Source organism: Clarias gariepinus, unplaced genomic scaffold (genome assembly GCF_024256425.1).
Source record: "Clarias gariepinus isolate MV-2021 ecotype Netherlands unplaced genomic scaffold, CGAR_prim_01v2 scaffold_30, whole genome shotgun sequence".
NCBI classification, from domain to species: Eukaryota; Metazoa; Chordata; class Actinopteri; order Siluriformes; family Clariidae; genus Clarias; species Clarias gariepinus.
This window is the reverse complement of record NW_026520997.1, coordinates 754,950-827,038: the sequence shown is the minus strand read 5'-3', so window position 1 is coordinate 827,038 and position 72,089 is coordinate 754,950. Positions and strand designations below refer to the sequence as shown.

General features: G+C 44.2%; 2 protein-coding genes across 3 annotated transcripts; both read right to left on the bottom strand.

Moving 5' to 3' along the window:
* Positions 1-17,082: 17,082 nt before the first annotated feature.
* ppox (protoporphyrinogen oxidase) lies at positions 17,083-28,118 on the bottom strand. Of its 2 annotated transcripts, none has more exons than XM_053490654.1 (13): positions 27,980-28,118; positions 26,229-26,325; positions 26,003-26,137; positions 24,002-24,117; positions 23,617-23,749; positions 22,970-23,114; positions 22,050-22,243; positions 20,961-21,024; positions 20,754-20,872; positions 20,387-20,500; positions 19,129-19,278; positions 17,587-17,629; positions 17,083-17,381 (listed from the first exon to the last, which is right to left on the bottom strand). In XM_053490654.1, exons 2-13 carry the CDS (start codon positions 26,313-26,315, stop codon positions 17,248-17,250), a joined length of 1,434 nt encoding a protein of 477 aa, XP_053346629.1. In that variant the 5' UTR covers positions 26,316-26,325; positions 27,980-28,118; the 3' UTR covers positions 17,083-17,247. The 2 variants fall into 2 exon arrangements, with proteins under 2 accessions (XP_053346629.1, XP_053346628.1); XM_053490653.1 differs by lacking the exon at positions 27,980-28,118 and adding an exon at positions 27,328-27,963.
* A 2,933-nt stretch (positions 28,119-31,051) lies between these two features.
* On the bottom strand, positions 31,052-42,399 carry LOC128516957 (cartilage intermediate layer protein 2-like). Its single transcript, XM_053490656.1, has 7 exons — positions 42,331-42,399; positions 40,493-40,548; positions 40,372-40,408; positions 37,732-37,756; positions 37,593-37,634; positions 37,142-37,313; positions 31,052-31,386 (listed from the first exon to the last, which is right to left on the bottom strand). The coding sequence occupies exons 3-7, from the start codon at positions 40,381-40,383 to the stop codon at positions 31,287-31,289; spliced, it is 351 nt and encodes a 116-aa protein (XP_053346631.1). The 5' UTR covers positions 40,384-40,408; positions 40,493-40,548; positions 42,331-42,399; the 3' UTR covers positions 31,052-31,286.
* Positions 42,400-72,089: the final 29,690 nt, after the last annotated feature.

Here is a 72,089-nt window from a genome sequence, read left to right as displayed (position 1 = left end):
GAATTGAATTGAATAGAGGGAGAGTGAGACAGACAGAGAGACAGTGAGACAGACAGAGAGTGAGACAGACAGAGAGACAGTGAGACAGAGAGAGAGTGAGACAGACAGAGAGACAGTGAGACAGAGGGAGAGTGAGACCGACAGAGAGAGTGAGACAGACAGAGAGTGAGACAGACAGAGAGAGAGTGAGACAGAGGGAGAGTGAGACAGACAGAGAGACAGTGAGACAGAGGGAGAGTGAGACAGACAGAGAGAGAGTGAGACAGAGGGAGAGTGAGACAGACAGAGAGACAGTGAGACAGAGGGAGAGTGAGACAGACAGAGAGACAGTGAGACAGAGAGAGAGTGAGACAGACAGAGAGACAGTGAGACAGAGGGAGAGAGTGAGACCGACAGAGAGAGTGAGACAGAGGGAGAGTGAGACAGACAGAGAGAGAGTGAGACAGAGGGAGAGTGAGACAGACAGAGAGACAGTGAGACAGAGGGAGAGAGTGAGACAGACAGAGAGACAGTGAGACAGAGGGAGAGAGTGAGACCGACAGAGAGAGTGAGACAGAGGGAGAGTGAGACAGACAGAGAGAGAGTGAGACAGAGGGAGAGTGAGACAGACAGAGAGACAGTGAGACAGAGGGAGAGAGTGAGAGTGGTGCTCGTCGTTGCTGTGTTCGGATCCCAGCTGTACGTCACACTGACTTATGAAATAAACTCATGTAGTGCGCAGCGGCGGGAATCAGAGCGTGAGGAATAACAGCACACTAACGCTGACACGGTGTTTTACTGAAGACAGATTTTATAGTAAACTGGTTTTATGTAAAACAAAAAGTTTATCAATTTAGCTAAGTGTTCTTATAAAATTTGGCCATTTTTAAAATATCATCTAATTAATATAGAGATCTAACTGTTTATGTTTTAGGTGTTTATTAGGAGTTACCCATAATGCAGTGCGGTAAGTGGGTTTATAATTACACTGTAACGTGTTTGAATACGATTAGCGATCAGGTGGGGAGGGAGCTACTCTGTCAAACACACACACACACACACACACACACAGAGTGTTTTTCTGCGCTGTCTGTTAGATTCTCTTTTATTCAGCCATGTTATTATTTACAACCTTGTGAGACTTTACAGTAAAAGACTTTTTTCTATGAATTCATGCTAAACATCAGTCTCTCCTACACTTACCGCGCATGCTAATAAATCCACCCATAAATCCATGCTACCGCTCCCGCAGTCTTCAGTTTTATGTTTAGTATTAAAAGATTTTTTTTCCTATCATTTGCGTGTTTATATCACCTTTAATTTAGTTTGATTTGCTATTATGTTTAACAGTCGACTAATGGATTTTTACAGATAATGTTAAATCAATGTGTCAGAAAATGCTACTAGTGTTAAAGCGAGCGAGATTATAATCTGATACAGTTTAAAAAAGGGCTACCAGTGTGTCAGGAAATGTGATCTCTAATAAAACTTTACTATATTTCTTGCAATGCTGCAACCATTTAAAACTGTAGATTATAGATACTGAGAAAGTATCGGGGACTGATTACTGAAACTATACATTTTTGTTACTGGCAGGGTAGGACAAAATGATAGGACACTCCGCCTGAGACGTATTAGTTATTGTAGAGTGCTAATATATGAGCGCAGAACAGGAGTGGATTATTTTGAGTAGAGCTTTTTTTTTTTAAGCTCATTTTAACTCACAGTTATGACTTTACAATTTTACAATAAATTCCATTTTTTTGCACTAGGTGAAGATGTTTGAGACAGACGTCTGAGCTGGAGATTTACAGCGTCTGTAGAGAGACCTCTGGATAATTAAAGGTTCCTCTCTGTATAAACGTGTTCTACTCAGACTCTCACCTTCCCCTGAAGGGAGGAATTACATTTTCGAGTTTCCAGGTAGAGCAGCTTAACGAGGTAAGAACCTCTGAGGAACTTGTGTGTGTGTGTGTGTGTGTGTGTGTGTGTGTGTGTGTGTGTGTGTGTGTGTGTGTGTGTGTGTTCATCAATGAGCACTACAGGTTACAGGTAGGGCGATTGGCCTCCTGGCATGAAGAACACTGTTGTAGCAGGTAACTAAGGTAACGGAGAGTGTGATTTGTGTGGGAGTGTGTGTGTGTGTGTGTGTGTGTGTGTGTGCGTGTGTGTGTGTGTATGGAGCTTGGCATATTTCACTTTTCAATTACAGCACGAGGAGAGAAGAAACTCGCTGAGTTCGCGGGTTGTGCTGCTGAAGGGAACGAGCGAAAAACACACACAACGAAATTGCTACAACCTGCACGCACACACACACACACACACACACACACACACACACATCAAGCACAAATTATGTACTCAATCACTTTATACATGTGAACAATGTCTATTGAATTCTATTTATTTATTTATTCTTGCTGCAATCGTGGGACTATTAAAGTTCCCTTCGCGCTCTCTGTGCTCTAACAGCTCTGTCTGTTCATCATCAGCATAAAAGCTAAATCAATATTTCATTAAAAGTGCTTTTCCCAAGAGTCCCTCTTTTTTTTTTTACACTTTTTAATAGTATTTCTATTGTTCAGTTTAAATAGAATTGAAAATTAAAATGTGTTTCAGGCACAAAGTGTTAAAGAAGCAGTGTGTAAAGTGTAGCGCCCCCTGCTGACCGCAAGAATTACAGTTAAAGTTAGTGGGCGGAGATTCTCTTCTCCAGATGGTTAAAGAGAAAAGTTCAGGTCCTGAAAAATCTTTATAAATAAAAGAGAGGTTTTGTCTGTACATTGGGTCAAAACTCACTCTGTCGGTGATGTCTTTATATTTAATACACTGGAGGACCTGAAACCAGTCTCAGAGACATTCCTGTCCGTCTGTCCGTCTGTCCAGTGAGATTATGTCGCAGCATGATGTAAAACTGTCTGTCTAGACTTTACTGAATCTCCTGCAGTCCTTAGATCTCTGCCTGAAGTTTAATCTGCACCATCAGTGAATCTAAATGTGGAGTAAAAGTGATGTTATGAACAGTTATGTGTGGGATTTAATAATCTACTGTAAAATAATCTACTAATGCGCTACTGTCTCAATGTAAACAAACACCTGCACCAATAGATATTAATTAGAAAAGATAAAGTGAATATTTTGACTGGGATTAGTTCATATTTTCACTTTGGCTGAAATAACAGCGCTGAAGTGGTATAAGTGAATTTTAACACGCTGGAGTGGTTTTAAGACAAAACTTCATCTTTATCCTTTGATCTACTTTTTCCATTTCTCATCTGTGATTCACTCTCCGATTACCGAACAGGGAGTGTATTTGTCTGAGCACCAAAGAAGGACAACTTAGTGTAAACAAGGCGTAAGATACTCAACCTTACAGAATGGGATTTCTTTGTATTAATAAGTTAGACAGAGAGTTCTGCTGTACAGAGAGACACACAGACGCGACAGTTTCTGACTCTCTTTGGCTAATCGTTGTTTATCTCACAGTGGGGTGTTAGCTCATGATGCCTTTCTGCCCTTATACCTTCTATAATTTGGAATGTGTGTGTGTGTGTGTGTGTGTGTGTGTGTGTGTGTCAGGACTGATTCCACTCGTTATCAGAGTGAAAAATGACACAGCCGAGCTGTACTGAAGATCTGGTTTCATGCTAATTTCTCACATCAAAGCTCGTGTTATGTGTCAGTGTCCGTGGCGTGATGCACGAAACTGCGACAGCGGCACGCGGAGACGGCGAGTCGTTTCTGTAGAGCCTCTTGACGTTGAGGACGGTGACCTTTCCGCTATTAAACGTGACCCTGATGTGATGGGACTGGCGGCTCCATTACTACTCGTCTCTACTCGACTCGTCTCACCGTCATCATCTGGAGGAACGGAAACTCCACATGGACACATGCTCTCACTCTTTCCCAGTGTGCATAAGTATTGGCACCTACAGGTGACTGTATAGAATATAAAAACCAACAGAGCGGTGTCCTTCCATAAATAAAAAGATGATGTCATACTCCTAATCCATTTCTATTTACATTTAATGAGTGTGTTCCTGTACTCACTTATGTTATAGCAGCTATACACACACACACTCATCCACTCGCCAGTTATACTTCTACACGTTGTCACGTGCCCAGAGTGGAGTGTAGACTCCTCCTGACTGTTAGACGGCGCTGACGCTGTAGACTCCTCCCACTAATAATAAATAAAGAAGCATCGCCTCAGACTGTATCACAGATCGTATTTTCATGCTCGTGTTATCAGTGCACAGTTACGCTGTAATTCACAACACATCAGGGCGAGAGCATTAATATAAACCTGTGGCAGTGTCCGAGCGGCTGACCAATCAGAGCGCAGGATTCATCAGCTTTCTCAGCGCCTCCATATGTTTATAGGTGAGAACGTCACTCAGTGTACACGGTGATTATCTTATACAAGGCTTATTTCTCCAACTCGCTTGAGGCTTGAGACGTCTCGTCACAGCGTCTCACAGACGAGTGCTCAGGAGAGTCACAGCCACGCTCCAACAGCCTTCATCACCTCCAGCATACTCATCACATCTCACTGGAGATAAGAGTCTATTCTCATCCACATCTTCAGCACAGACACACACACACACTGCCGTGTTCGGGTACAACCCGAGAGCGACGGACACAGGGCCAGACAGAACGGGGGGATCAAGTGAGGAATGAGTAAAGTTATTAAAAAGTGTGAAACAGACAGGACGGAAAGAGGAAATAGAGAGACTGAGCACCGGAGCAAAGGAGAGAGAGAAAGGGAAGGAAGAGCGGAGGGGAAAATGAAAGGGGAGAGAAATAAACTAAATAAAGCAAAGAAGGGAAATGTAGAAAGATAGAGAGAGAAAGAAAGAAGGAAAGAAATGGAGGGAAGAGATAGATAGATGGATGGATGGATAGATAGATAGATAGATAGATAGATAGATAGATACTTTATTCCAGACTAGGTAACTATTACAAACGCCTAATTTAATTTCTCCTAATTTATGTTCTCATCTTGTTCTCTCTCTCTTTCCTCACTCCCAATCTCTTCATCTTTCTCTCATCTTTCTCTCTTTCCTGCTCTCCTTGTCCACGCTTTTTATCAATTTTCTTCTTTCATGCTCATATAATAACAGAAAGTGTGAGATTAAAGCTAACAGTCCCTGATTTTATTGGCTCTCCGGCCGACCAATCAGACGAGCCGAGCTCCGGCAGGCTGTATAGTCACTCCAGGGGTTTCACTGATTTACATTCAATACAATCATTAAAGTGATTTATGACTGCGTCCTCAAATGAGCAGACACACACGTGCGCACACACACACACACACACAAACAGAGCTCCATCACATGCCAAGCAGCTGAACCCTGTCCGTCCCGTGGGTCGTGCCCTACACACTGCAGAAGTGCCCTTTAGTTTTCACGCCCCGGTGATCCACAGCTCATTACTGACCCGTGTGAATCAGACACCTCCCCCACAACAAACCCGGGGTTAGAGACTTGTGACGCAGGCTGTCAGAGACAACGTTATTATCAGTTTCCTCACACGGCGACTCTCCTCCACGCGGCCTCGCGGCGCCGCAGCGCTCATGTTTAATGCTGATCACATCGACTGGCTCCAGGGAGCGACGGAGCCGTGCGGAGCAGTGTAAATGCCACCGACGCCTGGCCGCTAGCATACGAATTACTGCCAGCACAGACATGTCGTTTAGCCCCGCGTCCCGCCACAGAGACGCCGTTTATCCCGACACTTCAAGGCCGTTTATCCCGACACATCATGCCACAGAGACTCCATCTATCCCGACACGTCACTGCACAGAGACGCTGTTTATCCCGACACATCAGAGCTCAGAGACGTCATTACGTCGACCAGTTTAGCAAGCTGCACTTAACGCTTAAGTCTCAAACGTTCCAAATGATCAAATGTAAATATGAAACAGGAAGCTGATTGTGGAGCACATGAGCGGTTTTTATTAACACACAATCCGTCACAAATGATACAAGCTTTTAAACAAACTTAGTAGAAATTAGAAGTAGAAGTTCAGGTCAGGCCGCTTGGCGTGGTGCTCACGGTGAAATCAGGGCCACTTAAAGATTGGAACACTGAGCGAGCACTCTGCAGTGGAGGAGGAACGTGTGGCATGTGGAGAGATAAGAGGAGCATCTACAGCGATAAAGCTTACAGAGACAAGGACATGGAGCACAGCCAGGCTCCCGCAAACCTTCCGTCGAAAAACAAGTGTATAAATAAAGACTGATGCTGCGAGACTTTCGACGGAACAAAAAAGCAAATAGATTTTAGGATTACACAAACCTTATAGCTCAGACGTTTACTCTGATGGAGTAAGTGTCAAAAATGTGATGTCAGCCTTATTCCTGGAGGACCCCTGCGTTTAGTGTTCCCCTGCTCTAACACTACCAAGGGAGTCACAAAACTGCTGGGAATTAGTTCAATCAGGTGAGCTCAAGAATACTTCTTCCACCTCCATCCAAATGAACAACGGTTTCGAAAAATGGCTCCATTCACTTCCATCCAATGGATTCTTCAAACTATAAACTATAAGAGTTACAGAAACAGCATGGACAAAAGTTCTAAAACTTTCAAAGGTTTTGTTATTGTTCATGCAAAAACTAGATTTTTTCAAAATAAATTGTATTAAAGTGTTATTTTCTGCACAGTTAGATGATTATCCGTGTGTAGATGCTGCAGCTCTGCTCCCTGTTTCATTAGACATGGACGTTAGGGGTCACCTGAGGTCACAGCACATCAATGGCAATGCTGAAATGAACCTCCTGGGAAAAAAATTATAGGCAAGAGGTGATGAAAGAAGGAGAAAGAAATGAATCACTGCACACACACACACACACACACACACACGTAAGTGTTTCTCCTGCTTTTTAACACACTAGTTTAGCTGAAGGTGAAACTACAGTACTTGCATGGTACAGGAGCGTACCTATGCTCCCCGGGTTCGACAGTACCCTCCCTCCATTATCTCTCTGTTAAAACACATTAACACTATGGTCGAGACAAACGTGACCCGTTTCAACGCCCCTTGGTCACATGTCCCTACGGCGCTATGTCCCATTACGTGTTATATAAACCTGGGGACGATAGGACCCTGCGAACATTGGCACGAGTACCTTGGTGGCAATAAATGATAAGTTACTCGAAGTAACTTATGTATGCTAGCATTGGTAAAGTTATGCTAGGAGGTGATTAGCTTAAGTCTCTCTTTAGCCAGAAATTGAATTTCCCTTTTTAGAATAAAAGAATGAGATTATGTAACTAAGCAGTGAAGCTAAACACAATGAACGCAGAACAACAAACTACTAGCTGTTCGCTATAAGCCAAGAGATCATACTACACGCTCCGGTGAATAAAAGGTAAAATGTCACTGACGGATCCGTCACGGGTCTCCAGGCGGTTGACGGTACCTGTAATTACATCCAGAATATTTTTTCAATGAATCTCACCGCCTGTCACTCATCTGTCCAGCTACACCAAGGAAAAAATCCCCTTTCATCATGAGAGACGTATAATTATACATGACAAAATGTGAGATTGAAGAAGGTGAGGTGAGGTGAAGTGAAAACACCTCCATTAGTAAGAAGATTTCTGCTTAACTAATGTGAACAACATGACACAAGTTTACTGAGCAAACCGAAACATGCCACATCCTTTACTCATTACATTTATTATAATCAATCCGGAGTGCTCTCAGCTAGAACTCACATCTAGTAACTCAGCTAGAAAGAAGGCCATAGTACAGATTATTAATGCTAGTGGCACTGTCTAGTTGATGTCTGAACTTTAAATTATCTGAATAAAGAAATACGTTAATAAAAAATGCAAAGAAATCAATACATCAATTCATGCTAGCAGTTTGCAGGATTACGCTAATAGCTTGGTTGCGTGTTCCGACATCAAAACTAGATAACTGTTATAAACATCCAATGTGATAAACGCTTTTAGCTTCAGTTAGAGTGAATAATCCTAACTTCGATCAAAGGATGCAGGCTGCTTGTCAGTACCGCGTATTATTAAAACTACAGCAGGGGACGGAGCTTTTTCTTACAAAGCCCCAAAGTTATGGAATAGTCTTCCAAATAGTGTTCGGGACTCAGACACAGTCTCAGTGTTTAAGTCCAGGCTAAAAACCTATTTATTTAGCCAAGCATTTTTATAAATAGATTAGCCTTAGGTAAAGGGGCAGATCTGGGGGACTCATGGACGTAGAGTATTATGGTGAACTGGTATGTTTAGATGTTGTCCTCCTCACTCTCATTGATCACTCAGGTTTGCTGACGGTGAGGTGATTGTTTGCTTTACATGTCAGTTCCCCCTCATGTCTGTGTTTCCTTCTGGCTCCTTTCGCATTATACATTATATGACTGTGACCAGACGGAACTGTTATCTCTCCTTCTTTTCTGTTCTCTTCTTTGTTCCCTGTTGAGTCTGGTTCCTCTCAAGGTTTCTTCCTATTACCATCTCAGGGAGTTTTTCCCTGCCACTGTCACTGTCGCCCTCGACGATCTGATCATTCTGATTCATTCAGATTTCATACAAACTTAAATCATTCTTTTGATTGTGTAAAGCTGCTTTGCGACAATGATAATTGTTTAAAGCACTATACAAATAAAATGTAATTAAATTGAATTAATGGGGAAGTGACATCAATTAAAGAGTTACTTTAACATTTACAATATCAAGTAACATTTAAAAAATGGATTCTAAAAAAATAACATCAGCAGTGTTATTGTGGCTGGATGAGATCAGTTCACGGGATTAGTTTAGTGTCTGAGCTTTGCATTCTGCTGGACGCAGTCAGTTAGCTGAGAATTAGCACGCAGCTCACGGCGCGGCTCTCAGCCCGTCTCTCTTTAATAGCTGGCAATTTTGAGACGCTTTGGCCGTCATCGACATCAAGAGGCCGTTTCTTTCCCCTGCTCTTCTCAGCAATCCAGACGAACATCTTTCCCCCCTCTGTCTTGCTAATGAGGCGTCGGGGGATGATTATTCCCCGCCAGTGTGTGTTCTCCAGCGCTGGACGCATGTCAGGAAAGTGAATGAGGCAGCCGGCGGCCATTTTGGCCACAGGGGGAATTTGTTTAATGAGTGTGTTGACACAATGGAGAACTTTCACCTCCATCCTACTGCTGGTAAAACTGGAGGGAAAAAAACAAGAGCTCTGGTGTAGCAGTGCTGTGCTTATATACCGTATTAATAACCTGCATAGTGGTGTATTACTGTGATTTATTATTTTATTTTTTTTAAACAGAAATCAGTAGAATTGATTCATTCAGACAGACTTTTTATCCTAAACAGAACGTTCTGCAGTTGAGTCGGCAGTTTATAAATTTAAAACCAAATCAGAAATTTTGTCAAGTTGACTCATATTAGTTATCTAGACTTAGTACCGGTGTATGAATGACCACGCCTCTAACCCCACAGGCTCCGCCTCCTGAGAGTAAGAATTGTTTTTCATTTACATTTGCATGTAGGCTTTTGGCAGACGCTCATATCCAGAGCGACTTACAGAAAGTGCTTTGAAGTTTGGAGGATGATGATGCTGTATTTTACCTCTAATACTGTATATTACAAACTTCTTTAGGTCAAAATGACTTTATGGAACCTAACAGTAACACAAGCCTGTTTTATAGAAAGGATTTTAGTGTAAGATACTGTAGTGTCATAGCTAAAACACCTGGTCTGTTTAGGACTGACCCGTGCAGGACAGACCTCCTGACAAAGAAAGTGTATCATATAAATCAGGTTTTAGTAATTTACACCAATGAAAATTTTGGCAGATGTAATTAGGTGTTAATGAACATATTTATACCCAAGAAACACAAAGTGAAATATAGTGGCACCTTAGATTGTGAGTAATGCAGTTTGTGCGTGTTCCGCAAGACGAGCAAAGATTTTTAATTAATTTTGACTTGGAAAACAAACAAGTGTTAGTTCATGATTACCGAGTATCATGTATCACGCATGCGCTTCTTGTTTTGAATGCCGAGCGTCACATGATCACAACTGAACCAAGGATTTTCTCTCTCTTGTGCTCCGTGCATAAACGGAAACTGTCAGGATTTTAATTTTTTTTAAAGGTAAAGTGCAGGTTAATTTCTTCTATTTTTATTTTATATTTTGTGTTAATTATTTTTATGTATTTATTTTTTGGGGCTGTGGAACAAATAATTTGAGTTTTCATTATTTCTTATGGGGAAATTCACTTTGATTTACAAGTGTTTTGAAATACGAGCCTGCTTCCGGAATGAATTATGCTCGTAATCCAAGGTTCAACTATACTGAAGTATAACAATTAACATTGATATTGAACAGTAACAAGCTTTTTTCAAAAATCCCTTAAATTCCTCTGATTGTGTTACTGCGGCCAAGGGGAGCTAGCAAACACCAAAGGTGGATAGAAAACCCAGAGCAAGGGTTGTGATCTCTTAGGAAGAGGTGAGAGTAAGGCCAAGAGTAAACCCCAAGCAAGGGGAGAGGAATCTCTGAGCAATGATAGAGTAAATCCAGAGCGAGGCAGGAGGATTGAATTAGCAAGTGTAAAGTAAACACTGAGTAAGTGGAGAGTAATCCTAGAGTAAGGGGGGAGTAATCCTAGAGTAAGGGGGGAGTAATTCTAGAGTAAGGGGAGAGTAATCTTAAAGTAAGGGGACAGTAATCCTAGAGTAAGGGGAGATTAAGCCTAGAGTAAGGGGAGAGTAATCTTACAGTAAGGGGAGAGTAATCCTAGAGTAAGGGGGGAGTAATCCTAGAGTAGGAGGGGAGTAATCCTAGAGTAAGGGTAGATTTATCTTACAGAAAGGGTAGAGTAATCCTAGAGTAAGGAGAGAGGAATCCTAGAGTAAGGGGGGAGTAATCCTAGAGTAAGGGGGGAGTAATTCTAGAGTAAGGGGAGAGTAATCCTAGAGTAAGGAGGGAGTAATCCTAGAGTAAGGGTTGAGTAATCCTAGAGTAAGGGGGGATTAATCCTAGAGTAAGGAGGGAGTAATCTTACAGTAAGGGGAGAGTAATCCTAGAGTAAGGGGGAAGTAATCCTAGTGTAAGGGGAGAGTAATCCTAGAGTAAGGGGGGATTAATCCTAGAGTAAGGAGGGAGTAATCCTAGAGTAAGGGGGGGAGGAATCCTAGAGTAAGGGGGGAGTAATCCTAGAGTAAGGGGAGAGTAATCCTAGAGTAAGGGGGGATTAATCCTAGAGTAAGGAGGGAGTAATCCTAGAGTAAGGGGGGAGGAATCCTAGAGTAAGGGTAGAGTAATCTTACAGTAAGGGGAGAGTAATCCTAGAGTAAGGGGAGAGTAATCCTAGCGTAAGGGGGAGTAATCCTAGAGTAAGGGGGGATTAATCCTAGAGTAAGGAGGGAGTAATCCTAGAGTAAGGGGAGAGTAATTTTAGAGTAAGGGGAAAGTAATCCTAGAGTAAGGGAAGAGTAATCCTAGAGTAAGGGGGGATTAATCCTAGAGTAAGTGGAGAGTAATCCTAGAGTAAGGGGGGAGTAATCCTAGAGTAAGGAGGGAGTAATCCTAGAGTAAGGGGGGATTAATCCTAGAGTAAGGGGAGAGTAATCCTAGAGTAAGGGGGGAGTAATCCTAGAGTAAGGAGGGAGTAATCCTAGAGTAAGGGGGGAGTAATCCTAGAGTAAGGGTAGAGTAATCTTACAGTAAGGGGAGAGTAATCCTAGAGTAAGGGGAGAGTAATCCTAGAGTAAGGGGGGATTTATCCTAGAGTAAGGGGTAAGTAATCCTAGAGTAAGGGGAGAGTAATTTTAGAGTAAGGGGAAAGTAATCCTAGAGTAAGGGAAGAGTAATCCTAGAGTAAGGGAGGATTCATCCTAGAGTAAGGAGGGAGTAATCCTAGAGTAAAGAGGGAGTAATCCTAGAGTAAGGGTAGAGTAATCTTACAGTAAGGGTAGAGTAATCCTAGAGTAAGGGGGGATTAATCCTAGAGTAAGGAGGGAGTAATCCTAGAGTAAGGGTAGAGTAATCTTACAGTAAGGGGAGAGTAATCCTAGAGTAAGGGGAGAGTAATCCTAGAGTAAGGGGGGATTTATCCTAGAGTAAGGGGTAAGTAATCCTAGAGTAAGGGGAGAGTAATTTTAGAGTAAGGGGAAAGTAATCCTAGAGTAAGGGAAGAGTAATCCTAGAGTAAGGGAGGATTCATCCTAGAGTAAGGAGGGAGTAATCCTAGAGTAAAGAGGGAGTAATCCTAGAGTAAGGGTAGAGTAATCTTACAGTAAGGGTAGAGTAATCCTAGAGTAAGGGGGGATTAATCCTAGAGTAAGGAGGGAGTAATCCTAGAGTAAGGGGGGATTAATCCTAGAGTAAGGAGGGAGTAATCCTAGAGTAAGGGGTGAGTAATCCTAGAGTAAGGGGAGAGTAATTTTAGAGTAAGGGGAAAGTAATCCTAGAGTAAGGGAAGAGTAATCCTAGAGTAAGGGGGGATTAATCCTAGAGTAAGGGGAGAGTAATCCTAGAGTAAGGGGGGATTAATCCTAGAGTAAGGGGGAGTAATCCTAGAGTAAGGGGAGAGTAATCCTAGAGTAAGGGGGGATTAATCCTAGAGTAAGGAGGGAGTAATCCTAGAGTAAGGGGGGAGTAATCCTAGAGTAAGGGGAGAGTAATCCTAGAGTAAGGGGAGAGTAATCCTAGAGTAAGGGGAGAGTAATCCTAGAGTAAGGGGGGAGTAATCTTAGAATAAGGGGAGAGTAATCTTAAAGTAAGAGGGGAGTAATCCTAGAGTAAGGGGAGATTAATCTTAGAGTAAGGGGAGAGTAATCCTAGAGTAAGGGGAGAGTAATCCTAGAGTAAGGGGGGATTAATCCTAGAGTAAGGAGGGAGTAATCCTAGAGTAAGGGGAGATTAATCTTAGAGTAAGGGGGAGTAATCCTAGAGTAAGGGGAGAGTAATCCTAGAGTAAGGGGAGAGTAATCCTAGAGTAAGGGGGGAGTAATCTTAGAATAAGGGGAGAGTAATCTTAAAGTAAGAGGGGAGTAATCCTAGAGTAAGGGGAGATTAATCTTAGAGTAAGGGGAGAGTAATCCTCAAGGCATGAGAGTAAACCCTGTGAGTAGAAACCTAGCAGTAAATAAATGCAGATGCGCTGATAATTAAACTGGAATTGTGGGGTGACGAGATCAGAGAAAAGCTAACGCTAAATGATATTTTAAATCTTGTAAAATTTTGCTTACCTGGGGGGGGGGGGGGGTATTATTATTACCTGGGATAATTACTGAGGGATTGAACAGACACTGAGTGTGTGTGTGTGTGTGTGTGTGTGTGTGTGTGTTACTTCACCTGTAAGTGAATACATCAGTGGACATACTGTATACCAGTAAAATAATGTAAAGAGGGAATGATGGTGCGACCTGATACAACAACAAAGCAGACGTGTGTGTGTGTGTGTGTGTGTGTGAGATTATCATCAGTTACCTGCATGTTTTGCTCTTAAAATGTGTGAAGAAACACTTTCAGATAAAAGCACTTTTGAGTCAAAACACTTTTAATGATGCAAAGAGTCAGGAGGTGAGGAGGAAAAGCTGAGATGCTCCTTTTAAATCATACATCACACAACTGGAACAATTACAGCATCTACCTTTAATCCTAAATCTCTTTTTCACACGCAAACACACCCACCCACACACACCCACCCACACACACACACACACAAACACACACAGGGTTCCCCTGGCTCTGACTGTAGATTGGGAACGAGCTGTGAGCAGAAAGAAGCGAGTCACTTTATTCTACTGATGACTTCACTCCTTCAAGTCATGAAAATTAATTTTATACGTGAACAATAACCACAGTGAAAGAGTGTGTGTGTGTGTGTGTGTGTGTGTGAAACATATGAAGGTATGAAGTTGTGTGATGAGTTTCTTTACCAAAACAGTTTAGTTACAATTACATTGTTGTATTTATTACAGAACGACCTTCTGACCAATCACAATCCAGAATTATAATCTGAAAGCTATTACAGTGCGTGACTGATTAGCGAACACACACACACACACACACACACACCTCTGAGCAAGCAGGAATGTTGTGCATGGTTTATTTGATCTTTCTTTAAACCCAGACACAGCACTGCGTCACTGGTCCTGAACTTAAAGCAGACAGGAGATGAGTTCTGACGAGGACAACAATAAAAACATTTCATCAGGTTTTTGTTTTTTTTTGCGTCAAGGCCGAACGTCTGCTCGTCTCATCTCCTTCTGCGTTCCACCTGCTCCTCCAAAGCTCCCGGGGGGGAGGAGGGGGGGGGGGACAGATTCTGAGCTCACCTTCCACTGCAGACGAGGCTTTAGACTCTGCCTCGGCTGTGTTCTCTCTATCGGCTTGAGTGTCTATGTTCATTTAGTGAAGTGCTGCTAAAAACCTCCCGTCCACTTTACAACATGAAAAAACCTGAAAATGATGGTGAGAAAAGCTTAAACGAGCCTCTTCACCGTTACACTGTCACAGCACTCCATTAACATTCACAGCGAGGTTCAGCCGAGCAGATCTGTGTGTCGGGTATCAGAGCGAGGACGAAAACATCAAGTAATAAATACGGTGAAAGAGTTCAGGGGTCAGGAAAGGGCTAAAGGGTCAGAGCGCAAACGTGGCGATTAGGAAACTTAAAGGTCCCTTATTACGTGATTTCTTCACAGGTCTCAGAGCTCCTCCTCTAGAGAAAGAGAGAGAGAGAGAGAGACAGAGAGAGAGTGTGTGTGTGTGTATTAATACCCCAGCTCCAATAACCCTCAGATCATGCATTACCCCACACACACCCTCTGTTTCACTCCTCCTACTAACACATCATTTTAATGTCTATGTACATAAGATACAGCTTATATGAGGTCACATTAGAAGTAAAACATTCAGCCTTATGTACATGAATGTCTAAACATTACAAAAAAAAAAGTTAATTTTATATAATAGCTCCACCTTAAAGGAGAGTACTAAAAGTCCTCAACAGCTCGTTCGTAAGTCCAGTTTGTTTACAGGTTCAACAAATATTGTCTAGGCACTAAGACAGTAACAATCTTTTTGTATATTACAAAAAAGAATTAGAGATGTCTGCCATCTTTTCACCTCACTCCATTCTCTTAATTATTTACACAGGATGCACGCTGCATGCACAATTTTCACACACAAGTAAAAAATTTTTTTTTAAATATTTGCTTATCTTGCGGAACACTCGCAAACCGAGTTACTCGCAATCTGAGGTTTCACCATACTTGTTTTAAATTGTAGGTCACGGGCATTTGTGTGAGTATTTCACTGCATATCATACGGTGTATGGTTGCATATGTGACAAATTAAATTGAAATGTAAAATTCAAATGTTATGTTTAATGTAATTTAGTTCAGTGTTATTTGTACAGGTCGAGTTATGAATTTCTGCAGAAACAAACGGACTACGGTCCTAACAACATTCATAGAAGCGAACAAATCATGGGAGTAGCTCATGTGTATTGTCCATGACACAGCACTAACATATACCAATATTTACAATTATATACCATAATTTCAGTGTGTAAGTGAATGTATAAAATGTCTAAAGTCCGGTATATTGTGTGCGCGCGCAGGAGAAATTTGTCGGCCTCACCGGTTTCAGTGAATCAGTCTGAGAGCACGATGATAGAAAATACCTGTCCTGTAAAACTGTCCTAAACTTAATTTGCAGTCTAAGTTTAGGCAACATCCTTGTGTGTGTTAGTCGTCCTACACAATAACCCGCCTCCTCCTCGTCTCTGTCTCTAGTGATTATCTCTTTTACTGTGAGATTAATTTTCTTCGCATGTTTACGGTTTCTGGCCACATGATGGCAGTGTTGGGGTTTAGTCAAGCGTATCGGTATGCCTTTTATTGTATATTTGTGTCAAAGATGTACATGACTCACTTTGTCCCAAACTTATGAACAAATCCTACTTATGAACATGTTCCTGGCATGGATCTTCCCCTCTTTCCCACTCTCATTGATCACTCAGGTTTGTTGACGGTGAGGTGATGGTTTGCTTTACATCTCAGTTTCCCCTCATGTTTGTGTTTCCTTCTGGCTCCTCCCTTTTAGTTATGATGTCATAGTTAGTCCTGCCGGAGTCTCTGCTTGCACTCTACACTAAATATACATTCACATTATACATTGTGTGACTGTGACTAGACCTAACTGCCATGTCTCCATTTCTTCTGCTCTCTGTTCCTCTACCTATCTCTCTGTCAAGCTATACATGTCGCTCCTGAGCTGCCAGTGATCCAGACCCCCTCTGCCCTCTGGACCTGTCTGACCCATCCTGGAGTCCTGCTTCTGGTTGGAGATCTCATCACATGGATGCCCCCGTGTGGTCTGCCTGGAATGCGTGAGGTGACTGGGGTTGGTTCCACTTTTCCATGAAGGTGGTCCTGTCCTCGACTGATGCAGACAGCTGTTCTCTGAGGACCTGTGACATCAGTCGCTCAATAGTTCAGGACTGGAATTTCTCACAGTCTAGCTGAGCCTCCAGGAACAAACTGGACTTTAATCTTACACGTCTCCTCTTATACTGAACTTCCAGTCTCGCATATTATTATGCACATTAATCCCTGCTATCTGTTTTCACCCAGATGAGGATGGGTTCCCTGTTGAGTCTGGTTCCTCTCAAGGTTTCTTCCTATTACCATCTCAGGGAGTTTTTCATTGCCACTTGTCATCAGGGACAATCTTATCATTTTGATTCATACACATTCACATTTCATATAAACCTAATTCTTTTGATTGTGTAAAGCTGCTTTGTGATGATGTAAATTGTTAAAAGCGCTATACAAATAAAATTGAATTGAATTGAAATGGATCTCGTTCGTACGTCGGGGACTATCTGTGTAATTATGCTTGTCGCAAATCAGCTTTATAGAATCAATCAACTAATAAAAAATTATAAAATGTAAAAAAAAGTTTAATAATACTGACAAATGAATGATAATTCTAACCCTAAACCCCATTCCTGAAGCCTAGCCGCTATTAATCCCATCCTAGAACTCTAAACTCTAATCCTTTCATCTGTTTGAACCCAATCACACATGGTCACCATTCTCAGTTATAATTAATGACAAATTCAGAAATAAACTACATATATTCCTCAAGTATAAAGCTTTATTAAAAAGGTTACTTTTGTAAATGGACTGACTGATTGGTCACGCTGGTCAGACATAAAACCTCAACATTTATCATTAAATGTAAATCTCAGAGCAGCTTCTGTAGTGTTACAGCAATACGGTTTATTTATCAGCTTATTACACTTTAGATTTTTCCCACAATCCCCTCTGCAGCTCTCCGGCTGCTAAATATGACGTCAATAACAGAGACGCCGTCGAATGAGGCTCCGGCCAGCGTGAGTGGAAGAGCGTGGTCGCTGATATACTGCCTCATCAGCTCTGAAACCACAAACACCAGCATGATTATTATCCTTATCATTATTGCTATTATTGTTATTATTATAATTAATAATAATAATAATAATAAATTTGAGTATGTTGGAGATATGTGCATCGGGTTTATACAGGTGATGTGTGTGTGATGTTAGGCGTGTCTGTAACGTGTGTTATTGATGATGTAATAAAACATAATAAATCATCTCACCCAGTCTTTTCCAGTGTCCCAGATGGTACTGTGGAATGCAGTTCTGAAAACACACACACACACACACATATATATATAATTGAACAAGAAAAACTTCACATCAAAAGCTGAAAGCCTGACAAAAGCGAATTCTCTCAGCGGGGAGACGAGGCTGAAGCAGGACGAACTCACACACTGTAACACACTGACTCATGTTCCACTTTAAATCCTCTCTGTGATGCAGCTTCCTGAACATCTACATCAAGCACACACACACACACACACACACACACTGGAACGCCTTCGCCGTGCTCTCACTACTGTTCCTGTGTAGGCTTGACTCGCTCAGCGCTCATACTGTACGTTACTGCAATAAAGGTTTTACTTCCTGTCGTCGCCTCCACTACAGCGGCTCTTAACCTTATAAATTTTACACAGTTAACAGATCTGAGGGCTACGGAGAAATACATGCCAAACAAACCTAATCTGTAATAAATTTATCATCAGTTACATTTTTTATTCCAATTAAGTGATTAATGACTAATCATTACCGTCTCTAGCAGGTTCACACACTCGTCCTCTCACCAGTCTCTCATTACTGTCTCTCTTAAAGTTAATAAGACAAATCTTGCAGTGTGTTGCGTTAGCAAGAAAAATGCAAAGTAGCGTAAAACTTCTGTCCGGGAGCGGAGCACTAACTCTGTTTACTCTTCATGCAGAAGATGTAAAAACTTAAACACCTCAGTGATTACACACATGAGACTCAGCAGCGAGACAGGTGAGACGGCTGTGACGAGAGGTGAGACGGCTTTGACGTGAGGCGAGCATGGGACCACAGTGATGAGGAGAGGTGATGCGGTGATGAATAACGCCAAAACACAATGTTTATGATGAAGGTTTAATAGGCCGTAATTATTTGGCCTGACTGTTGATTTACTCAACAGGGAGACGAGATGAGATTGAATCAGACAATAAGCCACTGACTCATCGTCCAATTAAAAGTCTCCATGGAGAGCGTCTCTCGGAGCTGAGAGTGATCGAGGACAGAGGAATGATAAACACACTGAGTGGAAACGTGCTGCAGTGTTTAATTAAAGACACCGAGGACGGTTACGATCAGTCGACTTAAAGAGGCAGTGTGTGATTGTTATAGAGATATTACAACACTACATCACTGCATGACTGTCATGCAACAGATCTGGCGTGTGTGGTCAGTTTATGAGCAGCAGGGGGTGTTACACCTTACACACCGCTGCTTTAAAGCTGAGAGCAGAAAATGTTCTTAGGATAAAAAGATAATTGTGTCACATGAGTGCACAATCCTCAGTCATCTGCTGCTCTTTACACGAGCCGAGTGACGGGACTGAGGAGAGAACTGACTACCAGCGAGGGACTTAAGGACACCTGGTGGCAGGAACAGGAACTACACGTCATATTTCTACTAAAATCATATAAACATTACATTCTCCACATCCATGCATGAACATGTGCAAGTAGAACTGTGTGTGTGTGTGTGTGTGTGTGTGTGTGTGAGAGAGACAGGAGCAGCAGGCTCATGCTCACCTGCAGTACAGAAGTTTTACTCCACACGGGTGATGATGTAACGTTGAGGTGCGAGCTCATGGCCTGGACCGCTTGATCCAACAGCGCCTGACCTTTCACCTCAGCTGGACGACCTAATGTCTCTTCAAACCAAGCACCTCCCATCATCACCTCAAAACACACACACACACACACACACAGGTTAACGTCATCAGCGTCATATATGTCCAATAAAAGCTTTAAAGGGCGGGGTTTTGGAACTGAACAGAGTGAAAGACACGCCCACTCAGATCTGACCTCACGTTTATAAACACACCCTCATGTTTACGGACACACCCATTTTATCAATTAGGAGCTCAAAGCCACACCCTTATTGTTTAGTGCCCTAATTTATACAGTATGGACTCTGGGACAGGGACAGACCCCAAAGACACGCCCACTTATTTCTGCCCTAAACTCCATATAAGGACAATAAAAAGCTGTGAGTTAAAAAGATGAGCGTGTTCCTGCTGTACCGCGGGACTCTGACACGGGGAGGACAAAACGCTGGACACGTCCCTCTTTCATTAATAATGATTTACGAGCAGGACAGGTGAATTATTTAAAGGTTCCGTGCTCTGTGGAGGACTGAAGAGTATTTTCATCCTGTTCAAAATGTTCTTAATGGAGAGAGTGTGTGTGTGTGTGTGTTTGTGTGTGTGGAGGAGGGGGGGGGGGGGTGTGTGAGAGAGAGGTGGGGGGAGGGGCTTTTATACAACACAATGCACATAACATTTTCTCTTGTTAATAAAGTATGTGTGTGTGTGTGTGTGTGTGTGTGTGTGTGTGTGTGTGTGTGTGCTTTGTGTTTCGGCTTCCCCTGTTGCTCATCCCATCAGAGCTTACAAAACACACACACACACAGACACACACACACACTATGAACCCTAACAGCCACTTTCTTGTGGCGCGACTCTGAGTTACTGACTGAGCTACATTTATAATAAAGGGGAAATAAAAACATGGAATTGTGTGTGTATCTGTGTGTGCGTGAGTGAGAGACAGCAAGGAAGAGAGAGAGAGTGTGTGTGTGTGTGTGTGTGTGTGTGTGTGTGTGTGTGTGTGTGTGTGTGTGTTCCTGTTTTCCGGATGCCTGTAGCAAATCAATACCTTTTATAACAGTTTATATAACAGTTACAAAAACACACAGAGGGTACTGGGGTCACGCTGAGGTCTCTGGTGTGTGTGTGTGTGTGTGTGTGTGTGTGTGTGTGTGTGTGTGTGTGTGTGTGTGTCTCACTGTCAGTCTGGTTGTGGGTTCTCCTCTCCGGTCGTGTTGAGGATACGGAACCGAGTCGTACACGACCCCTAACAGACTTCTGTTCTCTGAGGATGGAATCAGGTGTCCAAAACCCTAAAACACACACACACACACACACACACACACACACACACACACACCTTCATGTTGTTGTTTATACTCTGTCTCTCCTCTTCTGTTTTCTCTCTCACCACATCACTCTTTTTTTTTTAGTTCTTCCTCCCTCCCTTTCTTTCTCTTACTCAGTTTTCTCAGTGTATACATATATGTGTGTGTGTGTGTATGTATGTGTGTGTGTGTGTATGTATGTGTGTGTGTGTGTATGTATGTGTGTGTGTGTACCGACCTTTACAGGTAACACGAATCCCTCGTACTCCAGGTTCACGAGCCCGACACTCACAGTGTTTATCTCACGCAGCTGATGTGACAGTGATTTGGCAGCAGGGGGCAGTACTGAGGCCAACGCTGCGCGCACACACACACACACACACACACACACAGTTACACTTATGAACACACTCATTCCTGCGCCTGTGTGTGTGTGTGTGTGTACCTGAGGCAGGTAGAGCAGAGATCACATGATCAGCTTTGACAGTTGCTCCGTCCTCCAGTTTAATCTAAACAATGATGAAGAGAGCACGCTGTCAGTCACACGTCTCACACACACACACACACACACACACGTCTCACACACACACACGTCTCACACACACACACACACACGTCTCACACACACACACACACACACACACGTCTCACACACACACACGTCTCACACACACACACGTCTCACACACACACACACACACACACGTCTCACACACACACACGTCTCACACACACACACGTCTCACACACACACGTCTCACACACACACACACACACACACACGTCTCACACACACACACACACACACACGTCTCACACACACACACACGTCTCACACACACACACGTCTCACACACACACACGTCTCACACACACACGTCTCACACACACACGTCTCACACACACACACGTCTCACACACACACACGTCTCACACACACACACACGTCTCACACACACACACACGTCTCACACACACACACACACGTCTCACACACACACACACACGTCTCACACACACACACACACACGTCTCACACACACACACACACACGTCTCACACACACACACACACACGTCTCACACACACACACACACGTCTCACACACACACACACACACGTCTCACACACACACACACACACGTCTCACACACACACACACACACGTCTCACACACACACACACACACACGTCTCACACACACACACACACACGTCTCACACACACACACACACGTCTCACACACACACACACACACGTCTCACACACACGTCACACACACACGTCACACACACACACGTCACACACACACGTCACACACACACACACGTCTCACACACACACACGTCTCACACACACACACACGTCTCACACACACACACGTCTCACACACACACACACGTCTCACACACACACACACGTCTCACACACACACACACGTCTCACACACACACACACGTCTCACACACACACACACACACACACGAGTGTGTATTAAGTGACTTTCCTGATCACGGTTTAAGCTCACTCTCACCTCCCAGCCGCCCGCAGTGTAGCTGAGGGACCTGACGGGGGCGCTGTGACGGATCTCCACTCGCTCGTGACTCGTCAGCGCCTCCTGCAGGGCTTCGGGGAGTGTCTGCATCCCCTCCCTCAGTGAAAACTGCGCCCAGGACTCCGCCTTCGCCCGCTGTACCAGCGCCGACGTGCCCTCTGTGCCCGCCTTCTCTACAGCACGGGGGTCAGTGGGGCAAAGGTCATTACAGTTCAACCTCCCGAACCCGTTTATACACTCCTCCATTTAATCAATCACACACTCCAGATGTTATTTACATTACACACAGCTCCATCAGTGTCCAAACTCAACTCATTTCTATAATAATTACATACTCAAACTATTCCACTTCCTTACACACACACATACACACACGCGCACACACACACACACACACACTATATACTGTCCGCTCCTCCTTAATTGTCTGCTTCCTCTCTCACTTTCCTCTATTCTTTCTTCATTTATTCTTTATTTATACTCTCGTAGTCACACCTCCCGTCCTCCCCTCTCCTCCCCTCCCTTCCTAATTTATCCTTCCTTCTCTACGTCCTTACACACGTACTCACTTCCTCACACTGTATTCATCCCTTATTTATTCTTCATTACTGTCCTACTTCTTCCTTCCCTTCTTACATTTCTTTACATCCATCTTCCCATTGGATCATCTTTAGTCTTTCCTATTTACTCCCCCACTCATGTCCAGTCTTTAACGCTCTACACTCATTAAGAGCCACAACTTTAGTCTATTAGATTATTTATATACATAATAAAATTTTAATTTATTCATAATCACAATAAAACAGCACGTCACAGGGTCCTGGCACTTTCATTCATCGCTGGGTTTAGACTGTATTAATGTGATGAATTATTAATGAGGTCATTATAATAAACATTACCGCGGGAGAGGAGCATGCCCAGCAGGACCGAACCCCACGCCTGCTCGGCTCTGTGGAGCGGCGGGAAACACGAGCGCACGCTCAGCCGTCTGCTGTCTCCCGCAAACACGCCGCGGCACAGACAGTCGATCGCTATGTCTGCTAACTGCACACACACACACACACACACACATACACAAACACACACACACAGAGAACCGATGTCAGATTACATTACACTCCTCTCTGGTGACTATTTTCCCCATGAATTCCCCATAAACCTAATTCTCAGGATCATCACAGCCCTATTTTGGGGGTGTGGCTACATACAGTATGTGTGTGATGTCACTAGAGTCATCACCTCTCTGGACCAATCGTCTTGCAGGATTGAGGATGACAGCGTGGTGCTAGATCAGCTAGCTACAGACGGAATACTAGTGATGAAGAGATAGTGGTTGCCATGGTAACGATGAACCCCATTCTGACTGATCTGCCTCCCGTTGGATAAATCAATCAGACACTGAGCGTTTGGGACGTTTCCTCATTTGCCTACTCATGTATATGTATGATTCCTGGCTATGAGGCTAAAGGTGTAGAGACGCCCCTCAGCCGCTGTGAGAACATCTACACGTGTTATAACGCGACACAGAGTGCTCTTTAGGGCTGACCTCAGAGCCGAACCTCCTGGAAAAGAAGGAGTGCATGGACTCGTCCTCCTCCTTCCCCTTCCTCACCAGGACCTCCTTCAGCACGCTGAGGATGATGGGACGCGTAAACGGAGGGACAGTCTTCACCACTCCACTGAGGAGAAAGAGAGAGAATAAATGAGAAGATAAGAGAAAATAATAGAGAAAGAGAGAGAATAAAAAAGCAAGGATAAGAGAGAGAAGGAGAAAAGGAATTAAAAAAAAAGAGAGAGAGAGAATGTCAGAATAGGAGACCAAGAATCTTATCATGCTGTCTTCCATAATATATACAGTGTGTGTGTGTGTGTGTGTGTGTGTGTGTGTGTGTGTGTGTAGGTGTGTGTGTAGGTGTGCAGTCAGAAGGAACCTGAAGCTGGAGGGCATTTGGTGTAACTCCCCCTTCACGTAGAGGAAACGGTTCTTGGAGGCCACGTGATGGTGAGGAACCGGCAGGATCTCATCCTCCAGACCCAAATCAGACAGCTGCAGGAGACATGGCAGAACCAGTGACCACACACACACTCTAACACACACACACGCGCAAGTGGACATTATAACTGGAGTTTAAAAGTGAAGTGGAATGTGTCTGAGGCCCCCTAGTGGCAGACATGTTATATTTTGGAGCGGTGTTCACCTGAGGCTTGCCAATCCTTATACATTCCTGTTTATGATAAATAAGTTTTAATATAAAGGGTAGCTGGTGATGACGTAAGGGTGTGGCTAGTGGCGTCCAACACGGACCTGAGACCCTGACTGTGATTCCAGTCCACTTCATCAGTGAGGACATCATGAATGGACGGCTGTGGAGAGGTGTGTAGGAAGGTGAGTTGTGTTGTGAACTCTAACACACCCTCAGCGGTGTGCGGCTCACTCCGACGGGTATCTGTAACTCACTGCACTCATGTTACAGCGGAACAGCATGATGTCATTAACAGTGCTGTGAATCAGAGATAGCCTGGACACGCCTACACATTTTTAGGTTCTGTGATACTGTAGATATATTTTTTATTTTAGCAGCACTAAGCCATACTGTATATCTTCAATTCAATTCAATTTTATCTGTATAGCGCTTTTAGCAATTTTCATTGCGGCAAAGCAGCTTTACACAATCAAAAGAATTATTTAAGTTTGTATGAAATGTGAATTTGTATGAATCAAAATGGTCAGTTTATCTCAAGCAGATATATTTATGGTTAAACTAGTTAAAGTATTTATTAAACACTGAAATGCTATAACTTGTGTTGTTGATGTGTGTATTGTACAAGGCCATATTTTGTAAATACATGTTTGTTTTTCTTGGACATCCACAACAGGTTACATTCCAGTCCAGTAGGTGGCGGTAACGCACAAACTCCTAAAAAACTGTACCAGGGTACAGCGGTACCTCAGCGTACGAGTTTAATCCGTCCTGGAGGCGAAATTTTGTATCGTAAAGCGCATTGTCCCATAGGGAATAATGTAAATACAGATAATCCGTAACAGCCTCCCAGAAATATTACCAGTATTACCAGTTCAACACTACTGAACATATTTTTGCATCTAAAAACATAACAAAACATTTAAAAAAGATGTATATATTTAAATGTGTAAAATATAAATTAAATAGTCATTAAGCCTTACCTAATCTTAATTTATGATTATGGCGCTGTATCTTTACTAAATCTTGCACAAAAAAACAAAAACAAACAAAAACCTTCGCTCGGCTTTCCACTGACGCAAACAAGTTTTAAACGGCTCCTGGACATATGCGTATCTCAGCCGGCGTTCGGTCAGGTCCAGTCCGGCCATCTGCTGACAATGCTTCGAGCTGAATTTCTCGCAAAATTCCAGTTCTTAAAGCGAATGTTGGTGAAGCGAGTACTTTGTGAAAGCGGTTTGTATTTTCTGAAAAAGCTTTTTCTGGAATATTTGTGAGAATTTTGTCAACATTTACCCTTTTAATGTTAACGTTTCTAAGATTATCTAAACAATCTAAAAAGTGTGAATCGAAAAACTGACACGTCGAGTTAACGGATCGAATCGACCTACAAAACACAGATTAGTCTGTCTAATAATAATAATAATAATAATAATAACAATAATATACCTCCATGCAGCTATATATATTCATAATAAGATGAATCATTTAAGCACCGTGATCTCAGATGTGTGTGTGTGTGTGTGTTGAACCTGGATCTACTGTAATGTGCATATTATAAAGCAGAACACTAAGACCTTCACATCAACCTGCACTAGTGTTAGACCCCCTGCTGTAGGGAATTAATCAACATGCTTCTGACCAATCAGAGCGCAGGATTCAGCTTTCAAATAACTTTCGGACATCACACACACACACACACACACACACACACACACACACAAGCAATACCATGTTGAGTGTGTTCCTTCCCACCACTCCGGCTGGACGCAGTCCTCTCGGACCGTGTTCAAACACCGCTCCATCCTCCCTACGTGTGGTGTTTACCCACCCTCCAAACCTTCCCTTCGCCTCCAACAGCACCACCTACAGGAAAACACAGTCAATAACACACCATGAGTGTAACACTACTACTAATACCACCACTACTACTACTAATAATAATAATGATGTTCACCTTGGAGACATTGGAGCTCTTGCTGAGGTAATAGCAGGCTGACAGACCGCCGATCCCGCCTCCAAGGACAGCCACACTCTTCTGCATTCACACACACCTGCACACACACACACACACACACAACTTCATCCTCAACACATGGCATGAGACAATACTTGGCAGCCAACAGAGTTCATATACACACACTCATATATAAATAAATGTAATGTTAGTACAGTACATGCCATCGACAGTTAAAGACTTTGTAGAAATAGTTAAAAATAAGTTAATAATAATCTGCTGTAATATAATCAGTGATATAATCTTTAATGTAATCAGTGATACTATTATTATTATTATTATTATTATGATTATTATTATTAGAGGTTGAAGCCCACGTCCATGTCTGTGTGTCTCTCTGTACAGCAGAACTCTCTGTCTAACTTATTAATACAAAGAAATCCCATTCTGTAAGGTTGAGTATCTCACGCCTTGTTTACACTAAGTTGTCCTTCTTTGGTGCTCAGACAAATACACTCCCTGTTCGGTAATCGGAGAGTGAATCACAGATGAGAAATGGAAAAAGTAGATCAAAGGATAAAGATGAAGTTTTGTCTTAAAACCACTCCAGCGTGTTAAAATTCACTTATACCACTTCAGCGCTGTTATTTCAGCCAAAGTAAAAATATGAACTAATCCCAGTCAAAATATTCACTTTATCTTTTCTAATCAATATCTATTGGTGCAGGTGTTTGTTTACATTGAGACAGTAGCGCATTAGTAGATTATTTTACAGTAGATTATTAAATCCCACACATAACTGTTCATAACATCACTTTTACTCCACATTTAGATTCACTGATGGTGCAGATTAAACTACAGGCAGAGATCTAAGGACTGCAGGAGATTCAGTAAAGTCTAGACAGACAGTTTTACATCATGCTGCGACATAATCTCACTGGACAGACGGACAGACGGACAGACAGGAATGTCTCTGAGACTGGTTTCAGGTCCTCTGATGTATGAAACATAACGATATCACACAGAGAGAGAGAGAGAGAGAGAGAGTTCTGAGAGAGAGAGAGATGATCTTTCTGTATTAAAGTGGTTAATAACTGACCTGGTGATCTCAGTTGTGTAAATGTAAAAAACTCCAGGCTGGAACAAAGAGATCAACTTCACACGTGGTGTTAATAAACCAGAGGATCAGTACTGAGTGTGTGTGTGTGTGTGTGTGTGTGTGTACCATCCCCTGTTGGAGCTTTAATAAAGACCACTGACTAGTGTGTGTGTGTGTGTGTGTGTGTGTGTGTGAGGGTGGAGTGTATGATAAGGAAGCAGCTCTGTCTTTATCAGACTGAACACACTGAGTAACAAAAGGACGAGTCCACAGTTAAGAAATGAACACAAACACACACACACACTTCGTGCACGCGCGGTTACTACAGAAACCCTGACAGATCTGAGAGTGTGTTTATTTCTGCTCACACACACACCTGCACCACTGTCACAGCTGCTGTTAGAGGAAATGAATGAACACCTAATCAGTGAGTAACTGGTGTGTGTGTGTGTGTGTGTGTGTGTAACATTGTGTCCTGTCAGTGTCACTTGGAGTGTTTGTAAAGAACCAGGAAGCACGCGCCTGATTTCACTTTCATCTTCCTCTCTCTGAACATTTCCACACATTTCTGTTCATTTAAACACACCTTCAGGTTTCACGCGCTTAATAATCCTTTAATCTAACAGAATCAATAAACCTGACTCACACTTACTTCTAAACCCCAACGCTTCAAGGGCGGCGTCTCAAACCGTAACACAGCGCACTCCGTCTCAGGCCCCAAGTGCACTATATAGGGAACGGCTCGTGCTGTCTCGCGCGTTACTTTAAGTGCGCGTGGGTTAGGGGAAGGAGTGATTTAGGATTCGGCTGAACAGGAACAAAAAAAAAAAAAAAACCTTTTTTTTTCTCCGGCTTGTGTTTGAGCAGTAAATGCGCTTCAGCGCCACCTGTCGGTTCGGATAAAACACGACGAAACTATTATTTATTTTTAATTCGCAGGAAATCTAACATATGATCCAAAGAACACAGGCAGGGAGTATAAAGGGAGCAGAAGGTAACAAAGACACAGAAGACTGAGAAAAAATAAATAAATAAATAAAGAGTGTAAAGGGGCGATGACATGGTGTAGTGTAGTGATCTCTGTGGTCACTGAGGCCTCGCGTCTCCAGGTTCTGGGTTCGATTCCTACCTTGGGTCTGTGTGTGTGGAGTTTGCGTGTTCTCCTTGTGCTTGGTGGGTTTCCTCCAGGTACTCTGGTTTCCTTCCACAGTCCGAAGACCTGCAGATTAGGATAACTGGCATTCCCCAATTTCCTGTAGTGTGTGTGTGTGTGTGTGTGTGTCCTGTGATGAAGTGGCACCCTGTCCAGGGTATACCCCGCCTCATGCCCTAAGCCCCCTGTGATCAGCTCCAGGTCCCCTCTGTGAGAGTGTGTGAGTGTGAAACACTGGACAGAAGCACCAGAAGTAGAAAAATTAAAATCATTCCATATGACTCACATACGTGTAAAATTCTAACAGCTTGGAGTTTTTTAAAAACATATTACTTTCTAAATATTCTATAAGAGGCAACAATTACTAATTACCTTTCTATGGTATACACTGAACTAGTGTTGTTGTTTTCTCCATTTTTCCATTTATTTTTCAGTCTGAAAAGTGTTCGATTCTGACCACAATGTTATTTTACAGAGGAAAACATATTTTTCATATTATAAAAGAAAACACAGACCTTGTTTTGTTAGGAGACATATACAGGTATTTATTATCTATGGAAGGAGTCTCCAGTGTCATCCGTCTGTAACAAAGTTTCCAGCGTCTTTAGAACAGGTGAGGTTAGAAGGTGAGAGATGGCATTAATAACTACAGTACTATAAGATAAGTAAGAACTGGAACTAAAATGTCTTACTATGATATTCCACAACATTAAATGTAACTTTAAACAGATTAAAAGTGTGATGTGTAATTTATTAATAAACATTGAAAGGAAATAGTTTGCAGATCCTGTTGTATCAGCAGCTGTTTATCTGTTTCAGCTGTTCCAGAATGCGGGCCGCGTCCTCTTTGTCCTCCTTTGTTACTCTTTCCCTTTGAAGTCGCTGCTGAGATTTTGTTACCCTGCTCGCACTTCCTGTTCCGCTGAGCTGTTTGTTGAGAGACCCCGAGAACTTCTCCCAAAGATGGCCCATGAGCGAATGAAGGTGACAGACTAGCCATTGTGGCGCGCGCCTCAATCTTTTGCCGCTCCTCACTCTGGTGGTAGGAAAAAGGAATAAACTTTTGTACTCAAGTACAAGTACTGTTACTTCAGTGAAATTTTACTGAAGTACAAGTAAAGTTACTGTTATGAAAATCTACTTAGGTAAAAGTAAAAAGTAGCTCATAAAAAATTTACTCAGAGTAAAAGTTACCGAGTTACTCTCTTTAACAGCAGGTGGGATGGGGGATTCTAGTGTAGTTCAAAAAAGACAAGAGGATATAAATATTAAACTAGTTGTTTTTCAGCACAAAACCTTTATCGGCCTCTTTCAGCGTCACAAAATTATAATACAAGACATGAAGTAAAAGTAAAAAAAAGGGAAAAAGAATAGAGCATTTTTGGGGGGGGGGACAGCACAGCTGAGCTCGTTCTCTCCTTCTTACACACACACACCTCTGCAGCGCACGCACTGGGGAAGAAGCGGCAACTTATACATATGGCAACATACATACATAATATGGTATACAACATTGTAGTGGAACTTCAAAGGAAAGGCTTGAATGGTGTTATGCGCTAAAATGCGTCCCTGCCACCCCCTCCCCCCCGACATAATCTCTATCAAATATTATATTAGGACATAAATTCCAAGGTTTATTATTATCAAATATATTATTAGTATTATAATTAACCCTAGGCACATGACAGCCGCCGAGACCATTAATACATTAATTCATAAACGTATGAATTTATGGTCTAATATAATATTTGAAAGAAGTAATGTAGAGGGGGCAACTCGTGGCAGGGGGTCATTTCAGTGCATAACACCAGCATTCGTGATCCTGCCACTAAAGAGGAAAAGGCCGCTGTGCCCTCCCGTTAAGGCCCCTGTTCCCAGCCCCCTTATCTTAAGTGCTTCTCGCACCAGTAAATTGTAGAGTGCGCATATTTCAGCTATTACAGTATATCTGTCTGTTAGCGTAAACCGCTCCAGTAATTCTCCCCTGAGCTCTCAACAAGGTGTTTTATCCCTCTGCCCATAATGTAGTTGTTTAGCAGCATTCTGGGAGAGACACCAGAGACTGGTGGAAGTAAAAATCCCAGGAATTTCTGAAATCCTTAAACCAGACCATCCGGCATCAACAATCCAGTAAGTGTTAGAGTCACAGCCCTCAGACATTTCTCCATTCTGATGCTGGATGTGAACATGAACTCATGGCCTCTCTGTTAGATGTTTCTGCATTGTCCTGCTGCCACATGGCTGCATGATTCAATAAATGTGTATATGTGCAGGTGTTCCTATTAAAGTAAATTGTGTGTGTAGTAGAGCTACTGGATTATAATGTCATTTTTTTTTTATAATTTTTTAGTGCGCCACAATACACTTCATAACACAGTCCAATTAACTTATAATGAAATTTATTGCTATTTCTATAGTTTTCATCACAGCTCTATTAAAAGTTACTGAATTGAACCTGGAAAAAATGTTGTTGTTTATTTGTTTGTTCTTATTGCTTGTTTGTTCATAATGTATACGCATACAACTGTGTATTTTTGAATAAAGGTGCAAAACCCTTCTTTAATGCTTTATTTCATGAAAATAGCAAGAATACAGAATAGGACAGACACCACTTCAGGAATTTAATAAACAAACCGAACATTTTAATGATTAAACAAGTCAATGAGTGTGATTGTTAGAGTGATATGTAGATTAAAACAATAAGATCAAAGGCATCTTTTCTAAACCTGGTACATTAATCAGCTCCTGTATCTAAGCACCAGCAACACAGGCAGCATTTCCAGGTCATGCCAAGTGTCTTCTGCCACTACCAACATGGGCATGCAAAGCGCACCTTGTAGTCCAGGCACATTTGGCGATTTGGCTGGTCAGCATTAGTGCAGGCGAAACCAGTCACTGTGTCAAAGCTGAGAGAGAGAGAGAGGGAGAGAGAGAGAGAATGTAAAACATTCTTCATTAGCATTCTTACATGTTAAAATTGATTTGTATCAAAACCTAATCCACACCACCAGAGTCATATAGTTAGGTATTCAGGGAAACCAGGGTGACTACGTTTGTCAAGAACTAACCTGAGATGACCAGAAGACGTAGCTTTAGCGGTTAGCCCTGTGTAGCGTGACTGGTAAACCCAAACGCGGAGTGACACGAATAGGCAGGATAATCACGCAGTTAGTCTAAGGACTCTCACGATTGGGGAGCAAGGGAAAGACACAATCTAACCCGCGTCCTATAAATACACACTCAGCAAGAAAGCGAAACCAAAAAGGTGAGTACTCACAGTTAGATGACCGCAAACGAGGCAACATCGGGCAACTCAATGACTGAGCTTGGTACTGTGGTTTGTTTACTCCTTTTATACTTCCTGGTTTGCGACCGCCTTACTTCCGGGTCCTAGTGCCGGTCGCGGCTTGAGTGTGCATGACAGTACCCCCCTGTCCAGGACTGGCTCCTGACGGTCCTGGGGTGGAGGATACCCGACGACGGTAGTCTCGAATGAGTTCGGGGTCGAGGATGAACCGGGCCAGAATCCACGATCGTTCCTCGGGGCCGTAGCCTTCCCAATCGACCAGGTACTGGGTGCCTCTGCCCCGAGGGCGTAAATCGAGGATCCGACGCACGGTGTAGGCGGGACCACCGTCAATGATGCGGGGAGGAGGAGCAGGGGGGGTGGGTGGAATCATTGGAGAGGTGATGAAGGGTTTGAGTTGAGATGTGTGGAAAACCGGGTGGATCCGGAGCGCCGCAGGCAGCTGGAGCCGGTAGGTGACAGGGTTTATCCTTAGGGTGATGCGGTATGGTCCTATGAAGCGAGGTGAGAGTTTCCTGGATTCGGTATGAAGGTGGAGGTTCTTTGTGGATAACCATACCTTGTCACCTACTCTGTACAAACGTCCCGGAGGGTGTCGACGGCGGTGTTGAGTGGTATACTGTTGATTGGCCTTCTGGATAGCGAGGTTGGCTTGGTTCCAGAGCCGTCGACACCTACGGACCAACTGTTGGGGCGATGGTACGTCGACCTCCGGTTCTTGATGGGCAAACATCGGAGGTTGGAAACCATAGCATACCTCAAATGGGCTTAGATTGGTGGCTGAGGAGACGTGTAGGTTGTGGGAAAGTTCTGCCCATGTGAGGTAGCGGGCCCAGGAGCGCTGGCGGTCGGCCACAAAACATCTTAGGTAGCGCTCCAGTTGTTGGTTGGTCTGTTCCGTCTGACCATTAGTCTGAGGATGGTATCCGGATGACAGACTACTGGTGGAATTGATCAGACGGCAGAAGGCCTTCCAGAACCGGGCGGTGAACTGGGGCCCCCTGTCCGAGACGATGTCTTTGGGGAACCCATGCAGGCGGACTACGTGTTCCAGTATTAACTCAGCGGTGGTTTTGGCTGATGGGAGTCCGGTGAGGGCCACCAGGTGCACAGCCTTGGAGAACCGGTCAACAATGGTGAGGATGGTGTTCTTCCCTTCGGAAACCGGCAGGCCCGTGATGAAGTCCAGGGCGATGTGCGTCCAGGGCCGCCGAGGAACAGGAAGTGGTTGAAGCTCTCCCGGGGGTGGCTGATTGGTGTCCTTGGCCCTGGCGCACACCGGGCACGCCTGGACGAACTCGATGATGTCCCTTCTCATGGACGGCCACCAGAACGCCCGTTGGATTAATGAGAGGGTCCTTCTCGTCGCTTGGTGTCCGGCGACCGCGGAGGAGTGGCCCCATTGAAGGACGTCTGATCTCACGTTCTGGGGTACGTAGAGTCGTCCAGGCGGCACGCCTGCCGGCCCGGCCTCTGCGGCCTGTGCCTGGCGGACCCTTGTCTCCAAGTTCCACCGAAGAGGTGCGATGATCCGGGAAGCGGGGATGACAGGCACGGGATCCGCCCGGGGAAGGTCTTCGTCATGTTGTCTCGAAAGTGCGTCGGCCTTGGTGTTTTTGGACCCCGGGCGGTACGATAGGTGGAAATCGTACTGTTCGAAAAATAGAGCCCACCGTGCCTGTCGTGGATTCAGTTGTCTTAAGTTCCTGATGGTGATGAGGTTCTGATGGTCGGTCCAGACGATGAACGGCTCACTGGCGCCCTGGAGCCAGTGACGCCATTCCTTCAAGGCCCACTTTATGCCCAGCAGTTCGCGGTCCCCTACCCCGTATCGCTGCTGAGTGGGGTTGAATTTTTTGGAGAAGAAACCACACGGGTGCAGTTTCTGGTCTGGACCTCGTTGAGAGAGAACGGCGCCGGCGCCCACATCCGACGCGTCCACCTCCACAACGAAAGGTTGGTTGGCGTCTGGGTGGAGAAGGATGGGAGCGGTGGTGAAACGATGACACAGATCTTGGAAGGCGGAGATGGCAGCAGGTGTAAGGCGAAACGGGTGAAGCGAGGGCCTGGTCAAAGCAGTTAATGGTGCTGCAACTGTACTGTAGCCCCGGATGAAGCGACGATAGAAGTTCGCAAACCCCAGAAAACGTTGAAGCTGTTTGAGGGTCCTGGGTAGGGGCCAGTGACGCACAGCTTCGAGCTTCTGAGGATCCATGGCCACACCCTGGGGCGAGATGACAAAACCCAGGAACGTGGTGGAGTGCTCGTGGAAAGCACATTTTTCCAGCTTGCAGTACAGTTGGTGAGCGAGCAATCTCTTAAGAACCGCCCGAACATGTTGGATGTGCTCCTGGAGGTTATGGGAATAAATGAGGATATCGTCCAGGTAGACGAACACCCATCGGCCGAGCATGTCTCTGAGGACGTCATTAATAAATTGTTGGAAGGCCGAGGGTGCGTTGCAAAATCCAAAGGGTATGACCAGGCTCTCGTAGTGTCCAGTGGGTGTGATGAACGCCGTCTTCCACTCATCGCCCTCTCTGATACGCACCAAGTTGTAGGCGCTCCGGAGGTCCAACTTCGTGAAAATGGTGGCACCAGAGAGGGCGTCCAGGGCAGAGTTGGTGAGTGGCAGCGGATGTCGGTTCTTTATTGTGATCTTGTTTAGCCCCCGATAGTCGACACATGGGCGAAATTCGCCCCCTTTCTTCTTCACGAAGAAAAACCCCGCGGCGGCTGGTGAGGAGGAGGGTCGGATGGTACCGTGGCGCAGGGCGTTGGCGACGTACTCCTCCATAGCCTGTGTCTCGGTGGTCGATAGAGAGTAGAGATGGCCGCGGGGGGGGGGGGGAACCTGGCTGAAGTTCAATCGCCAGGTCGTATGGGCGATGAGGTGGTAGGTGAGTGGCTCTTTTTTTGCAGAATACTTTGCAGGAAAACAACATCCTTGAAGAATTTCAGTCAGGTTTCAGGCCCCATCATAGTACAGAAACTGCACTAGTAAAGATTGCAAAAGACTTGTTTTTAGCCTCAGACCAAGGCTGCATCTCAATACTAGTCTTACTTGATCTTAGTGCTGCATTCGACACTATAGATCATAATATTCTCATAGATCACTAACAAAATCACATCTGTATTCAGGGACAGGCATTAAAATGGTTTAGATCATACCTGTCTGATCAATACCATTTTGTAGATCTAAATGGAGAACTGTCTGGTGTAATGCCAATGAAATATAGGGTCCCACAAGGGTCAGTTTTAGGACCTCTCCTCTTCTCAATATACATGCTTCCCTTGGGTAACATCATTAAAAGACATGGAATTAGTTTCCATTGTTATGCTGATGATACGCAATTATATATCTCAACAAAACCAGACGAAATACCTAAGTTGTCTAGATTAACTAAGTGTGTCCAGGACATAAAAGATTGGATGACCAATAACTTTCTTTTACTAAACTCAGATAAGACAGAGATATTACTCATCGGCCCAAAAACCAGCACACAACAGCTCTCACAATTCAGCCTGCGTTCAGAAGGATGTACTGTTACTACTAGCTCAACAGTAAAAGACCTGAGCGTAATATTGGACAGTAACTTTCCAATATCACAAAAACTGCCTTTTTCCATCTTAGAAATATCGCCAAACTTAGGAGTATCCTATCCGTATCTGATGCAGAAAAGCTAGTTTATGCATTCATGATCTCCAGACTGGACTATTGTAATGCATTACTAGGTGGTTGTCCTGCATCCTCAATAAACAAGCTTCAGTTAGTCCAAAATGCAGCCGCCAGGGTTCTCACTAGATCCAGAAAATATGATCATTTAACCCCAAAATTATCATCCCTGCACTGGCTACCTGTTAAGTTTAGAATTAATTACAAAATAGTATTACTTACATACAAGGCTCTAAATGGTTTAGCTCCCACATACCTAACCAGTCTTCTGATACGCTATAATCCACCACGTCCCTTAAGATCACAAAACTCTGGACTTCTGGTAATTCCCAGAATTTCAAAATCTACAAAAGGGGGCAGGGCATTTTCATATTTAGCTTCAAAGCTTTGGAATAGCCTTCCAGACAGTGTTTGGGGCTCAGACACAGTTTCCCAGTTTAAAAGTAGACTCAAGACGCATCTCTTTAATCTGGCATACGCGTAACTCATCCCATAACTTCATACTCCAGTACACCTATCCTGAATGGCAACTACGCTAATTCTCTCCATCTGTTCTGTATTTTTCTACCCATCCCGAGGCATCTGGAGATTGTACCAGCTTCAGTAGACAAAGGCCAACCCTGTGAGGATCCTGAGGCATCCAGAGAAGGACCTGCTCCAGCTGGATTCTGCTTTATGATGGTTGGAGCTACACATCCTGCTCCTGTGCTCCCAGTGATTCAGACCCCATCTGCCCTCTGCACCTACTGACTCCCTGTGCTGAACTGGACTTCATGTTAATTTAAAGAATTTCTGTTATATTGTACTCTCAGCTGCATAACACACGTGATGTTATATTATCTCTATCTGTTATCACCCAGATGAGGATGGGTTCCCTGTTGAGTCTGGTTCCTCTCAAGGTTTCTTCCTATTACCATCTCAGGGAGTTTTTCTTTGCCACTGTCGCCGTCACCCTTGGTTTGCTTATCAGGGACATTTCATTCATCATTCATTAATTCATTTCATTATTATCTAGACACATTTTTCGCACACATACACACTTCCATAAATTTTCTTTTTTAATAAATTTCATTCATTTTTGTGAAGCTGCTTTGAGACAATGTTTAAGTCCATTGTTAAAAGCACTATATAAATAAAATTTAATTTAATTTAATTATGACTTGATTGAACTACACCTTAGTAACCCAAAAGGACAAGTTGCTGTCCCACTTTAGTGTAAGAGCTTTACTGATTCAAAATGGAAATCTGTCCTAGCATTCAGTGTACGGAGACACTGGGGGTCTGACTGGTCTGTTATTTCACCAAGTATTTTAGTAGCTAAACAAACAGGTAAATAGGTTATATAGTATAGTACATAGTATAGTATATAGTCCTGCTATTTAGCTATATTGGTGGTTAATAAATTATAAATATGCTCAGTGCTCCATAAATGGTTAAACATTTACTTTTATTTCATGACTTCATGGTAAGCATTATTATATTATAGATATAATAGCTTATTATACAAATAATAACTCAGTCATTATGAAGGACGTGTTGTATTGCTGGATGTTTCTGGTTCCCCTCATTGATGGACACCTGGATCACCACCGCATTGTTAATACAGTACACTGTTTAGTCACACTGTTCTCTCTCTCTCTCTCTTACACACACAGACACACAGTAACGACAGACTTACAATCTAAACACTTGTCCAATAGTTGTTGCATTACGACCATCGAGTGTCTGAACTTCTATGGATGTAGGGCAACTGCAGATCTTTCCCGGGTTCTCAGCTCTTAGGTGTTCAAGAGTTTCATAATCTCCATACCCAGTGGGGTCGTCACGGTCAAACCACTGAGTGTAACACACTAAAATACAGGAAGACAGTCATTGTGCAAAGACACAAGCTGTAAGTTTAAAGTATGAGAGCTATTTTATCCCACATCACTGCTGAATTCTGGATTGTGATTGGTCAGAATGTGATATTAAAGGAATAAAACACTTTGTGATATGCCATTATGAGAAAAACTCAGTACCTCTATTTCATCACATTATTCTGTTAAAGACTAATAACCTGATTAAAGTGATTTATTCCTTGCGGATGATGAACGTTTAGAGTTAAAAGTGTTGGGAAAGTACAGACTTACCCTGGCAACAAGAAGCACTTGCAACTTTCGAGATGCCAGCTCCTGTACAGCAGCAAATAAAAGCATTGGATTTATAACATTAATACATGAACTAGTCGATTATATCATGGACACAAGAATTTAGTTTTTCAGAACTTACCAGCAATCAAAAGGACACAAAAGATCTAGAGGGGAAAAAATTAAAATTAAAAGAGTTAAAATTTAAAGTGTTATAATGGAAGCCAACAACATGATATACATGTACTGTACTGGGTCGCCAGCCCATAGGTGAAACACTCCGCATTACATGAGGAAGAAACCTCCAGAGACTCAGAAGGGAGCCCGTGCTCGAAGGTGATGAGGATTAACAGCACTGTGTCTCAAGCACACTCCAGTCTCTATCTGATCACTGGAGCCAAAACAGGACCTTTAGAATACCAGGGGCCTCATGTATCAACGCTGCGTACGCACAAAAACTTTGCTTACGTCAGTTTTCACGCTCGCGGTCGGATTTACTAACAGTAAAATTAACGTGAGAATGTGCGTTCTTCCACGCCAACTTCATGTCTGGCGTACATGTATTTCTTGTGTGTGTTTGTTTTATTTTCGTTGGCGACTCCTAGAGGCAATTATGTTAAATCGCACACTACAAAGTATCGCACCAATACGTGAAAAACATAGCTATTAATTTATAATTGATAAAATGGGTTAATTGACACAATATTTTTCTACCAATTATTTGATTTAGAACATATAAAAGCATTTGCAAATGTATACAACCCTTAGTCTATGGCAATGGCAGTGTTGGCCTTATTAGAGGACATTGTCAGTTGGCGAATCTGAAGGGAAGGCGTTTTAGGGATCACAGTGATTTTCTGGCCCACGATGATGACTGGCTTATTATCTGTTTCAGATTTCCAAAAGCTATCCTCTTGGAGCTCTGTGCTAAGTTGGGTCCAAATTTGGAAAGAAAGACAGCGAGGAGCCACGCAATACCCGTTCCCTTACAGGTGCTGACAATGCTTGGTTTCCTGGCAACTGGTTCTGTCCAAAGGGAACTGGCAGACCGCTCAGGGTTAAGCCAGTCGTCTTTGAGCCGTGCAATGCCAGCTGTATGGGACGGGATCATTCGCATGTCTAGCAGATATATAAGGTTTCCATTATATGGAAATATTTCCATTCAATAAATGTGCAAATAATATGTGATGCTCAAATGCGCCCAACAAATATTGTGGCAAGTGGCCTGGGACAAGCCATAATTCATTCATCCTCACAAACAGCATGGTTGGGATGAGGCTCCAGGGTGGCAGGGTGTGCGATGGGTGGCTTCTTGGTGAGTGATGTATTTAAAGATACAGATTAAAGATTCTGATGTTTTAAAAATGTCTGTTTTAGACAATAGTATTTGACCAAATAGGAATAAATCACATGTAAGCCAAATATTCAAAGATTTCTGAACAGCTTTTATTTTAAGAGTAAGATTTAAACTCTCAATGTCATGTGGATTCTTTAAAATCACAAGACCCAGGTACTTCATCTCATTTTCATTGGAATTTTATCTGTGTTGGTAAAGTCGCAATAATGAACAGCTAAAAGTTCACACTGTAAAATTCATAGTCAGTCCCGATGCTTTAGAAAAATAGATTATTTCATCAATTTCTATTGAAACCATATTCTTGTTCTTAAGAGACAGGACTGTAACATCAGCGAATTGGCTAATTATACATTTTATTATTCCAGCTAAGTTTTTTTTTGTTGTTGTTATTAATTCCAGAGGACAAACTTGCAAATAGTTTTTCTCCGGTCTACCTCCGATAGGAGCACCTCCAATTCACATTCTGTGAAGTTTCTTTTCTTGCTTGCTTTTGCCATTGCTTTTTCGTTTGGTTTTGCCAAAGTGGAGTCATTAACATATTTTTACGGGGGAGGAGGCAGGGAGGGGTTTTGTGCTCGTGTGCTCAATTTCACGTTAATTCAGATGTACAAAGAGAATATGCGTGGGATTCCGCGTACGCAGTGTTTCATACATCAGATTTTTTTACTGCGTACGCACATTTACAGCTTTGTCTGTACGCAATGTTTGAGTATGAATTCAACGCAAGTCTTTGTACATGAGGCCCCAGATGTTCAGTCAGCCTTCCTCACTACCTCTTTATTTTCCAGAAGATACTTATAATAACCCATGGGAACATGTTTTTCCCAATACAGGAAGTTAAAGATTCAGTTGTTATTATTGAGAATTTACATAGAATTGAGCTGCAAAGTGACTAAAACAACTGGCAAGCCCTAAAACAAATAAAGACCCCTCAGAAGTACATGTATATAGTTATCTTCACTCATTGGACTCTTCCAGCTACAGCCTTAAAATCAGCCTTCATTTGTTAACCTGAAGGATATAGTTAGCTTTAAACAGAGACAAACAATAGCAGGAAATACATATTCCTAGATAGTTGAGAGATCAGGCAATGATTCATGTCTCATCTGAAAATGTTATTAATTAATGATTTAATTTAGAACCAGAATCTGAATTGACTTAATAATGACACAGTTGCAGACACGTTATAGGGTCATTAAGGTACAACAAGAGTTGATCAGCATATAAAGATGTTCCTCATCTCATAATACAGTCAAACAAGGAGGTAGATTTAAGAGCACTAGGAAGACGCTCCAAACCAACTGCAAAGAGTAAAGTGGACATTGCACGACCCTGGCGAGGGCTACAGGTTAATAAATAACAAATATAACACAATAGACCTATCATCAGTGTCTCACTAAAACTATAATAAAAAATGAAACTCACCAACTCCTTCATGCTGCCTGTAGATTTCACTCCAAAGCTGACGAGACAATAAAAATTTACACACAGAAATAAGAGAGAACGTTCTGTAGTAATCGTTATTTCAAAGGCTACATGTTCTTACCAGTGCTTCAAATTTTCCTCAGTGTAGTCGTCTGAACAGCGGCGAGCTCCGTGACGCTTTAAAGCCCAAACAAGCACAGCTTATATACTCTAAACTGCTCAAAATATTTTTTTATCATGCATATTATTAAGGAAACACAAAAAGCCTTTCATTGAATCTTTGGACATGTATATAAGGGTCTGATAGTCGATTATTATAATTATACATGAACAGAAATTGAATCTGTTCCTACACACCCTAACAATGTAAAAGTCCCCAGATAGTTTCATGGTTTAGGTTTCAAACGTATTTGTTTTGTGATCAACACTGTACACTGATATGTGTGTTGTGGGCTTCAGGTAATCTATAGCTACAAATTTCATTTTGAGATGAATAAAGTAATCTCTCTATAAAACCTGTGCTAGATGCAAACATACGGTTTATTATAAATTACACCTTAACACAAAAAGATAGTTCGGTTATTCCTGATCTCCGGTTATTGCATGGAGGAAGTTCTTTTCAGGTCACCAAAACTTCCAGTAAGCTTCTCACACACCCTAATGGTCAATAATTCCACAAGTTCACATTTCAAGTTTGTTTGGCATGTGAACAAAACATCAGTAACTGTTGTACTGTACATTTAAACGATGGTGTGAGGCTCAGCTACTCTAAAAAATATATATATATATATATATATATCTGATTACAGACTTGAAATCTGAGGCTGAGAAATGCACTCTTTTAACTATTTGATTTTAAAAGATGGTTAATATTATGGAGTTAAATTATTTTATTGTTTTTGATGGGGAATAAGGGGAATGACATGGATCAATTTTGTTTGTCTTTCGGCTGCTCCCGGCAAGGGGTCGCCACAGCGGAATACCCGGTCCGGATGCTCTTCCTGACACAACCCCTTCCATTTTATTCGGGCTTGGGACCGGCACTGCATCCAGTGGCTGGGAATCGAACCTGGGCCTTTCGGATGGCAGGCGAAACACCTACCCATGAGCCATCAATAAGCTTATAAATAAACCTTTTAAAAATGTCTGTTTTAGACAATAGTATTTGACCAAATAGGAATAAATCACATGTAAGCCAAAAATTCAAAGATTTCTGAACAGCTTTTATTTTAAGAGTAAGATTTAAACTTTCAATGTCATGTGGATTCTTTAAAATCACAAGACCCAGGTACTTCATCTCATTTTCATTGGAATTTTATCTGTGTTGGTAAAGTCGCAATCATGAACAGCTAAAAGTTCACACTGTAAAATTCATAGTCAGTCCCGATGCTTTGGAAAAATAGATTATTTCATCAATTTTCATTGAAACCATATTCTTGTTCTTAAGAGACAGGACTGTAACATCAGCGAATTGGCTAATTATACATTTTATTCCCAAAATTTCAATACCTTGTAAATCTGAGGGGTGCTTAATAAATATTGCCAGCGATTCTGTAGCTGAAATGAATAAAAGCGGGCTGAGAGGACATTCCTGTTGGATACCCCCTTTAACTGAAAACCTTCTTGAAAGGCCAGTCCTGAGAGATACACTGTATTACACTATATATATAGTAGGTATGGAAAGTATTCAGATGCCCTTAAATTTTTCACTCTTTGTTATATTGCAGCTATTTAAGTTAATTTATTTTCTCATTAATGTACACAGCACCCCATAGTGACTGAAAAACAAAGAATTGTTGAAATTTTGCAGATTTATTAAAAAAGAAAAACTGAAATATCACCTGCAGATATATTTATGGTTAAACCCTAAGTATTTAGACCCTTTGCTCAGTATTTAGTAGAAGCACCTTTGGATCTAATATACAGTAGCCAACAGCTAATGCAACAGTTTTTTCACACCTGGATTTGGGGATCCTCTGCTGTTCCTCCTTGCAGATCCTCTCCAGTTCTGTCAGGTTGGATGGTAACCTTTGGTGCACAGCAATTTTTAGATCTCTTCAGAGATGCCCAACTGGATTTAAGTCAGGGCTCTGGCTGGGCCATTCAAGAACAGTCACAGAGTTGTTGTGAAGCCACTCCTTCATTATTTTAGCTGTGTGCTTAGGGTCATTATCTTGTTGGAAAGTAAACCTTCGGCCCAGTCTGAGGTTCTGAACTCTGAAGGTTTACGTCCAGGATATCCCTGTACCTGGTACTGGTTTTCTCCACACATACCGCTTAGAATTAAGGCCAAAAAGTTCTATCTTGGTCTCATCAGACCAAAGAATCTTATTTCTCACCATCTTGGAGTCCTTTAGGTGTTTTTTAATGTGTGTTGCACTGAGGAGAGGCTTCCGTCGAACCACTTCAGGAGGCGGGATTATTATTATTTTGAACATGGATGGGGAAAATAAGAGTAACCGCAGCGCACCTGTTTTATTCAGTCAGCTCTGTTTGTGGTTCAGTCATTATTCTATAGGGTTTAAAACATAAACAATGACCCTGTAAATGTTTAGGCATCCTTGAGATGATGTAATGTCATAATGTAACAGTACTGCAGTTTATTTGATGATTTAATGTTTATATAGTTTGATATAAATCTAAATGATCCTGCTCTGGCGTTTTATCTTTGCGGTGTGTGTTCTGTGCCAGTATGTCCAGGCCGACTCTCCGTCCTGTAAATCTTTGGCCGGGCTGGTGGTTCAGCTGCTCCAGTTTCAGGTAGACACGCCTACACATTTTTAGGTTCTGTGATACTGTAGATATATTTTTTATTTCAGCGGCACTAAGCCATACTGTCTATCTTAAGCAGATATATTTATGGTTAAACTAGTTAAAGTATTTATTAAACACTGAAATGCTATAACTTGTGTTGATGTGTGTATTGTACAAAGCCATATTTTGTAAATACATGTTTGTTTGTTTTTCCTGGACATCCACAACAGGGGGGTATTCCAGAAAGCAGGTTATGTGACATACCCGGATAAGTTAGTAGAAAACCTCAACTTTCAGTTCCAAAAACTGAGGTAACTTTTTGGGTCTGTATGTAACCATAGCAACTGACTCTCTGAAGATGACCTGCTCGGTAGGGGGTTATGTTCCAGGGTAAGTTTGTTTCAGAAGGTTATTCAGCATGGCGGCACTTTTGATGATGATCCTGTGGACGTGGAGGCACAAATTATACATAGTAAATTATAGTTTTTTTCGCCAGGAGAGAGTTATAAGACCGCGTTTTTATGTTTTTTAATTTTCTAATGATTATTTGAAAGAGCGTTATTGGTTTTCAATGGAATTGTTAACTTACTTAACACATCTCTTGAAACCGCATATTGTAAATGTCACAAAAAACGGCGGGTCTCTGTAAAACATTCTGTATAGCACTTCGTTTTTTTTGCGTCAGGGCATGTTTTGTACAACGTGGGCGATGCAGAGAATGTGGGAAAGGTAACTGTATGTCTGGCACTTAAACACTTCTTACACACATGTGTACAGTGTGCATGTTATTAGAGGAATTCAACAGAGTGGCAGGTTTGTTCTTTATAGTAAAGTCGATGACGCATATTTATTATGTAGTCATACTATTTATATCTACTGTATACATGTATTCATCCTGCACACACACACACTCGATCCTTCCATATATGACTTTTTATTTCAGGGTTTCCAAATGTAATTGGGTGCATTGATGGCAAACACATTCCTATTAAAACTCCTTCAATAAATGAGGGAGACGATGTTAATAGGAACTCAATTCATAGTAGCAATGTTCAAGTAACAACCTAATTTTGTGTGCTTAATTTTTTGCCTATCATTAAACTCATTACTTTTTAATATGTGAGGCAACTCACATCATTACTAATGATGATGCAAAATGGCCAGGATCTGTGCATGATGCCAGAATTCTCCACAAGTCATCATTATGCCAGACATTTCAGCAGGGTATGTTTTGCTCTATTCAATGTTTTTTTAAAAATATATATTAGTATTGTACACTTGAATCATTACAGGACAGTACAATGGTTACTTGCTGGGGGACAGAGGACACCCTTGTCTGCCCTATTTAATGACCCCCTACCCTGAACCTGATCCTGGACCACAGACACGCTTTAACCTGGCTCACAGCCAAACACGGGCCGAGGTGGGGATGACCATAGGGATCCTCAAGTCTAGGTTTCAGTGTCTACGTGGGCTCCGGGTCAGTCCAGAGAGGGCATGCATGTTGTGCTTCACCACATTGCCCCTATAAGAGGAGAGAGCCACCTTCCTTGTATTGAAGAAGAGGCCCAGAGCAATCTCTACAGATTTTTGCACACAACATGGAAGTGATGAGACAGGATTTGTCAAAATTACTTTTATTAAATTGTTTGCACTGGTCTGCTGCTCAGTTCATTTCTTTATTTCCTGAAAAACAATGAAAGTAAAATGAAATAAAAGGTGTTTTTTAAATGACATTGCTTTATATACACACACAACACTTTTAACATGCAACACATTAATATACGCTCAAGTTCTCACCTTAAGGTGACGCTCCAGTAATTCAATTTCTGGTATTGTTTTTTTAATGGATAGCCTTTTCTCTTCCATTTAAGGTCCATCTCCATGTCACTTTTTCTTATTTGTTTTTGAAGATGGACCTTATACAGCTCCTACAGGAAGGAAACTAGGATTTATTATTAAAAATAATTAAATAAATAAAATTCTGTCAGACAATAAAATTAAAATATGGACAACTGCACACAAATTCTTACATTGATTAGATTGTGCATTGAGGTTAAAGGACCTTCATCCGCGGGTAAATCTCCAGGTATGTACTGTGAAAGCACAATGACAGTTTGTTACTCTAATGTAAAAAGGTTAGACGGGCTTCAGCCTTCTGTCTATTAGCTCCATGACAGAAAGAATATACTAAATCATGTTCAATAAATAGTTCAGTGATCGTGTATATCAAAAGTGATCAAATATTACCTTTTTGCAGAATGTTTTGGTGTTTGATTTTCACTTGGCTTCTGGCTCCAGAAGGATTACACCTTATTAAATAAGAAATCATAAATTCCTAGTCAGTATACACTGGTTGTCATGAACGGGTTGTTGTGGCAGGTGTTGAACGCCGTGGGCGGAAGGAGCAGGCATAGAGGCAGAGGGGTGGTGTAATCAAAAAAAAAAGAAGAAAAAAAAAAAAAAAAAAAAAAAGAGTCTTTTAATAAAGGTTAAACAAAGTATAAATAAAGATACAAACAAAGGAACAAACAAACTCAAACTATACTTAACTCTATGCTAACAGGGGCTCTCTGGCGAGACACAGGCCGGGGGAGACGCGCAACACGCCCTGTGGCGAGACACAGGCCGGGGGAGACGCGCAACACGCCCTGTGGCGAGACACAGGCCGGGGGAGACGCGCAACACGCCCTGTGGCGAGACACAGGCCGGGGGAGACGCGCAACACGCCCTGTGGCGAGACACAGGCCGGGGGAGACGCGCAACACGCCCTGTGGCGAGACCCAGGCCGGGGGAGACGCGCAACACGCCCTGTGGCGAGACACAGGCCGGGGGAGACGCGCAACACGCCCTGTGGCGAGACACAGGCCGGGGGAGACGCGCAACACGCCCTGTGGCGAGACACAGGCCGGGGGAGACGCGCAACACGCCCTGTGGCGAGACACAGGCCGGGGGAGACGCGCAACACGCCCTGTGGCGAGACACAGGCCGGGGGAGACGCGCAACACGCCCTGTGGCGAGACACAGGCCGGGGGAGACGCGCAACACGCCCTGTGGCGAGACACAGGCCGGGGGAGACGCGCAACACGCCCTGTGGCGAGACACAGGCCGGGGGAGACGCGCAACACGCCCTGTGGCGAGACACAGGCCGGGGGAGACGCGCAACACGCCCTGTGGCGAGACACAGGCCGGGGGAGACGCGCAACACGCCCTGTGGCGAGACACAGGCCGGGGGAGACGCGCAACACGCCCTGTGGCGAGACACAGGCCGGGGGAGACGCGCAACACGCCCTGTGGCGAGACACAGGCCGGGGGAGACGCGCAACACGCCCTGTGGCGAGACACAGGCCGGGGGAGACGCGCAACACGCCCTGTGGCGAGACACAGGCCGGGGGAGACGCGCAACACGCCCTGTGGCGAGACACAGGCCGGGGGAGACGCGCAACACGCCCTGTGGCGAGACACAGGCCGGGGGAGACGCGCAACACGCCCTGTGGCGAGACACAGGCCGGGGGAGACGCGCAACACGCCCTGTGGCGAGACACAGGCCGGGGGAGACGCGCAACACGCCCTGTGGCGAGACACAGGCCGGGGGAGACGCGCAACACGCCCTGTGGCGAGACACAGGCCGGGGGAGACGCGCAACACGCCCTGTGGCGAGACACAGGCCGGGGGAGACGCGCAACACGCCCTGTGGCGAGACACAGGCCGGGGGAGACGCGCAACACGCCCTGTGGCGAGACACAGGCCGGGGGAGACGCGCAACACGCCCTGTGGCGAGACACAGGCAGGGAGACAAACACATAACAGGACACAAACTATGCGTGGAGCTAAAACTGGACACAAGCTAACTGGACTAGCAGTGCTTAACCATGGCAGTTAGCTACACATACACCTAGCTAAGCATGTCTTTAGCCCCAACATGCACTAAGCTACACTTACCTAATAGTGTAACAAACACTAGGGAATGGGGGCACAGAAACACAGACAAGGGATACCCAGTGGCTAGGCTAGGGGACCTTTAACGACTAGGCTAGGGGACCATCAAAAGACTAGGCTAGGCTGAGATCACATCAAAGGCTAGGCTGAGATCACATCAAAGGCTAGGCTAAGGACACAAAGGCTAGGCTCACTGGGCAACTAGGGAGGTAGGAAACACAGGACAGCTAGAGACACAAAGGGGCTATGGCTAGAAGCATGCTAGTTACTGTAACTCAATATAGATCTTAGCTAAACACGCTCCTAGCCAAACACACACCTAACTACTTACCTGCTCTAGCTAACCACAAGAACACAGGAGGACAGGACTGAATCAGCTCCACTAACACAGACACACACAAGATACACAGAAACATTGCCAATAAGAGAGCCCAAGTCAACACAACTAAAATCAAAGTACAAACTAAACAAATATCAAAACAGAACAGAACAAAATGCCCACACAAATGACAGTAGTATTACCAAAAATGCTCGACCCAGTTTCCCAGTCTAAACAGCTATTTATAGATTGATGGCTACCTCGGTTCAGGTGTGCACTGCCTCACCTGAACGAGGTGCCTGCTTGGAAACTGAGTCGGCCAACAAAAACTACAAAATAAAAACAATGACCTCTGGTGGAGGACCCTTACAGTACCCCCCCCCTTAAACCGCTCCTCCGGAGCGCTATTGGTGGCCCCAGGGCACTTCCCTGGTGTCCCGTGTCCCTTCACCCGACCCCGACGGGCTAGCTCCCGTAGTCGACTGTGTGGCGGAGGCTGCACCGGATCGCTGTTGTAGGCCAGGCGGAGGGGGCAGCACTGTATTGCTCTGAGAAGTAGAGCCCCTGATGACAGTGCTGTGTTGTCCCCCAATCCGGGCGGCCGATGCAGTACTGACTTTTTCTCCGCCGTGCAGCGGTGGGTGCTCGACATCGAAGCCGGGTGCTGGACGCTGTGCCGGGGTGTCGCTCCGAAGGCGGTGGGCCTTGAATAAGGGCTACTGGACGAAGGTGGGGGTAAAAGGTGGGGGCCTCCACATGAGGCTCCGAAGGCTGCTGCAGCTGTGGCCTCCACGTGAGGCTCCGAAGGCTGCTGCAGCTGTGGCCTCCACGTGAGGCTCCGAAGGCTGCTGCAGCTGTGGCCTCCACGTGAGGCTCCGAAGGCTGCTGCAGCTGTGGCCTCCACGTGAGGCTCCGAAGGCTGCTGCAGCTGTGGCCTCCACGTGAGGATGCCGCTTTAAAGTCCCAGCCCCCTCTGCTATGCCTTGGTGGGTCGAGCATTCTGTCATGAACGGGGTGTTGTGGCAGGTGTTGAACGCCGTGGGCGGAAGGAGCAGGCATAGAGGCAGAGGGGTGGTGTAATCAAAAAAGAGTCTTTTAATAAAGGTTAAACAAAGTATAAATAAAGACACAAACAAAGGAACAAACAAACTCAAACAATACTTAACTCTGTGCTAACAGGGGCTCTCTGGTAAGACACAGACTGGGGAACAAACACACGTCCTGTGGCGAGACACAGGCAGGGGGAGACACGTAACACGTCCTGTGGCGAGACACAGGCAGGGAGACAAACACATAACAGGACACAAACTAGGCGTGGAGCTGAAACTGGACACTAGAGAGAGGGGGGACACTAGAGAGAGGGGGGACACTAGAGAGAGGGGGGACACTAGAGAGAGGGGGGACACTAGAGAGAGGGGGGACACTAGAGAGAGGGGGGACACTAGAGAGAGGGGGGACACTAGAGAGAGGGGGGACACTAGAGAGAGGGGGGACACTAGAGAGAGGGGGGACACTAGAGAGAGGGGGGACACTAGAGAGAGGGGGGACACTAGAGAGAAGAGACCAAGAGAGGGACGGGACGAGGGCTAAAGACATGGCAATCAGCTAGGCATGGCTTTTAGCTAAACATGGTTAAGCAGTGCTTAACCATGGCAGTTAGCTACACATACACCTAGCTAAGCATGTCTTTAGCCCCAACATGCACTAAGCTACACTTACCTAATAGCTTAACACACACTAGGGAATGGGGGCACAAAAACACAGACAAGGGATACCCAGTGGCTAGGCTAGGGGACCATCAAAAGGCTAGGCTGGGGGACCATCAAAAGGCTAGGCTGGGGGACCATCAAAAGGCTAGGCTGGGGGACCATCAAAAGGCTAGGCTGGGGGACCATCAAAAGGCTAGGCTGAGATCACATGAAAGGCTAGGCTGAGATCACATGAAAGGCTAGGCTAAGGACACAAAGGCTAGGCTCACTGGGCAACTAGGGAGGTAGGAAACACAGGACAGCTAGAGACACAAAGGGGCTATGGCTAGAAGCATGCTAGTTACTGTAACTCAATATAGATCTTAGCTAAACACGCTCCTAGCCAAACACACACCTAACTACTTACCTGCTCTAGCTAACCACAAGAACACAGGAGGACAGGACTGAATCAGCTCCACTAACACAGACACACACAAGATACACAGAAACATTGCCAATAAGAAAACCCAAGTCAACACAACTAAAATCAAAGTACAAACTAAACAAATATCAAAACAGAACAGAACAAAATGCCCACACAAATTACAGTGGTATTACCAAAAATGCTCGACCCAGTTTCCCAGTCTAAACAGCTACTTATAGATTGATGGCTACCTCGGTTCAGGTGTGCACTGCCTCACCTGACCGAGGTGCCTGCTGGGAAACTGAGTCGGCCAACAAAAACTACAAAATAAAAACAGTGACCTCTAGTGGAGGACCCTTACAGTACCCCCTTCCCCTTAAACCGCTCCTCCGGAGCGCTATTGGTGGTCCAAGGGCACTTCCCTGGTGTCCCGCGTCCCTTCACCCGACCCCGACGGGCTAGCTCCCGTAGTCGACTGTGTGGCGGAGGGGGCAGCACTGTATTGCTCTGAGAAGTAGAGCCCCTGATGACAGTGCTGTGTTGTCCCCCAATCCGGGCGGCCGATGGAGTACTGGCTTTTTCTCCGCCGTGCAGCGGTGGGTGCCCGACATCGAAGCCGGGTGCTGGACACTGTGCTGGGGTGTCGCTCCGAAGGCGGTGAGCCTTAAATAAGGGCTACTGGACGAAGGTGGGGGTAAAAGGTGGGGGCCTCCACGTGAGGCTCCGAAGGCTGCTGCAGCTGTGGCCTCCACAAGAGATACCCAATGGCTAGGCTAGGGGACCATCAAAAGGCTAGGCTGAGATCACATCAAAAGGCTAGGCTGAGATCACATCAAAAGGCTAGGCTGAGATCACATCAAAAGGCTAGGCTGAGATCACATCAAAAGGCTAGGCTGAGATCACATCAAAAGGCTAGGCTGAGATCACATCAAAAGGCTAGGCTGAGATCACATCAAAAGGCTAGGCTGAGATCACATCAAAAGGCTAGGCTGAGATCACATCAAAAGGCTAGGCTGAGATCACATCAAAAGGCTAGGCTGAGATCACATCAAAAGGCTAGGCTGAGATCACATCAAAAGGCTAGGCTGAGATCACATCAAAAGGCTAGGCTGAGATCACATCAAAAGGCTAGGCTGAGATCACATCAAAGGCTAGGCTGAGATCACATCAAAGGCTAGGCTGAGATCACATCAAAGGCTAGGCTAAGGACACAAAGGCTAGGCTCACTGGGCAACTAGGGAGGTAGGAAACACAGGACAGCTAGAGACACAAAGGGGCTATGGCTAGAAGCATGCTAGTTACTGTAACTCAATATAGATCTTAGCTAAACACGCTCCTAGCCAAACACACACCTAACTACTTACCTGCTCTAGCTAACCACAAGAACACAGGAGGACAGGACTGAATCAGCTCCACTAACACAGACACACACAAGATACACAGAAACATTGCCAATAAGAAAACCCAAGTCAACACAACTAAAATCAAAGTACAAACTAAACAAATATCAAAACAGAACAGAACAAAATGCCCACACAAATGACAGTGGTATTACCAAAAATGCTCGACCCAGTTTCCCAGTCTAAACAGCTATTTATAGATTGATGGCTACCTCGGTTCAGGTGTGCACTGCCTCACCTGACCGAGGTGCCTGCTGGGAAACTGAGTCGGCCAACAAAAACTACAAAATAAAAACAGTGACCTCTAGTGGAGGACCCTTACACTGGTATCTTAACCTAAAGAAGTGAATTGCGGGAAAAGTAAAGGCTTTCATTTAACAGCCAAAAGGATGCGGAAGGGATGTTTAATTATTTTGTATTATGATAAAAGGGGAGGCGATGTTACATTTGTAATTTAATACACTCACACATTACCTCTGCTATGCCTTGGTGGGTCGAGCATTCTGTCATGAACGGGGTGTTGTGGCAGGTGTTGAACGCCGTGGGCGGAAGGAGCAGGCATAGAGGCAGAGGGGTGGTGTAATCAAAAAAGAGTCTTTTAATAAAGGTTAAACAAAGTATAAATAAAGACACAAACAAAGGAACAAACAAACTCAAACAATACTTAACTCTGTGCTAACAGGGGCTCTCTGGTAAGACACAGACTGGGGAACAAACACACGTCCTGTGGCGAGACACAGGCAGGGGGAGACACGTAACACGTCCTGTGGCGAGACACAGGCAGGGAGACAAACACATAACAGGACACAAACTAGGCGTGGAGCTGAAACTGGACACTAGAGAGAGGGGGGACACTAGAGAGAGGGGGGACACTAGAGAGAGGGGGGACACTAGAGAGAGGGGGGACACTAGAGAGAGGGGGGACACTAGAGAGAGGGGGGACACTAGAGAGAGGGGGGACACTAGAGAAAGGGGGGACACTAGAGAAAGGGGGGACACTAGAGAAAGGGGGGACACTAGAGAAAGGGGGGACACTAGAGAGAGGGGGGACACTAGAGAGAGGGGGGACACTAGAGAGAGGGGGGACACTAGAGAGAAGAGACCAAGAGAGGGACGGGACGAGGGCTAAAGACATGGCAATCAGCTAGGCATGGCTTTTAGCTAAACATGGTTAAGCAGTGCTTAACCATGGCAGTTAGCTACACATACACCTAGCTAAGCATGTCTTTAGCCCCAACATGCACTAAGCTACACTTACCTAATAGCTTAACACACACTAGGGAATGGGGGCACAAAAACACAGACAAGGGATACCCAGTGGCTAGGCTAGGGGACCATCAAAAGGCTAGGCTGGGGGACCATCAAAAGGCTAGGCTGGGGGACCATCAAAAGGCTAGGCTGGGGGACCATCAAAAGGCTAGGCTGGGGGACCATCAAAAGGCTAGGCTGAGATCACATGAAAGGCTAGGCTGAGATCACATGAAAGGCTAGGCTAAGGACACAAAGGCTAGGCTCACTGGGCAACTAGGGAGGTAGGAAACACAGGACAGCTAGAGACACAAAGGGGCTATGGCTAGAAGCATGCTAGTTACTGTAACTCAATATAGATCTTAGCTAAACACGCTCCTAGCCAAACACACACCTAACTACTTACCTGCTCTAGCTAACCACAAGAACACAGGAGGACAGGACTGAATCAGCTCCACTAACACAGACACACACAAGATACACAGAAACATTGCCAATAAGAAAACCCAAGTCAACACAACTAAAATCAAAGTACAAACTAAACAAATATCAAAACAGAACAGAACAAAATGCCCACACAAATTACAGTGGTATTACCAAAAATGCTCGACCCAGTTTCCCAGTCTAAACAGCTACTTATAGATTGATGGCTACCTCGGTTCAGGTGTGCACTGCCTCACCTGACCGAGGTGCCTGCTGGGAAACTGAGTCGGCCAACAAAAACTACAAAATAAAAACAGTGACCTCTAGTGGAGGACCCTTACAGTACCCCCTTCCCCTTAAACCGCTCCTCCGGAGCGCTATTGGTGGTCCAAGGGCACTTCCCTGGTGTCCCGCGTCCCTTCACCCGACCCCGACGGGCTAGCTCCCGTAGTCGACTGTGTGGCGGAGGGGGCAGCACTGTATTGCTCTGAGAAGTAGAGCCCCTGATGACAGTGCTGTGTTGTCCCCCAATCCGGGCGGCCGATGGAGTACTGGCTTTTTCTCCGCCGTGCAGCGGTGGGTGCCCGACATCGAAGCCGGGTGCTGGACACTGTGCTGGGGTGTCGCTCCGAAGGCGGTGAGCCTTAAATAAGGGCTACTGGACGAAGGTGGGGGTAAAAGGTGGGGGCCTCCACGTGAGGCTCCGAAGGCTGCTGCAGCTGTGGCCTCCACAAGAGATACCCAATGGCTAGGCTAGGGGACCATCAAAAGGCTAGGCTGAGATCACATCAAAAGGCTAGGCTGAGATCACATCAAAAGGCTAGGCTGAGATCACATCAAAAGGCTAGGCTGAGATCACATCAAAAGGCTAGGCTGAGATCACATCAAAAGGCTAGGCTGAGATCACATCAAAAGGCTAGGCTGAGATCACATCAAAAGGCTAGGCTGAGATCACATCAAAAGGCTAGGCTGAGATCACATCAAAAGGCTAGGCTGAGATCACATCAAAAGGCTAGGCTGAGATCACATCAAAAGGCTAGGCTGAGATCACATCAAAAGGGTAGGCTGAGATCACATCAAAAGGCTAGGCTGAGATCACATCAAAAGGCTAGGCTGAGATCACATCAAAAGGCTAGGCTGAGATCACATCAAAAGGCTAGGCTGAGATCACATCAAAGGCTAGGCTGAGATCACATCAAAGGCTAGGCTGAGATCACATCAAAGGCTAGGCTAAGGACACAAAGGCTAGGCTCACTGGGCAACTAGGGAGGTAGGAAACACAGGACAGCTAGAGACACAAAGGGGCTATGGCTAGAAGCATGCTAGTTACTGTAACTCAATATAGATCTTAGCTAAACACGCTCCTAGCCAAACACACACCTAACTACTTACCTGCTCTAGCTAACCACAAGAACACAGGAGGACAGGACTGAATCAGCTCCACTAACACAGACACACACAAGATACACAGAAACATTGCCAATAAGAAAACCCAAGTCAACACAACTAAAATCAAAGTACAAACTAAACAAATATCAAAACAGAACAGAACAAAATGCCCACACAAATGACAGTGGTATTACCAAAAATGCTCGACCCAGTTTCCCAGTCTAAACAGCTATTTATAGATTGATGGCTACCTCGGTTCAGGTGTGCACTGCCTCACCTGACCGAGGTGCCTGCTGGGAAACTGAGTCGGCCAACAAAAACTACAAAATAAAAACAGTGACCTCTAGTGGAGGACCCTTACACTGGTATCTTAACCTAAAGAAGTGAATTGCGGGAAAAGTAAAGGCTTTCATTTAACAGCCAAAAGGATGCGGAAGGGATGTTTAATTATTTTGTATTATGATAAAAGGGGAGGCGATGTTACATTTGTAATTTAATACACTCACACATTTACTCTGTCCGTTATTTTATGCCATGCCGGTGCTGTGTCGAAGTTGGTTCCCCCATCAGGATACGTTTTTTTAGCCCCACCCCCGTGAAAAGGGCATAGGGAACGCGCATTTAGGAGAAGGCTCGCCCACTAAGTTTTTACGGAGTGCGGTAAAGGCCAAAAAGGACAGTTAGTGTTTTTTAATCCCTGACGAACTCTAGCCATCAGGATGTGTTTCCCTTGTTATCTTGGACATATTTAGAATGATGAACCTCGGCTGAGTCACTTGTAGGCTGTAAACATGTCAGTATTTTGTCTGATATTTCATATCAAATATGCCTTTTCAGCAAAACCATAATGCCAAATATAGAGACATGTCAGATACAGTCTCAAGACATTAATAATAATAATAGTAATAATAATTAAATATTATATATAAATTAATAATAATAATAATAATAATTATTATTATATTATTATTAAATATTATATATAATAATAATAATAATAACTATAATAATAATAATAATAATTATTATTATTATTATTATTATTATTATGCAAGATAATTAGCATTTTATCCGTGTGATGTCAATTCACTAGGTCACATTATTTAATTAAACCCAAACTGCATATGAAAGAAATCAGCACTCGTGGTGGTCCATTTCTTTATATTAAATATATACTGTATTTAAAAAAAAAAAAACCTTAATAAAATAGCATAAACAAATCATGGGTAGTGTATACCAGTGATTAAATATAAACAATACAACGCATGTACTGACATGTTTACAGCCTACAAGTGACTCAGCCGAGGTTCATCATTCTAAATGTGTCCAAGATAACGAGGGAAACACATCCTGATGGCTAGAGTTCGTCAGGGGATTAAAAAACACTAATTGTCCTTTTTGGCCTTTACTGCGTGTAGCAACAACCTATAGCCGCTGAGAGGCTAAGTAGAAGGAATTCCTCTGTGACGCGTTCCCATTCATTTGTATTTACCTTTTTATTAACAACACAGTGTAACATATACAAGAACAATACGGCTTACGACGGTCAACAGAAAGTGAGCGCTTCCACTACTCACCCCCTCTCTCACCTTTAGACAACAAACACAATTAGATAAATGTCCACTTGCGCCACCCATGTGACCGAACATCCCGGAAATACAAATCACAATTCAAAATTAAAGACAAACATTTTCAGCACTTACATTCCAGCCCCTGATTATTACACACTAACCTGTAATAATCAACACAAGCAATTGCAAGCAATGACATTCACATAATAATTCACTCATAATACATTTTAAAGAATTAAACGTATGTGTGCATGTATAAATGTCCTGAAAGTTCAAATTTTCATAGGTTCTATCCTTGTAGCTGTGTAGAGGTAATGTCTAAGTCTAGTCTAAGTCAGTTAAGTTGATCGATCATTAGTGTACAATAAAGTCCAAGTCTAAGTCAAACGATCAAAATCAAAATAAGTCGGTTGAGAGCTCTCAAAGGTAACTGTCAAAATTAGTCTGTAGATTCTTCAGCTTCAAGAAGACGACAAATTTTTGTAATTGGTCTGGTCAGGCAAGTACTTCTAGTTTTGATTTTAACTTGTCGTACAAGGCCTTTCTTGTCTTGTGTCATCTCAATGATCTTGCCCATGATCCAAGAATTTCTAGGTGCATTTTCATCCACCACCAGTACAACATCTCCCAACTGAAAATTACGTGTCTTAACCTTCCACTTTTGCCGTTCCTGTAGTAGAGGTAAATATTCACCTATCCATCTTTTCCAAAATATATTAGACAAGTATTGAATTTGTCGCCATCTTCGACGGGTATACAAATCTTCTTTCACGAACAACCCAGGTGGCAATGCAAGTTCCGTCTTAAGTAGGAGGAGATGATTAGGTGTTAAGGCCTCCGAATCATTGGGATCCAAAGAACTTCTGGTTATGGGTCGATTATTAAGTATAGATTCTACTTCACACAAGAATGTACAAAGGCCCTCTTCATCCAAGTTTTGTCCACGCAAAATAGAATTCAGAATTTTCTTTATTGACCTGATGAGCCTTTCCCAGATCCCTCCATGGTGAGAACCAGTTGGAGGATTGAAGATCCATTTTATCTTCTTTTGAAGAAGAACATCATTGATCTGCCTATGATTCCAATTTTGTATTGCTTCCTGTAGAACACGTTCACCTCCAACAAAATTTGTGCCATTATCTGAACATATTTCAGTTACTTGTCCTCGTCGAGCAATAAAACGCCTTAATGCATGAATGAATGAGTCTGTGTCTAATGATGCAGTTGTTTCAATATGAACGGCTCTAATGGCCAGACATGTAAAGATGACTCCATAGCGCTTTATGATTGTTCTCCCTCGTTTAATCTCAAAGGGGCCAAAACAATCAACACCAACGCATGTAAAGGGTGGTTTGTCTGGTGAAACTCGATCTTGAGGTAAATCAGAATAAGAATAAGAATCCAAGATGGCGCTGGTGAGGTCGGCTGCCGTCACGACTGCTCCGACCACCTTTTCTTTGTTTTTGTTCTTTAAGTTAGTTTTTAGCGTTTTAAAACCAGTCAAATTACCACCATGGAGTACATTAGTTATGATAGAGACACTCTTGTTTCTATTGGTATACAACGTACTCACAATTTGACGTTTTTAACTCCGGATCCGAGCTGGCCGAGTGAGATCCTGAGGGAAAACAAAGGACGCGACGCGAAGCGGCGGCCCCGAGGAAAACAAGCCGACGTCAGGAACAGGCTGAGAGCCCGTGCACACCGCACACCTCTGCCTAGCATCCTGCTCGCCAACGTCCAGTCACTGGAAAACAAGCTCGATGACCTCAGGGCCAGGATAAAGTTCCAGAGAGACATTCGGGACTGCAATCTCCTCTGCTTCACCAAGACATGGCTGAACCCAGCGGTGCCGGACCACACCATCCAGCCGGCCGAGTTCTTCTCGGTTCACCGCATGGACAGGACACGGGACTCGGGGAAGTCAAGGGGAGGCGGCGTGTGCTTAATGGTGAACAGCAGCTGGTGCAACAGCGTGAGCATTGTTCCTCTCACACGCTCCTGCACACCAAACCTGGAACTACTGTCCATCATGTGTCGTCCTTTTTATCTACCTCGGGAGTTTACATCGGTCATAATCAGCGCCGTTTATATTCCACCACAAGCGGACACGGACACTGCCTTATGCGAGCTGCATGAGGCACTCACACAGCACCAAACACAACACCGGGACGCTGCGCTTATTGTGGCGGGGGACTTTAACAGTGCCAACCTCAAACGCGCAGCGCCGAACTTTTATCAGCATATCACCTGCCCCACCAGGGGCAAAAGGACACTGGACCACTGCTAAACAACTGTCAAGGACGGCTACAAGGCACAATCTCGTCCACCGTTTGGTAAATCCGACCACGCCGCCATCTTCCTTATGCCAAAATACAAACAAAGGCTGAAACAGGAAGTTCCGGTTCAGAGGGAGGTCGCGTGCTGGACGGACCAATCGGTGGCCGCGTTACAGGACGCACTCGATGACGCAGACTGGGACACGTTCAGAAACAGCTCCGATGATGACGTCAGCGTGTTTACGGAAGCGGTTGTGGATTCATCGGGAAACTAGCGGATGATACCGTGGAAAAAAAGACTATTAACACGTTTCCCAACCAGAAGCCGTGGGTGGATAAAACCATCCGCGACGCTCTGAGATCTCGCACCGCTGCCTACAACACGGGACTCGCGTCGGGGGACATGGAACCGTACAAGGCTGCGTCATACAGCGTCCGGAAGGCGGTGAAAGAGGCGAAGCAGCGCTACGGGAGAAAACTAGAGTCACAACTCCAACAGAGTGACTCTAGGAGCCTGTGGCAGGGATTAAGGACAATAACGGACTATAAAACACCAACAACCGGTATGACGAACGAGGACGTGACTCTGGCAGACGAGCTGAACATTTTCTATGCTCGCTTCGAGGCTGCAGCTAAAGACGCTAGCGATGCTAATGCTAGCGGCGCTAACGGCTGCAGACAGGAAGTCTCTGCCAGCACCGGAAGTGCGTTCAACATCACCGAGCATGACGTGAGGAGAGCCTTCAGGAGAGTGAACACCAGGAAAGCAGCAGGACCAGACGGCATCTCAGGCCGTATTCTCAGAGCCTGCGCAGACCAGCTAGCACCTGTGTTCACTAACATATTCAACATCTCTTTATCTTAGTCAGTGATCCCCACATGCTTCAAAGAGTCCATTATTGGTTCTGTCCCAAAGAAACCACATCCTGCTTCTCTTAATGACTATCGCCCTGTAGCCCTCACTTCAGTAGTGATGAAGTGCTTTGAACGCCTGGTCAGAGACTTCATCATTTCTTCACTACCAGACACACTTGACCCGCTACAGTTTGCATACCGTCCAAACCGTTCCACAGACGATGCAATCTCACATCTCCTTCATACATCTCTCACTCACCTGGACACTCGGAGGGGGAATTATGTGAAAATGCTCTTCATCGACTACAGCTCTGCATTTAATACCATAATTCCCTCCACACTTACCACCAAGCTGGAGCACCTGGGACTCAGCTCATCCATGTGTCAGTGGATCTCCAATTTTCTGACTGGCAGACCACAGGCAGTAAGGATGGGCGGACATGTCTCAGCCTCCATCGCTCTCAGTACTGGAGCCCCCCAGGGTTGTGTTCTGAGCCCCCTGCTGTACTCTCTGTACACCTATGACTGCGTGGCCACTACCAACTCCACCACCGTCATCAAGTTTGCTGACGACACTGTCGTGGTGGGCCTAATCACCAACAACGATGAGACGGCCTACCTGGAGGAGGTTGGAAATCTGGAGAACTGGTGCCAGAGAAACAATCTCCTTCTGAACGTCAGCAAGACAAAGGAGCTGATAGTGGACTTCAGTACAAAGCAGGTGAGGAACTACCAGACCCCCATCATCAACAGGAGCCCAGTGGAGAGAGTGGACAGCTTCAGATACCTCGGTGTTCACACCACGCAGGACCTGGCATGGTCCTGTCACATCAACACCGTGGTAAAAAAGGCCCGGCAGCATCTCTACCACCTCAGACGCTTGAGAGACTTTAGACTGCCCTCCAAGGTGCTCAGGAATTTCTACTCCTGCACCATAGAGAGCGTCCTGACAGGAAACATCACGACCTGGTTCGGAAACAGCACCATGCAGGACAGACGAGCTCTACAGAGGGTGGTGCGATCAGCTGAGCGCATCATCCGCACCGAGCTCCCTGCTATATCAACATTTTATTTGAAATTATATCAATATATATATATATATATATATATATATATATATATTTTTTTTTTTTTTCAAATAAAATCGCTATTTGACCCTGAAGTTTAGTTTAGCACACACAAAAAAACTGAAAAGTCCTTTCTGGTAAATCAACTGCATATGTAGTTTATTTACAGCAATTCATTAAAAAAATGAATATACATTGTACAGTACAAGGTAAACACGAGAAAGATTACAAAATGAAAAAACAAGATGCATGCTATATATGTGTGTGTGTGTGTGTAATCGAGGCTGGCTCTATTCAGGGGCAGCGCCCCCTCAACTAAATGTCTGCACATGTTAATATATTCCTAAAATTAATATATTACAAGTTGATAAACTGATCTGCGGTAGCAGAGAAATCCGCTGAAAAAGGGACACTACACAATACAGTATTAGATGTCCCTCATGTCTCTGTTCTCGGCTGTGCGTATACATTCACAGGCTGCAGCATTTAGTCGAGTTATATTTTTAATACTGTCTGCCATTTCATTTAAAGCTTTTACTAAGCTTTGACTTTCTTTAATGGCTTCTTTGTGTTCTTCTATCAGTCTTATTTGTCTTGTTAAGTCGGTAGCATTTCTTCCATTAAGATCTTCTTTATAAACAGCTTATACTGTGCATCGAGATGCTGAAATCCCTTGCATGTTGCCCCTCAATTTTGTGCTTCCATTTCAAGTGGAGAGATATTTGATCGACAGCTTAGAACAAAAGAACTGTAGGTGTGATCACAACCCCCTCCGAACGACCATGCCATCAATCACTGACCACCTCAGAAGTTCCCTCCAATGTATGCTGATGTTTTGCAAGTATTTTTGCAAAACTATGGCACTCTCTTGAGAGGTGGTTTGAATGTGTTATTCATTTATTTATTCTATACAAGGGCACTAACTACACTGACCAAACTGTTACCTTATTGTATTCTTATACTTATCGCTGTGCTTGTTGTAACTGAAAAAACGCTGCAACTGCTTCAGGGGAGGTGTGTGTGTGTGTGTGTGTGTGTGTGTGTGCGCGCGCGTGCGTGCGCTGCAGTCTGTGAATGAATACGCACAGGCGAGAACAGAGACATGAGGGACATCTAATACCGTATTGTGTAGTGTCCCTTTTTCAGCGAATTTTTCTGCCACCGCAGATCAGTTTATCAACTTGTAATATATTAATTTTAGGAATATACTAACATGTGCAGACATTTAGTTGAGGGGGCGCTGCCCCTCTTGACCCTGAATAGAGCCAGCCTATATACCACACACATATATAGCATGCATCTTTATACATTTGGAATCTGCATCTACATTTTCTGTTGCATGCACTCTAAAAAATAAAACTGTGCTGTACTCATTTTTTTTGGTGAAACATTTTTACACTTAAAAATATTGGGTAAATATAAAAAAATGTAAAAATCATGTAAAATATACTTCATGAATTGAGTACAAGTCAGTAAAAAAAATTAAGTAGACCTGAATAACTATATTTAGTACAGTGATTTACAAAAAATTAAGTAAATGTAATGAAAATCTGAAGGTAATGCAAAGTGAAAATGAGTAAAATAATTGAGTAGATATAATTGAAATGGAAGGTAGAAGATACTGAAAATTATACTATTATTTAATAAACAAATGTGCTACATTTACTAAATATTTTAACTGAATGAAAGAAAAAAATTCACACATTTTCATTTTAATTAAACATTTATTTGCCAAATTTGACAAGACATGAAGTCTAAACTCAACCTGGTTTACATGCAAATGACATGTAACAAGATCATAAACAAAGAGCTGGATTTATCTTATTAGTAAACAGTCTCAGAAACAATACTCCTGCACAAGTATTATACAGTTAATGTGGAAAGTAGACTTTTGTATTAGAATCTAATGAGTCACATTTTACATCTGAAAGATTGCACACCTTCACACTTCAGTTTCCTGCAAACTGTGGGATCCATACAAATGTGTGTGCAGACCTTCTCGAGTCTTAAAGAAGCTATGACAGTCTAAATGACCACAGGACACTAAATATCCATGACCAACAGTACCATGCTTCACTCCATAATGATCGAAATTTCTTTTGATGATACGACAAATGTGCAGAGCTTACACCGCCATCCCATAATGCTGGCACCTGAAAAAGGAACAATAGTATACAAGTAAGTACAAGTGTGACTGTTACTGTAAAGTCTACCAGACTGGTAAAATAGTACTTCTGTTCAAATACATACTTTTTGGACTAATAGTCTTGTTGTAATTTCTATCTTTGATTCAATGGTTACACATTTAATACTTCTGTAACATTTAAAAAGTTGACATTTACCTCCTGTTTTATCTCCATTCAACTTCTCATTAGTGGTGTTGGTGCTGTGAAGGAGATATAGAAAACATATAACATGTTTCACACAAACAAACACACACACAAAATCAATCAGTTTTAGGTTCTTTTACTTACATATCAGAACATACATAATGTTTCACTTCAATATTTTAATTTCATATTACTTTCTCCCAATTCTAATTCTGAGAGAAATGTTGTATTTTTACTAAATCTTTATATTTCATAGCTTTAGTTATTAGTACAGTACTTAGCACTTTTATTTGATAACATCTGCTGCTGCGTGCTCAGTGTTTAATCATGTTAAAATACTCATATACAGTAACGGATAAAACACTGCCAGAGTCCGGACACTGCACCTCATTTCTGCTGTTTAAACCGGATTTGGTCCGCGTTTCCTCCTTAAAGTGTCGGAGTGACCGAGCAGACTCGCGGTTCAGTGTGTGAGGTGGACCGGTACACATGCGGGAATTACTGTATTTGAACATGCTAGTTTTATATCCTCGCCACAGTGGCGGTTGGCTGCGCAAAATCACTGCATTTGGCGGGAAAAATTCAAATATTGCGACACAACCGCGGCCGGTTACAACGAGAAACCCGGAGGAAACCCGGACATGCACGCGCTGCTGCTCGGTGTTAAATCTCTCCTTTTACGCCAGATTTTAAGTGTCTGTATTAACCGCGCTTTAGCTGAGCAGTTCGGTGGTTGGAACAAACAAGCTAAATCACACTGAACCCCAGGACTGGCCTGTTGCTAGCTATCGTTAGCTCTGTAGCTCGGCTGTGACAGGATTCAGAACAGTAACTCACACCCTATAAAGTTGTGTGCAGGCAGACAGAGTCATTATTACAGTAACTTGTGTTAGCTGTTTACTCACCAGGATTTGTAAGGAGTGTTCCAGAATGTTCCAGGTGCTTCATGTCCATTCTCACAGCCTTCTAGTCTCTGATGTTACACCAGACTTCCCATGATCACTTGCACAGGGCAATTTACTCAATTATTTAAGTTTTTGTTGTTAAAAATAAAGAATATTGAGTTGGAATAATTTATAATTGAAGTTCATGAAACTAATCAGTACAATTACTCCATTAACAGATATTTTGATGGAAATGTATCAAAAAATATTAAGTGCATGTTAAAAATATAATTCAGTTAGTCAAATGCTGATTTTTACTAGTGAAGTAAACTTAAATTATAGTGTAAATTTAAGACAAAACTAAAAGTTGGGTTTTTTAGGCATTTATTTTGATTTGTCTAACTCAAACAATCATGTATGTGACTTTTAGAGATTTTATTAAGGTAACATAACCTTTTTATAACTGTGAAATTTACAAGGCCACAGAATCCTTTTCTGTTGCATGTATAGAATTAGTTTCAGCTGAAACTCATGATCAATGGTGTTGGGGTACTTATGTAGTGATAATTAGTTTCTGCCAAATCATTAAAACTAACAATAGACTATGAGAGGTGGTTGGAAGGTGTTACTCTAAATATAAACAAACAAAATACAGCTTTTTTTCTCAGAGGTAAACGGAAAAGTGAAGTTGTTCAGCTGTTTAGTGTCACTATGTCATAACCAGTGAAACAACGTGGACTCATCGCTGTGCTTGTTGTAACTGAAAAAACGCTGCAACTGCTTCAAAGTCTTTCCACTCCGTGACCGCTGAAATCCGACACGACACTACGTTAGGCTACTTCTTGACTCATTTGCATATCGACGGTGATTAGATGTTGACCGAGGGCTCAGGGGAGGTGTGTGTGTGTGTGTGTGTGTGTGTGTGCGCGCGCGCACCTACTTCGTGTACTTTTTAAAATATTCTAAATATAAACAAACAAAATACAGCTTTTTTTCTCAGAGGTAAATGTAAAAGTGAAGGTGTTCAGCTGTTTAGTGTCACTATGCAGATGTTACACTCAGTGTAGTTACCGAAATCTTTGATTTAGTTTTCATTCAGTGGCCACACATCACTTCCACATTTCACTCGCTTTTATTACATGAACATAAGCAGTGAAACATTCCGCAGGTTTATAATACACCGCGGCCAAGTGAACCACGTTCCCGCCTATTAGGCGCGTGGTCCGTTGCCTAGCAACACTGAACGAAACGAGGCATAATCGTGGTGTTTGCTTCGGTTATGACATAGCATAGTTTATTATCTGCTGTGGTAGATCTGATTTATACAAATTTAATATTGTTTTAGCGATAATTTCACGGAAGCGAGTTCAGAACTAAATCGCTGCTCCGAGACGTTCAGAAGCTTCAAATAGAATGAACAAACGAATAAATTTTCTCCATACGATATAAAATTAAGTAGAGCTTTCCTTTTTGTTATAGTACGAAGCCCCTAGATGGACAAAGGAGGAGAAAAAACGGCAGAAAAAAGTCATGCCAGAAACTTTGGGTTATAATGCAAAACATGACTTGTTTTTTTCTGCCGTTTTTCCCCTTTTCCTTTGTCCCCTTAGAGACTCTGTAGTAGGTTTTCTCAGTTGAATATGAAAAAAAAGATACCGCTGATTATCAACGCGGGAATAAATGGTGCATTGCCCAAGTGCAAGTTGATCTTGAAGCTAAACAATTTGCTTTGGGTGAAAGTGCCATCTAGCGATTATTGTGTGTCAGCAGCAGCTTCCCATTCAAAACAATAGGCGGTCAAATGACAGCTGAACCGCGTTATAAGTAGGTGACACTGGCGCGGCGCTTCTAGTGTTAAGGCACGTTGTTCCGCAACTCTCCTATTCATTGCCATGACCACTTCAGCATTTCTAAATGGTAGACCAATGCTATAATGACCATTGATCAGTTTTGCTGAATGAGACATGAAGTCCATAAATTGATGGCCTTCCTTTGATATTGCTATCTGTTCCTCATGTACAGTCTCGGGAAAATCAGCCTTAAACTGCTGTTTCCATAATTCCGCCAACTTCAGTACAGCAGTCCTATTCACAGTCACAGAAAGCCTTTCAGCATTATTATCAGTATCTTCATTTATACTCACTCCCTTGAGAGGTCCGTTAACTGTCCAGCCAAGCATTGTTCGTATGGCGTATGGGCCATTATCTTGACTACGTACAACCAGCCAAGGCTCCAATGCTTCTGGAACATTAGTTCCAATTAAAAGCTCAATGTTGGCATTTATTGTTGGCAAGCATATGTGACTCAAATGTGGCCAACGTTCAAGATCTTTCTGGGAAGCAATGTTTGCTGTGGTCACTGGCATGTTCTTTTGAGTGTACACCTCTGGCAAGGCACAGTAATACTCTTGCTTCAGCCCAGAAACTTCCAGATCCTTCAGAACATAGCTACCAACCGATTTATCCTGACTCATAGTCGTGAGCAGAATATTCACTTTCTTTCCAGTAAGATTAAGCTTGTTCATCAAGCTCTCCGTACAAAATGAAGCAGAACTCCCAGAGTCAAGAAATGCAAATGTCTTTACAACAATGGTACCCCTTTTTGATTTAACACAAACTGGAACAATAGACAATGCACAGACGTCTTTACCAGCCCCAGATTACATACATTACAAATACTTCTCCTCTTGCAGTCCCTACTAATATGTCCTGTGTTCAAACAGCTAAAGCAAATTCCTTTTGTTTTCAAGAATTTCATCTTTTCTCTATGATTCCTCTTGACAAGTTTATGACATTCGTCCAACAAGTGTTCTCCATCACTAAAGAGACAAATTCTATTTGTAGATCTCCTACCATGATCCTTTACCTCTGGTGTAGCAGTAATAGTGGTTGCAAAACTGCTTCTGGGTTTTGACAAGATCGTTCTAGTATTCGCCTTTCTACCTCCAGCAGGTGAAGTTTCCTGAATGTTGCCAAACACCGGATCTGTGAGAATTTTCACTTGTCTCTCGACGAAATCCACAATATCAGAGAAGGTAATTTGATTGTGGCCTTGCTCCTTAAGATCATATGCAACAGCTCTCCATTTATCTTTTAATTTATAAAGAAGCTTTAAAAGGATAACTTGCATATTAGAAGTGAGATTCAACTCATTTATATAGTGAACATCAACCATAGCATTACAACAACTACCTAAGAAAAGACCATAATCTTGTAGAGCTCTAGCGTCTTCAGATTTTATAACCTTCCAAGAAAGAGCCTTTACCATATATGATGAAGCTATTTTCACCTCATTGCCGAAGTTTTCCTTAAGCAAGGTCTTAGCCCTTAGATAACCTTGCGAAGGGATCATGTGCTGGCAACTTATAACAAGTTCCTTTGGTTGTCCACGTGTATATTGCTCCAAGAAGTGGAGACAATCTCTTGGACTACCTGCTCTCCTTTCAACAACTTCTTCAAATGAGCGCATGAACTCATGAAAACGCAATGGGTCTCCTTCGAAATAGGGGATTTCTCTGGGTGGAAGCGAAGACAGATTATGTTGTTTTACCAGCAAGGTAGCTATTTCATTTTGCTTATCAATAAGCTTAAGTATGTTCTGGCTACTCACATCATTTTGAACACTGGGTCCAACGCTCTGGTTAACCAATGATGGTACGTTAAGTGTTGCAGACTGTGAAACCTTTGTTTTAGATCCTGTTGACTGTTGCTGTTGTACTGACTGGGATTGAGAATGATTTGGAATCCTTAGTGTAGGCAAGGACGGTGTTGCTGCTTGCATACTAGTTGAAAGGGCACATGGTTCCACATCAGAATGGCGAGGGTTTGAAACAATATTGTTAACAGAAGCATGCGATTCTGTATCCACATCTTGATAAACCTTTACCCTGGCCATTGACTCTGCCAATTTCATTTCCAACTCCAATCTTTCCTTCCTTCTCCTCAACTGTTCCTCTTGCTCTTCCAAGGCGTGTTTCATCTGCAGCATTTGGTGAGAGGCCCTTAAGGCAGCCAGGACTGGCTCAGCCTTAAGACGAGTAGACAAAATGGAAGATCGACAGAATCGAGATCCATGAGATGACAACGACGTTTTAGTAGATCCTTTGCTACTTATATTTGAAACACTGTCCGTTGGTTGAACCTCATCTCCAAATTCCATTTCATTCTGTAGAATTACATCAGCAGGCTGAGAACCTTGTGTTGTGGACACAGCTTCAACAAAGGGTGCAATATCAGAGTCACAAATATTTTGAGAGGTTACATTTGATTCCACAGTCCTAGAATTTTGAGAATCCGAAGGTGCAGCACCAAGATTTTCATTCTCATTTCCTTGAGCAGAATGTGCATCCATTATTTCAGCATTTAAAACACTTTCATCACGCCTTTTCCCAGTTTCAGTTAACCAGTCTTCAACATCTTTCACAAAGCCATTGTAATGTTTGGAAACTGAATCAAACTATTCATTCTGTTTAGTTTGTTCCTCAGAAGGAAGCAAAGGTAATACATCTCTGTGTAACACACGTGCACCATCCATCAACAGTATTGTTTTCAACATGGAAGACACTTGAGACTCCTCATAATCGCATTTCATCAACTCTGGCCATGCCATGGCCTTTGCCGTGGGCTTATGCTCTCGTTTGCTGCTATCAGCAGCGTGCTCCATCTCCTCATGTTCATTCTTAAAACCAACAATCCGCTGAACTCAATCCCACAAAGCACAATCAGCGCACACAGCGCCAACAATGAATGAATGAACTTAGTAGGGCAGCACACGTGAGCTCGTAACATGCAAGAGCAAGTCACACTGCATTTCGATCCAATGCCTATTAAATATAGCGGCTATCACCGCACCTTCCTTAACAGAGATTCTGTCTTGCTCTTGACAAAGGCGGTCGCATCTGCTCTCCCTCCCTTATCTCTCCCCGCTTGCTTCTCTTGTCTGTCTTGTGAATACTATTCAGAGACTTTCCTCGTCTTGCTCTTGAAAATAAAAAAAAAAGGAATATGGATTTGATCAAGTGGTGTCACGAACTAACCGGAATGATCAGAAGACTTAGCACTTAGCGGTTAGCCCTTTGTAGCGTGGATGGTAAACCCAAACACGGAAGCACGCGAGTAGGCAGGATAGCCACGCGATTTAGTCTAAGGACTCTCACGAAAGGGGAGCAAGGGAAAAACACAAATTTAACCCGCGTCCTATAAACACACACTCGAATCAGAAAGTAGACTCAAGAAAAGTGAGTACTCACAAAATGGCAGACAGGCGATCTGAACCAGCATCGGGCGAACTCAATGACTGAGTGATGTGAAGCGCCATCTTGTCTCCTTTTATGCTTCCTGTTTTAGCGACCGTTCTACTTCCGGGTCCTAGTGCCGGTCGCAAAACGGGTGTGTGTGACAGTACCCCCCTGTCCAGGACCGACTCCCGACGGTCCTGGGGTGGAGGATACCCGGCGACGGTAGTCCCTGATAAGTTCTGGGTCGAGAATAAACCGGGCCGGAATCCAAGATCGCTCCTCTGGGCCGTAGCCTTCCCAGTCAACCAGGTATTGGGTGCCTCGGCCCCTAGGGCGCGAATCAAGGATCCGACGTACGGTGTAAGCAGGACCACCGTCAATGATTCGGGGAGGAGGAGCAGGGGGGGAGGGTGGAACCATGGAAGAAGTGGTGAAGGGTTTCAGCTGTGACATGTGAAAAACCGGATGGATTCGGAGCGCCGCAGGCAGCTGGAGCCGGTAGGTGACAGGGTTGATGCGGAGTGTGATGCGGTATGGGCCGATGAATCTGGGTGACAGTTTCTTTGATTCTGTGCGGAGATGCAAATTCTTTGTTGACAGCCATACCTTGTCACCTACATTATACATTCGTCCCGGTGGGTGCCGACGGCGATGTTGTGTGGCGTAGCGGTGGTTGGCCCTTTGGATGGCTTGATTGGCCTGTCTCCACAGCCGCCGACACCTGCGAACCAACTGTTGGGCCGACGGTACGTCAACCTCCGGTTCTTGATGTTCGAACATCGAAGGCTGGAAACCGTGGCATACCTCGAATGGACTGAGATTTGTGGCTGAAGAAACATGGAGGTTGTGAGATAGCTCAGCCCATAAGAGATAGCGGGCCCAGGAGCGCTGACGATCGGCAACAAAACATCTGAGATAGCGCTCCAGTTGTTGGTTGGTCCGCTCCGTCTGACCATTAGTCTGAGGGTGGTATCCAGATGACAGACTGCAGGTGGAATTGATCAGACGGCAGAAGGCCTTCCAGAACCGGGCAGTGAACTGGGGCCCCCTGTCCGAGACGATGTCTTTTGGGAACCCATGCAAACGGACTACGTGCTCTAGAATCAGCTCGGCAGTCTCTTTAGCTGACGGGAGTCCGGGGAGAGCCACCAGGTGCACAGCTTTGGAGAACCGATCCACGATGGTCATAATGGTCGTCTTTCCTTCTGAAGCCGGCAGGCCCGTGATGAAGTCGACGGCAATGTGCGTCCAGGGTCGGCGAGGAACCGGTAGTGGCTGGAGCTCACCAGGTGTCGGCTGGTTGGTGGTCTTGGCCCTGGCGCACACTGGGCACGCCTGAACGAACTCTTCGATGTCCTGGGTCATGGCGGGCCACCAGAAGGCGCGTTGGACGAACTGGAGGGTACGTCTGGTGCCGGGATGTCCAGAAATGGGTGATGAGTGGCCCCACTCCATGACGTCGCTCCTGACCGCTTGAGGCACGTAGAGTCGTCCAGGCGGCACACCTGCCGGTTCGGTCTCCGCTGCCTGTGCCTGGCGGACTCTGGTCTCTAGATCCCAGCGGAGAGGTGCGATGATTTTGGAGGAGGGGAGGACAGGCGCGGGTTCCGCCCGGGTGGCTGCCCCCTCATATTGTCGGGAGAGGGCATCGGCCTTGGTGTTCTTGGACCCCGGGCGATAGGACAGATGGAAGTTGTAATGTTCGAAAAACAGGGCCCACCGCGCCTGCCTCGGGTTGAGTTGCTTGATGTTCTGGATAGTGATCAGATTCTGGTGGTCGGTCCAGATGATGAACGGCTCGCTGGCGCCCTGGAGCCAGTGTCGCCATTCCTCCAATGCCCACTTTATGGACAACAGCTCGCGGTCCCCTACCCCGTATCGCTGTTGAGTGGGATCAAATTTTTTGGAGAAGAAGCCACAAGGGTGTAACTTCTGATCTGGACCTCGCTGGGAGAGAACAGCTCCGGCGCCCACATACGAAGCGTCCACCTCCACAACGAATTGTTTGTTGATGTCTGGATGGAGAAGGATTGGAGCGGTGGTGAAACGTCGACATAATTCATGGAAGGCGGAGATGGCGGTGGAGTTGAGGTGGAAGTGCTGAGATGATGGACGGGTCAGGGCAGTTAGGGGTGCTGCAACTGTACTGTAGTCCCTGATGAAGCGACGATAGAAATTCGCAAACCCGAGGAACCGTTGAAGCTGCTTGAGGGTCTTGGGTAGGGGCCAATGACGCACAGCTTCTAGTTTCTGCGGGTCCATGGCCACACCCTGGGGCGAGATGACAAAGCCCAGAAACGTGGTGGAGCGCTCGTGAAAAGCGCACTTCTCCAACTTACAATACAGTTGATGGACGAGCAATCTCTTAAGGACCGCCCTGACGTGTTGGGTATGTTCTTCAACTGTTCGTGAGTATATGAGGATGTCGTCCAGGTAGACGAATGCCCACCGCCCCAACATGTCTCGAAGGACATCATTTATGAAACTTTGAAAGGCGGCGGGAGCATTACAGAGTCCGAAGGGGATAACAAGACTTTCATAATGTCCAGTGGGAGTGATGAAGGCCGTCTTCCACTCATCACCCTCTCTGATACGCACCAAGTTGTAGGCGCTCCGAAGGTCCAACTTTGTGAAAATGGTGGCACCAGAGAGGGCGTCCAGGGCAGAGTTGGTAAGAGGCAGAGGATGTCGGTTTTTGATGGTAATGTGATTTAGCCCCCGATAATCGACACATGGGCGAAGTTCACCCCCGTTCTTCTTTACAAAGAAGAACCCCGCGGCGGCAGGCGAGGAGGAGGGCCTGATGGTACCTTGGCGAAGGGCATTCGACACGTACTCCTCCATCGCCCGTGTCTCGGTGGGTGTAAGAGAGTATAAATGGCCGCGGGGGGGGGGTCGAGCCCGGCTGAAGGTCAATCGCCAGGTCGTAGGGGCGATGAGGTGGAAGATGGGTGGCGCGTCTCTTGCAGAACACTTCAGCCAGGTCTCGATATGCTGGAGGGATGGCGTTGGTGTCGACGTCGGGGGCCTCGGACCCCCTAGAGCACGTCCCAGCCGATGCCGGTAGGCAAAGTTCGCTGCAGGCCGTTTTGTAGAATCCGGTTCTGAGTCCAGGATATGAGAGGGTCATGTTGTAACAGCCACGGATGTCCAAGGATGATGGGTGGTGATGAAACGGATGTTAGATGAAATTGAACCTGTTCGTGATGTTGCTGGATGATCAGGGTAATGGGTTCTGTCTGGGTGGTGATAGGGCTGGATGATAGGGGCCGGCCATCTACAGAAGTGATGCGAACGGGCTGGGATAACGCCTCAGTCTTTACCCCTAGTTCTTTGGCATAAGAAGAGTCAATGAAGTTACCTGCAGCACCGGAATCGATGAACGCGGTGCTCCTGACTCGTTTGTGGCCAAACTGGAGGCTTACTTGAACCGTGAGACGGGAGATATTGGTCGTGGTGGCGAAGAGTTGGAGGCGACCCGGTGAGCTCTTCCCCTCGCTCACCGGGTCTGGGCGTTTCCCGGCCGGAGAGGACAGATGGCTCTGTGGTGGGCTCCTGACCCGCAGTAGGCACAGAGTCCCTCCCTGAATCGCCGTTCCCGTTCTGCAGCGGTCAAGGAGGCGCGTCCTAACAGCATGGGTTCCCCGGCTCCGGTGTTAACCACGGCAGGAGGTGGAGAACCGACAGGTCCATGAGTGGTGGAGGTGACTGTGGTTGGGGTTCGTGGAGTGGAAAACGCGAAGGTGGATGTTGGCGGCAGGGTTCTCGGGGCTGGCTTCGGGCGAGATAGGAGGCGTTGGTCAATTCGGAGGGCGAGTTGAATCAAACCCTCCAGGGTGGCAGGAAGCTCCCGCCCGGCTAGCTCGTCTTTTATCCTAGACGCCAACCCCTCGTAATAGGTGGTCCGGAGCG

Bases quoted from the DNA above. Each gene is read 5' to 3' on its own strand.
- ppox (XM_053490654.1), bottom strand. From the start codon at position 26,315: ATGCAGAAGAGTGTGGCTGTCCTTGGAGGCGGGATCGGCGGTCTGTCA. The intron at 20,873-20,960 runs GTACACACACAC...GTGTGCGCGCAG, and splicing joins CTCTGCTCTACCTGCCTCAG to CGTTGGCCTCAGTACTGCCC. The intron at 17,382-17,586 runs GTGAGATGATTT...TTGTGGTTTCAG, and splicing joins GGGACACTGGAAAAGACTGG to AGCTGATGAGGCAGTATATC.
- LOC128516957 (XM_053490656.1), bottom strand. The intron at 37,635-37,731 runs GTAAGTTCTGAA...GCTGCTGTACAG, and splicing joins TTGTGTCCTTTTGATTGCTG to GAGCTGGCATCTCGAAAGTT. The intron at 31,387-37,141 runs GTAAGTCTGTCG...TCTCTCTCTCAG, and splicing joins ATTGGACAAGTGTTTAGATT to CTTTGACACAGTGACTGGTT.